A 72089-nucleotide genomic window follows, 5' to 3' on the forward strand; every position below is an offset into this window, starting at 1 on the left:
AAATTGCTGATGCTGCATAATGCGAGAACTGACGACACCAAGACACCCAACCTTTTTTTGAGTACGTATGGATGCACCGACGGCAAAATTGATGATGTGGTAGAACCGTGGTGCTTCAGCCACCTCTATTCTTGTGTGGGGAACTTTTTTGTTTTCCGCAAGCTTGTACAGCGCTGATGTTAGGGAGATAGGACGCCAGTTCTCAAAGTGCGTAGGTTGCTTCCCTGTTTTTCAATGGAGATGAAAGTGGCCGATTTTTAGGTTGCAGATACGACAGTATCTAACCGTACTCTGATGGTTAGACGCCAAATCTGTTGTGGTATAGATAAGTTCATGTATTAAAAGGCTACTAATATTCTTCTAAACCACATATGGGCTGGACTTCGGAGATATAGGTGATGCCATTTGATTATTTCCATCTGTTGCTTCACGAAACTCTGGTATAGATTATAGATCGAGAAAGGACTCGTAATGCTGTAGGAGTTGGCTGCTATGGCATTCATTTATATGTGCTGATTGCCTGCATTTAAGAAGCTGTCCCTGATGTATGCAAAACATCACGCCTTGGAAACCTTCCGCGCTGCTTCTTTAGGGAGATCATCCGGTGATAACAGCTCGAAGGAGGCGGTGGCCGTTGAATCTTGGCGACGGTGACATTACTCTAGTGCACTTCGCGCGAATCGGAGACCTCTCAGCGCCGAAGTGTTCCCAACATTCATTTCAACAATGATGAACCAGAGGCGCCTATTAACACGGGCCGCAGCAGAGGCAGTGACAAAGACAACCCCGTATATCTTTGTTTGCCGGTACAAGAGCCGCAGACCAACATCTTCGGCTGAAGGAAAGCAGGTGCTTGGCCGTCCGGAATAACTGTGTTCTTGGGTGAAACAGGCTTGTTTTTAGCCCCTTTGCCGCGCGCTGAGAATAAAAAGGAAGAATACATTCTCCCCAGAGCATCATAGTCTGTTTTCCGGAACACTGGTGTTTCCGGAGCAATGCTGGAAAAAGTGTTTCTCCGTAGCCGTGGTTGATAACGGCTTCTATCAGGGATGGACTACGGAGGAGGCAGAAAATCGCCATCGTCACGAGAAAGGTTGACCCTCGCCACCGAAATATCTGAGGGGAGGATCCATTGAGCCTCCAGCTCTGGGCGGCTCAAAATCTTCGTGTGCTGGTAGCTTGTTTATTTTGCCGCATCAAGGATATTTCACAGCTATGGAGCTCGAGACCGCGGAGCGTACAAATCGAGCTGGACTGCAGGTTGGATACGTAGGCTTTGAGTCAGGCACTTCCGCCATTCTTTTGCTTATAAATTTTAACTTTACTCGTTCATCATGTAATTGTGTAGAACCAACCTGTAGAGAACTCCCTCGCATCCCTTCGGCTCTCTTTGATTCCATCAAATTCTGTGGTGATCTGGAACATATACGAGCCTGAAACGTTCAGGCAACATCAGAGTCCCCATCTCTAGCAACGGAAATTCCGCAAGAAATAATTATTCAGGAACTTCGTAGAGAAATTCTCAATTCATAAACGATATTGTCCAGTAATAAATCGCGTTAGAGCTGTGCTCGGGCTCTGGCCTGCCCAAAAGCCCTCATTCTGTCCGGCCTGATGGCAGCTCTCGGTTAACCATGAAGTTCTCGGCCACGAGCTCGGGTACACACCAGGCCAGGATATTATTTTATCAGTGCAGCGCATACGACGAGGACACGAGGAGACACGGGCACAGCGCTGAACTTAACTTACAACTGACGTTTATTGAGGCTCTGCCTTCGTTTAAATACAATCGCGAGATGTCTTAAAAAGAAAAGAAGACACACACATTGAAAACATGAAAGGCATGACACGAACTCTGCACGTGGCAAGAATGGTACATGGAAGGCTCAGAGCATTTATTATCGATGGTTAAAGGGACAGAACACAAGAATATAGGTCTCAATTTTTTTTCGCCGCAGTGGAAAGATTGATGTCTAAAATGTTCGATTCCATAACTTTTTTATTAAAAACGCTGTAGAAAATTTTTACCTGAAATTTTTCGATCAATGCGTGCGCCCGTTTTTATGTAGTCCGATGCTGGAAACCATCAGCAGCGACTACGATGACGACTGGTGGTGAACAAAAAAGACGTACTATCGAAAACGAATACCACTTTCACTCGCCAGACAGTAATCAGACATTTTTTGCGTAAAGTAACGTCCTTTTCTGTTTCACACTCAAAACTGTTACGGCACAATAACTAACGCACGCCCTCGTCGAAGGAAGTTTGAGTGGTCACTGTCATTGCTTCATTCATGAAATAGCAAACACTGTGGCGCCATCTAGGGGCAAAACCTGGAAGCATACCTCTAGTGGTGCGAAAGCAGGGGTGGTTTTTATTTAAGGGCGCACTGGAGAGAGCGTAAAATATAATAAATTATGGCAAGCACTCCTAGAAGAAAAAAGAACAATGTGCAATAACGAAAATCGGCGATATTTTGCGGACATGTAGTCACGTGGGGGGCTACACTGAAAGTACTAGGGCTTCTCCGCTAGATAGTGCCTCGGTTGTATTTATGCGATTTTCAATGGCAAATTAAAATTGTAAAGCCTCTTTTTTTGATATTGTAGTGCTCGATCGGTACTATATGAGGCAAGATCTTTTCATCTGCCCCATAATCTCATGACATATTTTGGCCAGTGTTCTGTCCCATTAAGAAAGTGTATTTTTTTTTCGGACAGAACAACTGACGCGGTGCTTGTGCATTGGTTTCGGTGTTTGTGAATTTGGCAGGCTTCTATGAGTTCTCTAGGAATCTAAACGCAACTATCGATGAAAACTTTGCACTGGCTAAAAATGTGTGTACAAGATTCCTTCTTTTCCTTCATTTTTTTCTTGAAGGTGAAACAAAGAGGCGTCTGTGTGCTGTGCGATGTCAGCGCACGTTAAAGATTCTCAATGGTCAAAATTACTCCGTAGTCCTCAAATACGGCTCCTCTTTCTCTCTTTTCCCTTTCACTCCCACCTTGCTCCCTTCCCTTACAGCGCGAGTCAGGTGTCCACAGAAGCAAGTGTGACAGATACTGCGCCTTTCCCTTCCTGTGAACCAATTGCTATTATTTTTTTTTCTTTTGTGAAGTCCCTGTAGTGAATGTGATGATGACCGGCTACAGGGGTGTTCACTTTGTTTTTTTTTTTTGTTTTTTTTTGTTCTTTTTATTAGTCGTTGAGACATCTACCGGTTTGCCGTAGGAAAGAAGGCTGTATACTACACTGTTAGTACATTCTTGAAATCGTTCACTATGCTTCTTGGTGCAGCTGCCTTGCTTGTGTCAGAGTTTACCGACTGACAGTGGTAAGAGAGTTTAAGAAACTCAGAAAAAAAAAAACATTCACATTGGCACCTGAGCCCATCCTTCTTGAGATTGTGCGAGATCTTAAGCACGGGTTAACGTGAGCTGTCGTTTTTCTTATTTCCTTTCAACGGCTCCAATGTTGACTTAACTCAAGGTATCTTTTAACAGCTTCTCTGAAACAAAAGTGAACAGGACAGTTGGGTATCCTGCCGCTTCTAAGCGCTCTACATGATTTCGCAAGCTGCCTTCTGCCCGATTGAAGCGGCCGTAGGAAAGTTTGCTGGATGGGTGCTGCAAAATGGTGGAGGTTTGAACTAGTTGAGGTGGTATAGCGTTGGATAAACAGTGCGGGAGCCACAAGACGCAAGCTGGAGAGACACGAAAGAGCTGTGGATGGCTGCTCGGCGTTTACGTCAAAGCTGCAAACATGATAAGCTGGGAAGACGAGAAAAGGAGGGGAACGCTCAAGAAAACGGAAGGCAAAGCAGCCAAGACAGGGTAATAAAAAAAGATCCGATGAAAAAAAGAAGCAGGGAAGTACTCAACATTTCTGCGGAACACCCCTCTACATGTGGCACAATTCCACACAAAGTCAGCCCCGAACACGTCGGCCAAGCAGGAACGGCGTTCCGGCTGAGGTCGTATCCTACGCAAAGACTAAACGAGCGAAAAAAAAAACAAAAAACGCTGCATGGAAATTGGCGGTAGATGGAGAAGAACATATCTAAATAGAAGAGGAAGAATTAATGAGGTGGTAGCTTAAAAAGAGAGCCAAAAAGAAGCCCGAAAAAAAATATAGATTTCCCCGCTCCAATAAAAAAACGAGAACAAAAAAAAAACACGAAGCGGGAGAAAGCAACAGATAAAAATTCGAGAAGCTAACGAGGACTGAAAACGTGCGAATAAAAAGCGGCTATGAATTACGGGGGCAATTGTGGCAAAGTACTTAGGCAGGTGTCATTTTAAAATCTTCAGCCATCTTTCTGGTAAGTCATTTGCCGCTTTTCTCGACGATTAAGCTCTTAGCACGGCAGATTCACACTGATTGCTCTTTCCATATTGAGTAGAGGTACTCACGCAAGCGCGCACGAAATGGGCCGACGTTTAATATTATAGTAGCGACTATTTGGTGGCTGGGAGTTGGGGAGACGCGAAGTCCGGGGAAAATAAAACGAAGTTGGGGACCCCTCAAGCGAGAGCGGAATTGGCGGCAGAACGTGGACGGAAAGGGTGGAAAAACAAAATGAAATAAGCCGAGCAGAAGGACAAAGAAGTGAAGAAAAAGGCACAAAAAAAAGCAGCGAAAAGATTTTTCGAAACTTTAAAGCAGTATAGCGGTGAGCAAATGCGCAATTAAAAGCGCTAGATGCCCGCTGATAACTGCCTTTAGATCACACTGATGCTCATATTTGCAATCGTGGACAGTGACCCTTTTGGCAAATATAAACCACCAGTTAGGTTAAATAACGTTTTACAGTAATCAACTGCATCAACAAGCACACCTCTGTACACTCACCGTGGTCCTGCAGTGGACACGCTTTCTTCTGTTGGGGAGACTATAATTGGCGCGATATAATATAACGGCATCATTGATGAGTTGCCCGATTTGTTCTTTTTTTTTCGCATTCTGTTAAGAATTATGAATGCCGGAGATAGCAGTGTGGTCTCCTTTTGGAAAGAAGCCTTGTGACTAATCCGGGCATCATTGTCGGCTTTCTGCTCGATGGGACGACAGCGACCCAATGTTGCCATTGCTTTGCTTCGTAGAGCTTGTTTGGGCGCTTAACACATTTCATCTGGCTAGTACAAATGTGTGCTTCAGCAGACTGAAAAGCAGCAATCTATGTGTGGCCAAAAAGTGCCGCGGGCACAAATAAAGAAAATACGCCCCAGCAGCTTCACACAGTCTGTGTAGCGCGGCCGGGCGGCATCTCATATATCTGCTCTTGCCGCCGCAAGGTGCTCGCGCATCGAGGCCAGAGCTTATACCACGCTTCACAAGTTTCGAATGCATCAAACCAATAATGTCTAACATGTCCAAGCATCCAACGTATCAGGATACGTTTGTCTCGAGGCGGACCAGGCCGGGCCTGGCTCACCAATTCTAAGAGCACCCTACTTTTGTGAAAACTCGAATACGGCAATGATGCGCTAAGCGTCTGTAATGAAGAGCGACAAGAGATGTCTACAGTCCACCAAGCGCGATAAGAGTTCTGAGCCGACCTCGGTCTCTCTTCCTCTAAGCGCACTCGTTATGAACTGATCTTTGCTCGGCGTCAGTGACAGAACAGAGAGGCCGCTTGTGGGCTGTTTGGTTTATGACCTTCCCGTCTCTCGCTTCGATCACACCAGCGCTTGATATTTAGGTACCAGTGTCGAGATTCGCGCTTTGCTGTCGCCTCTCACGTGTCTCTGTGCTGAGTTGCTGCTGGCCTCGACATAGCCTCGGTAGTAGCGGGGCATATCACCTATAGTCATAGGAACCATGGTGCTTGAGTTGCCTCTTTGTTCTAGGCCTAGGCATGCATGGCCGTGAAGATGCCTTGCTGACGCCGTAAAAGTGCAGCCTTTATCAAAAGTTTACATCCCAGAGGGTTTCCTTTAAGCCGTATAATATCACTTCTGTAATAATCGTGGAAGTTTTAGCCATTGGAGAGGGTAGGACGAAAACTCTTCTTGCCTTAAGCAAGTATGGAAACCTGGGAATGCATTACGAGCCACATAGTATCGCTCAGAAGTAGACTCCCTGGGCTGTAAATTTTTGATAAAGGCTGTACATGTGAAAGGCACGTACTTACATCGTGAGTACCAAGCTCACAGAGGACTTGATCACAGAATCAGCCATTGCTTATGTTAGACTTCTAAACTTGCCAGCGGAGTTTTGGAGGAGCAAGAAAGCCGTATACCCAACACCTGCTCTTCTTGGGAAGAAATTTTTCTCCCTGACTTCTTGGAAAGAAGTCAGCCGTTAGAGTAGGAAAATAAACTTCAACGCTGTTTGATTCATAATGTACGATAGCGGCTCAGGGTTCAAGGTATCATCAATGCATAACATGTTTTTTCGTAATGATAACTTTCGTAATGAAAATAACAGCAAACACTCCTATATGAATTTATCACGCAGAAATATTATTCCAGTTTCTTCCCTTAACTGCAAATATAGCAGGTTGCGCTGGGCGTTCCGGGCCTTCAATTGGTGCGCAGGACCGGGCTGGGCTCAGGAACTTTCAGTGCCGAGCCGTGACTCCTATCACGGCATCGAGTCCGGGCTAGGTGTGTGCTGAAAATTTCATCCCATGCAAGCGTCTAGATCGTGTTCGTACTGTGTTTGCGAACAGCTTTCTGTAGCGCGACCGCTCACAGGCTAAGTAGTAAAGGGAAAGGGAACGGCTTTTGTGCACTGTGCCATGGGGTGAAGGTGAAGTTGGAGATACTTTGTGGGGTCGCCAGTGCGGCGGTAGCTCACTCCCCACGGAGGAGAACAAAGAAGCCGTCTCTTTCATTTTCCTGCCTAGCGTTCGCTGCAGTATCACCAGAGGTTATTCCGAAGATAGAGAGCATTCAAAAATCAAAGTCCTTCATTGTTTTTATAATAAACACTGTGTAATTATTACTTAGGCATTCACGAAGAATACAGCCGCTTACTTGCAACACGCTGTAGTGAAGAGCTCCGGAAAATTTCGACCACCTTAGGTTCTTTAACGTGCACTGACATCGCACAGCACACGGGCGTCTTGCTTTTCGCCCCCAGAGAAAAGCGGCCGCTGCGACCGAAATTCGATCCCGCATCCTTGGGTTCAGCAGTCGAGTGCCGTAACCAGACATGGGCATCCTCACGAGGGTGAACCCTCATGAGGGCGTCCTCACCCTCACCTCGTGAGGATCTGAGTCGGTGAGGTGAGGGCGAGGGAGGATCGGCGCTGAAAAATTTGTGAGGACGAGGGTGAGGGAGGGCAGAGGCGGTGAGGGGAGGGTGAGGGAGGGAAAGATACAGAGTTTGAGGGGCGAGGGCAAATGTTCAACGAAAGGCATAGTTTCTGCAGTACGAAAAAACGCGGCAACCCGAAAGGCAAGAGTGACAACACACGTTCCCCTCCACTATGCATGTGTTGTATAGAAAACAGATGTAATGGAACGGGACACGGGCGCTGCAGCTATAGAGGAAGCAGGAACGAAAGCCACAAAATTGCCCCGGCGCTCGTGGTGAAGAAAAGTCTAAAAACGACCCTAGGAAGCTGCAGGGAGTCACCGAGAGCGATGTCGCTGCTTCCAGTCTCACAGAACACGACGGGACCGGCAAAGTACACAGGACAACCGTTTCTAACTGCTAACGTTCTTGCCATTTAGGGAAAAACACGCTCAGAAAAAAAAAGCGCGTCCGAAATAGAGGGGACGCGCAGAGAAACGAACACAAAAGAGCGAGGTGGGGTGATCTTATCTGCTGGGACCCTGCCACATGTTTTTATTTTTTTTCTCCCGTCCTGATAGCTTGCATGAGTAGCCGACGCATGAGAAGCGTTTCTTGACAGTGTTACTTGACTGTGGTTTTACATAAAGCTTTCATAAGTTGTGTAAATTACAATTCGCAGCAAAACCAAAGGAAAATGAACAGCAGTGAATTTGTGCTGATAATAGCTGCGATAAAATAAACCGAAGTTCAATATCAGTTGCAATCTTTGTCATGTGTTTGAAGTATTTTCTCATTTCTTTTACCGTTTTTCGCTTTGTTGTAAATTGTCAAATCGTGCATTTATATGTGCGGCTCGTAATTACCATACTGGAGCGTGGCATTGGCAGTCTCTATATTGATACCTGATACTGATAGACACACCCTCGATAACAGCACAAATTTTTCGTTACCCATCTGTAACACGAAATTCGAAACCGACAACACGGTCTCCTGTAGCTCCAACGCTGGATAAGCGGAGGCAGTTCAGTCGCGTTCTACCGACACCAGCTCACTCACACTTACAGACGCACGATTCCCTCCACGCTCAGTTTAAATCAGCCTGACGCGAAGCGAGACAGTTGATTCAAACGCTATCGCGTGTTCGCAGGTCAATCTATCATTGGCAACGTGTCGCACAAGAGCACAAGCGAACAGCGCATAGTTTTTTCTGCAATTTCTATAGCATTAAGTTTTACTTTTTTTATTTTCTTAAGACAGTTTTCTTCAGATGGGTTTTAACATAACATCGATTTGAAAGGAATAACTACAGCGTGTGAGCATTGAACGTAATTTCACGAAAGAGTTGTTTCATTTCCAGTATCCAAAGTGTTCTCATTTCGTGTTAGCCTGTTGAAGTCCTGTACTGGAGTAAGGTTCTTTAATATTATTTGCTTTTATCATCTGTTCTGTATTCAGAATAAGTTTAATGCATGGAAATTCCCGACGATCGTAAGGCTGTATGTTGTCACAGACTCACGCATGAGGGGGGTATGACAATGCTGAACCGGGTTTAATTCTTTGCCGAATGCGCTTTCGGGTTGGGCGCGCAAGGGTGCTTGCAGTTTTTAGATACATGTGTTTCTGTTTGCAAAATCAAAGCGTGCTGGAGGTATCAGCCTCGCTATAAAAAAAGAAGGCATTTTAAGCCACCAGTTAGCTCATTCCAAGGTTCCTAAGAAGAGTATTGCTAAAAACTACCTGCATGCCGCTCTTTACAAAGCCTGCCTACATGAAATGACATGTATAGCGTGGATGTCTGGTTGCAAACACTGACCTGTGCAGGATTTCCCTTTGAGGTGGTCACCTCTGTTCTAAAGAACCTTGCCAGGGATGCTAGGGATGTAGAGCAACACCGCTGCGCTGAAGAAGCGCAAGGTACAAGATCCGTTGTCATTCCATATTACTATCAAATCTCCCACCGCTTAAAAAACGTGGCTCAGAAAGGTGACGTCCTGGTAGTCATCACTGCACCAGAAAAACTGGCTGGCTCGTGCAATATGGTGCAAGGAAAGCACAAACAGCTAAGGATGCAGTATCAAACACTTAGACAGGTTCATCCCGAGGGAGATTGCCGTCGTTTACCATATACCGATGTCCCGTGTCAGGAACTACACAGAACAAATTGGATGTTGCAGAAACGCCCCACTTCAGAGCTCCACGCATGAGTAGACGCACTGGCGGGGTGGTGGGGACCTGGCCGTCTATGTCGTCAGTGTCGTGGTTCTGTTCCAAAGGCGTGCGCCTCTTTCCGTGAAACGACAATCTTGAAGAAGTTTGCGTTCGAACTGAGCAGAAAAGTATACGAAGCATACTACATTAAGATAGAATTCACCACTTGTGTTAGCAAGAAGCCTCCGATAACTTAAGGAGTCGTACGTACGGCAACGTGCCAGTGTTTTTATTTTGCCATTACTTCATTTGCCAAGATCAGCTTCACTGTAGGGGTAGACCACGTTTATGTCGGCTTTCAACAGCTTCTTATCCAAAGCATGGCTTCCTGTGCTTGGTATGTCACGATATAAAGCGAAAAAGTGATGTAAGTTCAATGCTGCCGAATAAGGCAATCGTTGAACTGGAGTTTTTAACTGACGCAAAGCAGGGTTTTGATTCGAGGAAAGCTACAAAACATAGATTCACATTCGGTTAGAGAGGTCCGTACTGAGTGTTTTTGACCTATGAGATGAGAGGGTGACGTCGAAGTCCAGCCCTCCAGGATGCTTAAACCTCGAGTAAGACCCGCTGCCCCAAAGCCACGCAGGCACATTTGTTGGGTTTGATTAAATCGGGCTGTAATTGTAGCTTCGGACTTTATGAGAACGTTTTAATAAGTGTCCCTACATTTTCTTAACATAAAGATGACCAGCTGAGATGAAATACCTTTATGCATGCCGCTAAGGCTAGAGTCGCGCCAGAGAGCACCTGTCTCGCATACTGTTAAAACGTCTGCCAGGTCTGAAGAAGAGGAAGACTCTTCGAGGGTTTGCGTGATACCTGCTCTCGAACGCGCAGCATTACCTCAGCTTCAGCGCCCCACATTCACTCTAAGACTGGCTCAATATTAATAAAGAAGACAGCTGAGATAAAAGTAAACCCGATTCCGCGTAGTCATGGTATGTCCTAGGATCTCCAGCTGGCAGGTTGAAACTATGACCGCACTGATTTTTGTACACCTGATTGTGCTTAGCCATTTCTGTGGAAGGAAAGAGGCCTCCTCTCTTCCGCGGATTTCCCGTGTTGTTGTGCAAGCAGTTGATCGCTTCTCATGTGAAGCAGTGGAATGATCAGCGAGATGTCTGCTACTTTTTCTGTCTTGTGCTAAACACACGCATACACCATGTGTGTGTTGCTAAGCAAACTAAAAACGAAGCAACGAACGCCACTTCTCGTACTAGGCCGCAGGAAGACGTTACATTCGGCGGGCTACAGTGTTCTACAAGGCTGTAAGCCGGAACATTGTTAGCCGGGGCGCACCTCAGCCTGCACGCCCGAGAGCTTTGGTTGGCGGCTCTTCGTTTGAAGACCGCTTGGGAGGGCGACAGATAACACACAAAACAATCAGCGTGCGCCTGGCTTTGCACCCTGTGGCAATGCGCCGACGACAGGCGCTAGACTCCCCCCACAGCGAAGGCAGCTGTCATTAGGAAAGCTGTTCAAAAAAGAGAAAAATATCCGAGCGGTGGGCAGACCACGCACGCTAGCCCACGGCTGGGCTAAAGAGGCGGCTGTGGCTGGTCTTATCAGATCTCCCTGAGGCACCGGGTGGAGACGTGAATGGACGTGACAGCATTGCTCTCGGAAGGAAACACACGCGTCCACCACCGTGCGTTCCTTTCCCGCTCTCTCTGTCCAAAGAAAGGGTCTTTCTTCAGCCCAATCTCTCCCCCCCCCCTCCCCCCTCAAAGAAAGAAACAGCGAGCGGCAGGAACGGCTGGGGAAGCCCTTCAGTTTGTGTTGCTGTGTCCTTTCGGTTGGACCACTCAAGTTGCTGACGCTTGTTGAAACAACACTTTGGTGCGCTGTTGCAAATTCTATATGCTCAAGGACGTCCTTGTAATATGTGCGCGAATAAGTTTGAATTGTGGCAGTGTCCTCGGATATTATTGGGAAATGTGCGGTCCAAGTGAAAGATGTGTACAACGCCATGCAGGTTCCAGGTGAGTTTCATTATTTTGCCGCTCTTGCCTTCACAGTGCAGACAATCCGTTTTCCGGCTTTTGCATATGCGGGTTCTGTCCAGAATGAAGCAGATCAGCTAGAAGATGTGAACTTAGACGAACTGATGCAGAGTGCTGACTCCCGCTAGTTGGCGCATATGTGTTGCTCTTCCGTTCCCGTTTTATAAGCACTGCTTCTTTCATAAGTAATCCTAGATTTAAGAGCACTATTCAGGAAGCATAATCAAACCTTATGCATGAAATTCTGGCCTGTTCACTTTGCACATCGTACTGCTCTAGTTAGGCGCTGTCTCGCCTGTTCCCGTATAACTTTAATAAAAAGTGAAAAAAAAAAACGATTTTACGCAACACTGAGGCGGCGTTCGTGAACACCAGAAGTGCAACAGAGTTACGTGTTTCACTTTGCGTTTTCGGTTTATTCTTGGGGGAAGGCGGGATGCGATCGGGGCACATCATCGGTGGTACCTGCGACGCCGTGTCTTAACAATCGCATTTTTACGCGGCGTTTCCCAAATGACACTACATGTACATGACTGAAATTGTCGAGCATGGCCCCGGGCTCGCATGCTATGTCCCTCCATCACCCCCCCCCCCCCTTTCCCCTGCGAAGCGATCGAGGTTCATGAACCCCTGACTTCCTCGAAATTTACGCTTCTGTGTGATAGCGTTTTTCTGTTACTTGAATTAGATTACATTGTTCTGTTGTCTAATATGCCGTATACGCCTCATGCCTTCCGTCTGCGGCTGGTTAGAAGTTAGAACCTCCTCCTTCCTCATGCGCGGTGTAAACGCATTTTATCACTCTATCTCCTTCAAACATATGGAGTGTGAACCGGTGGGCATGTTTGCCCGGTAAATTACGGCCGTGGTTATTTTTCTTCCTCCTCGAAGTTTCGCCTTTGATTGGAATGCTTAGGGCACTGCCAGAATTGTTCTTTGCACTTTTCACAACCTGTGGTTTCCATGTGCAGTGCATATCTTAATCTCAGCAACTGTCGATCGGAACAATTAAGTACCAGAGGGCTCTTGCCAGTGATACGCTACAGCATGAACGCAGCCCCGTCATTTATTTAGGTCCATTGTTAGCTCGAGAAATTCGGATTGCTAAATGATCAACGCGGCTTGACACTGCCGAAAACAGACGCAGAGAAGAATAGTTTGCGCTTACTTTGACTCACTGTAACATTGCCACAGATCGAAAATAATGAAAAATAACAAATATAAAAACTGCTGGGCTTGAGGTTGAGCGTGAGGGAGGGCAAATGAGATGAGGGTGAGTGAGGACCAGCAATTTTTTTTAAGTGAGGATGAGGGCGAGGGAGGGCGAAGAAACTTTTTTAAGTGAGGGTGAGGGAGGGCTGCCGATTTGAAATTGAGGGCGAGGGAGGAAAAGCTAAAATGAGGGCATTTGCCCACCTCTGGCCGTAACTACTGAGCCACCCCGGCGGGGAATACGTCCACAGAGAAGAAAGTCGGGTAGGCGGATTGATATGCGCTCGGGTAAATCGATTAAAATAGGACTTCTCCTTATTATTCCCGCTGTTTGTAGTTTTAGCGAGCTACTTTTAACTGCTACGCGAAGCGGCCTCTTTTACATGTGAATGTTTCTTCCGCTCTATATTCACGATTCGTTCAGGGAAAGAGAGACGCATGCAGGCATGCTGACATGAGGAAAGAACATTTATTTTTTGCCAAGAAAATTAATTTTTCGACGCAGGGCAAGCCTGGCTGCATACCGCACAAAACCTGTCATCTTACAGCGTATTTCGACTGCCAATTCATTTAAATTGATATGCTTTTTTACACTGGTCGTGTGGCTGATGTATCCTTAAGACTGATATCATTCGCTTCATGAGATGATTAACACTTAAACACGCAGCGCTTTCCTTATGCGCTGCAGCCAATATCGACGCCGTTCCTCCAGTGTGACTGCGATAGAGTTCAGCTAGATGAGTAGGTGTTTTCAGCATTATTTAATAGATGGCAGCACAAATGCGTAGAATAATTGCATCTACTGTTACCTCTCCTCAAGCGTAGGCGCTGTCGTGACGCTGGGACTAAGTCGACCCGGCCTTCACTTGGTAGCGTGCAGAGACTCGGGGTTGATGAAGGATTGAATCTTCGAAGTTGGTAAAATATATACAAGCAGGTTTAATGGCACTTTGAGAAAACTTATTTACATGATTATTTACATGAAAAAGAAGGATACATCAGCAAAATGGCAAGCGTTAAGAGTTCATAGTGAGAAGCGTCTGGATGAGCCGTTTACCCAGGGCTCAGAGCCTCATTTCGTGCTCTGCAATGTCCTTAAAACCCCCTATGTCCAGCCCCTCTCTGAATATGCTGACCAACCAGTTCCAGGGCACGCCCCTCAGATATCGGCATCCAATCGAACACATCACTGCACTGATGGTCTGATGCACTGACTGGTCCGGCATTGTTTCGTTGGGCGTGGTCACTTGTTGGCGGGAAGAGCTTGGGAACGGCGAGGAGGTACATTTCTATTCTTCAGCAAAGATCCGGTAGGCTGGTTCCGGTAAGTGGATTTCCTTCTCAGAAACCCAAGTGCGCGTGCGCGCCACATACTGCTCCCAGCATTGTCCCTTTCCAGCAATTGCAAATCTTTCCTGCATTCCCGGGAAATCCTCTAATGGCCGTAATCACCTTGCTCCTTTCTTGTCCTGTACGTCAGCGGACGTGTCACTCTGTCGTCTCCTTTGGACAGTAGGCATTCCTCACTGGACAATAGCGCTTCTCGACGTGAAGGGTGAACAATTGAAGGAAAGCACATCCGGCTATTTCCCGCAGGGGGACATTTCTTTGTATTTTTCTAGACGTTCCCCTGACAGGGCCAATTTGGCATTTGCAGGGTCTCGACAAAGCAAATCCGGCTTACACAAAAGGATTCATGGAAACAGGCTCACTTAGCGCCCATGCACCAACACCACATATCCACAGCACTTATCCATGCCCACAGGCGAACAATAGAGCGCGCAAGTGCGGATGATGCACGGTCATAACAGCCTCCTCCCCGCCAGAAGAGTCTCGGAGGGCAGCAGTCGCAGCTGCTGCATGAAGAGACGACTTAATGGCCTGCACATGAATGCTTGAAGCTCGCTGTTGCTTGTCGCGTTGTCTTGATTGTCGTAGGCCAAATTGCTTGAGCTGTCTGAAACTCAACCACATGTCCAAGCAAGCACTCGGCTCCCGTCTGAAGAGACCAGGTTAAAAGAAAACTGTCATCGTTGTTCGAGAAAAGCCCACACTTAAGACGCTCAGGACCCACGTATTCCTAGAAAACCAAACGTGCTGCTTTACATAGTCACACATATACAAGTGCACGAAAAAAAAACCTGATTATCAATTTGGATACGTGGTGAGGAACACCTCGGACCGCTTAGAAACAGCGGCTAAGCGCGTCCGCATTCCCATTTAATTTACCCCTTTTTGTATCTTATTTCAAAATTGTACTGCTGTAAAATCAAGCTCCACCTAAGAAGGCGACTGTTCTTCGATGTCGCAGTTTGCAGCCAAGCCAGGGGACAATGGTCCGTCTCTACGGTGAATTTGGCCCCTCCAAGATAGCACTGCAATTTTTGAATGGCCCACATAATGCAAGTGCACTCTTTCTCTGACGCGCAATAAGCCCTTTCTCTAGAACTCAGTTTCCTGCTCAGGTAGAGCACGGGGTGCTCATTACCGTCGTCATCTCTCTGGCAGAGAACAGCACCTAGCCCTCGATCACTGGCATCACACTGGACCGTGAATTCTCGGTCATAGTCTGGAGCTCGCAATACCGGGCGGCTAATCAGCACAGCCTTCAGGTTTACGAAGGAGGCTTCCTTTTGTTCGTCCCAGACTACATTTGTCGGCTCTGTCCTGCGGAGCGCGTCGGTCAGGGGGCTAGCCAAAGATGAATAGTTAGGGATGTAGTGATTGTAGTATCCCGTCAGCCCCAAGAATGCCCGAATTTCCGTCTTCGTGCTCGGCCGCGGGTAGTCTGCTACCGCAGAAATCTTAATCTCACTGGGTTTCCTGAAACCTTGACCTACATTGTGACCCAAGTAGTTCATGGTCGCCCTTGCCAGGCAGGTATCTCATTCGCACTTGTTTTCATAGCACAGTCCCCTCAGGACGCGTTTGAGAACAGAATGCCATCTTTCTACGCTGTTGCTCTGCGGATGGTGGATAGAGCTGTGCACTACCTTAATGCCGCATCGCTCGAAAAATGAGGTGGTGAGGACACTTGTGAAAACGCTACCCTGATCATTTGGACCTCGGAAGGGAATCCAACTCGTGCAAACACTGGCAGCAGCGAATCCACTACACTCTCGGACGTCACCTCGCGCAGCGGAACAGCTTCTGGAAACTTTGTGGCTGGGCATAACACAGTGAGGATATAACGGTACCCTGACTCTGTCACAGGAAGGGGCCCAACTACATCTATTACTAACCGGTGAAACGGCTCGGTAATGATTGGTACTAACACCATCGGAGCTTTCCACTTATCTTGCGCCTTTCCAACCCGCTGGCACGTGTCGCATGACCGTACAAAATTTTCCGTGCCCTTAAAACATCCAGGCCAATAGTATTCTAACAACAGTCTCTGCTTTGCTTTCCTTATTCCAAGGTGACATGACCACGAGCTGCCATGGGAAAGTCGCAGTAAGTCTTCGCGGTACTCTTGGGGAGCGACTAATTGGTCCCGCTCTACTCCGCGCTTATTCTTGAATAAGCGATACAGCACTCCCTTTCTCATCTCAAAAGAAATATTCTTTGCTGTCTTAGTGGCGCGGTGGCGCTCGCTTATCTCCTGTATCTTGGGATCATTGGCTTGCTCCATAGCTAAGTCCTCTCGGGTTCCACTTAAAAGTCTCGTGAGATTACTAGACACTGGCGGCAAGAGGTTACTCTCAAGAACGTCCTGATTCCGCGTCTCATCAAGCTCACTTTCAAGTTGACTTATCTGAGATGCCTCGCTCTCAAAGTTTTCTGACCTGCTATCTTCCGCATTTACCACTGTTTTAACTGCCGTTTCCTCCGCTGTGGATTTTTCCGGAATGAGCAGTGTAGCTAGTTCTCGCGCCTTTGAACGTGTTAAGGCTTGCACAACTCTGTCTCCGAAAAGGATGCCCCTCTTTCGCAGTAGCATGTCCGATTTGTTGGAAAACAAATACGGATAGCACTTAGGAAGCTTTCCTGAAACGGCAGCCTCGGTTGTTAATTCGCCGAAAGGGCTCTCGATGACCACGTTCGCGATTGGCAAGCACACACTCTGTTCCTCCACTACCTGGCGGATCCATGCACACTGTCCTGTATAGTCGGAAGGCGACACATACGCCGGATGGACAACATCCATCGTTGCGGCCGAATCGCGCAGTACCTTGCAAGGCTTCCCGTTGACTACTAGGTCATGCATGTAAGGTTCCAAAAGCTGCATATTTTCATCGCAGTCACTGACATACGAGAAAGCAATCTTTTCTTTCCGGCAGTTGACGGCAATGTGACCCTGCTCATTACACCTAAAGCATGTGAGCGGCTTCCTAGCCTCAAGCTTATTCTTTGTGTTCTGCGCGTTGGTCACTTCCCCACTTTTCTCACTGCCGTCCTTTCTAGGAAGTTAGCCTGAAGAAACCTTCCTTTCTTCGTTTCCAACTCTAGCAAAGTGCCTTTCCTGACGGTTATTCACACTCAACTTGGGATTGCGGGGCCTATCCACTGCTGGGTTGCTTAATTGTCGTCGCGAAGCATACTCCTCAATGAGTTCGGCAGCTTCAGTTGCCGACTTAATTTCGCCTCGGTCCTGTAACCAATTTCTTTCTTTTTCTGGGAAGCAGTTATAAAACTGCTCCAAAAGAATTCGCTCGACTACAGCGTCCCTATCACTGTAGGAATCTGTGCTCTTTAGCCACTCGCCCAAATTGACTCTTAAATTCTACAGGAATTCAGGGTAACTCTCGTCCCTGGACTTAGTAGCGTTCCGAAAACGTTGTCTGAACGCCTCGGCGCTAAGATTACTTTCTCAGAAGGCAAGCTTTGACCTTCTCGTAGTTGTCCGCGTCCTCCTTGCTTAGCCGCGCGACAACCTCCGCTGCCTCGCAGGGCAGAACCGTCAATAATCTCTGAGACCAAGTGTCTCGCTGGAAGGACAGTTTTTCGCAGGTTCGCTCAAAGTTAGCCAGATACAGACAGATATCCCCTGATATCACATATGGCTGCATGTACTTTGACATCTTGAAATCTGTCTCCTTGTTGAGAAGAGGTACAGCTAGCTGGGGACAATTGCCCGACCTCTTGCTCAACTCTAGTTCTAATTTCCGGAGCTCAATTTCTAGCTGCAGCCTTCTTGCTTCTCTTTCAATTTCGATTTCACGCTCACGCCTCTTTTCCTCTTTTCCCGCTCTTTCTGCCGTCTGAGCTGCTCCTTTTTTTGTCCTATGAGGTTCCATGCTTCACTGAGCTCCTCATCATCGGTTCCCAGGTCAGTGATTGCCTTTATAATCAAGGGTTTTCGTGCCAAACCACTTGTATCAATTCCCAATTCCTCACACAATAGCAACAGTTCCGGTTTCTGCAGCTTTTGTAGGTACATGATCGCTCCGAGTGTCGGCTACTTCCAAAACAACTGTGCAAACTACCAAACCTAAAGGCGTTTCAACACTATTTACCAGTTCTAAAATCTAACCCTGTTCTAGAACCTGGTCCACATCAGAAGAAAAGCCAAGCACTCACCCACACATGCGATCGATGTTCCGAGCTGCTCTCTTGTTGGCCGATTGATGCTCCTGCTTGTTGCTTGGGATGCCACCTCCGATCACAAGATGTTGTGGCTTGTAGCTTCAGATCCACCTCCAATCACCAGATGTTGTGGCTTGTAGATTCAGATCCCAACGCTGGTCACCAGTTGTCGTGACGCTGGGACTAAGTCGACCCGGCCTTCACTTGGTAGCGTGCAGAGACTCGGGGTTGATGAAGGATTGAATCTTCGAAGTTGGTAAAATATATACAAGCAGGTTTAATGGCACTTTGAGAAAACTTATTTACATGATTATTTATATGAAAAAGAAGGGTACATCAGCAAAATGGCAAGCGTTAAGAGTTCATAGTGAGAAGCGTCTGGATGAGCCGTTTACCCAGGGCTCAGAGCCTCATTTCGTGCTCTGCAATGTCCTTAAAACCCCCTATGTCCAGCCCCTCTCTGAAGATGCTGACCAACCAGTTCCAGGGCACGCCCCTCAGATATCGGCATCCCATCGAACACATCACTGCACTGATGGTCTGATGCACTGACTGGTCCGGCATTGTTTCGTTGGGCGTGGTCACTTGTTGGCGGGAAGAGCTTGGGAACGGCGAGGAGGTACATTTCTATTCTTCAGCAAAGATCTGGTATGCTGGTTCCGGTAAGTGGATTTCCTTCTCAGAAACCCAAGTGCACGTGCGCGCCACATACTGCTCCCAGCATTGTCCCTTTCCAGCAATTGCAAATCTTTCCTGCATTCCCGGGAAATCCTCTAATGGCCGTAATCACCTTGCTCCTTTCTTGTCCTGTACGTCAGCGGACGTGTCACTCTGTCGTCTCCTTTGGACAGTAGGCATTCCTCACTGGACAATAGCGCTTCTCGACGGGAAGGGTGAACAATTGAACGAAAGCACTTCCGGCTATTTCCCGCAGGGGGACATTTCTTTGTATTTTTCTAGACGTTCCCCTGACAGGGCCAATTTGGCATTTGCAGGGTCTCGACAAAGCAAATCCGGCTTACACAAAAGGATTCATGGAAACAGGCTCACTTAGCGCCCTTGCACCAACACCACATATCCACAGCACTTATCCATGCCCACAGACGAACAATAGAGCGCGCAAGTGCGGATGATGCACGGTCATAACAGCGCCGAGATGAAAGGATGCCGACCGTCGAATTCAAGGTACGTCACCCGAACCTCCGCCAAGGCTGTTTCTTCGGCCCATTAAGGACTGTGTCTATCTCATCCGTCTAGAAGACACCGAAAAGATTCTGCTGCACCTGAACCCGCTAAAAGAACGCGCATAGCTCGCAACGGAAAAAGAAATCAACGGGTGCCTCCCATTCCTAGACGTCCTTGTCAAAATAACAGCAAAAGGTCTCACGATGAGTGTGCACAGGAAGCCCATCCACACGGTTGAGTACCTGAATTATCAGTCAACCCACCCAGCATCACAAAAACGATCAGTTGCCTTGGCGCTTTTCAATCGGTCCTTCAAGCATTGCTCAAGACGAAAAAAGACAGCTCGTGAGCACAGCAGCACAAGAAAGTACCTCAAAGCAAACGCATACCAATGTCAAGTGCTCAATTCACAAGAACGACGTGCTGCAGCCCCTCAAGTCGGAGCAAGAAGAGAAAAGAAGAAAAAGCGCACCTCTATTTACTATGCCCGGGGTTTCTGCAAAACTGCATGCTTGATACTCACTGCCTACGACGCCCAAGTGGCCCACGTACAATTCGGCAAACTATGAAATTACCTGGTGCTGGTGAAAGGCCCGCTCGAGACAAGCTACCCTAGAGACTCCAAAATTCCTTGCAAAGACAGACGATAGACTGGCAAGTTCAAAAGAGGCTTAATAGAACACCAGCGTGACGTCAAGAACAAAAAAAGTGACTTTTAACGCTCTAGCAGAGCCCCGTCAAAACACAGACCACCTGAATGGCTGGGATTCCGCACGGATACTTAAGGAGAAACTCCTATTTATACTCGCCTACTCAAGGAATCATTGCGCATCCAAATGACAAGCGAAACGATAAAACAGACGCGGAGAAATCTATCCGAGATATGCATGCACTCTGTACGCAATATTTTCACCTCATAAACAACGGCCCATCTTGTTTCGTTTTCACTGCGAACAAGACATCCGTATAGCGGTGCCGAAACTACAACGTTTTTTTATGTTTTTCTTTTTCTTGTTACCTCAGCGAGCGCCGTTTTCTATAAATATGCATTCAAGAAAACTGTGGAAGAACATGGGCCGTCGGCTCGCCCACGCTTGGATAATATAGCGAATACTAGTTTGCGCCGCATTTCGTAGCTCGGGATCAAGTGTTCTTGCTTTCCGCTTAGTCTGCTCTTCCTACTTTGCCGAGGCACTCGCGCTGAAGTTTTACGACCTCTGATAGCAGAAAATCCTGCAACATAGAAGATTGCCTTTTCTAGTAATTTAAGCGCTAGCTCAAAGCCGGTATAGCAGCTTTAATGCCGCTCTCTGTCGATAGCACTGAAGGTTCAAACGCATGGATATGTGTTGTCTGCTCGAACAGCTATGAAGACAACACCACAGGAGCCTTCAGTGCTAGGCTGCCTAGTCTGGCCTTGTAAAGCGCCGTTTGGTAACCTCGTGTACCTGACAATCCCTAGTAGTACGATCGACCACTCAGCTGACAGAGGTATATGGCGAAGTGGAGGGCAGACTCTGGCATTCTCTCGAACTGCAACTTCAGACTGGTGCCTTGAACTATTATTTCGAATATTTTATGTGTTTAGCTGCGACATCCATAGCACATTTATGTGCTCAGCAGGAATAAGTGCCATGTACGTTCCTGCGTTCGCCTCTACGCTGCCAGTGAGTAGATGATATCGCTCTCTACTTTTTCTGAAGGCGGAATTCGGAGCGCCGGACTATTGGCAGCGCAACCTAGAAACGGTCGTCTGAGGCCCACGAACATTATATATTGTGGAAGAAGGCTAGGTCAAGACGGCGAGGTCGTGGCGGCAAGGACAGCCAAGCCTTGTCTAGCGTTTTAATCCGGTCACCAACCCAGGCACGCGCCGGAGCCGGCGCCGCGGGACGATGATGATGGTATGTACAAATGAAAGAAGATGATGATGGCATGTACAAATGAAAGAAGGTCCACAGAAGGTTCACACAATCTGCCCGGGGGGTCGGAAGCGGCCAGCCTGGCCTCTCCTAACTAACCGATGTACCGCGGCACACAAACGGTTTCAAGCGAGAGACATGAACAATTTCAGTTCCACGGTGGCGTCGATCGGCTGGGGGATCAACAGGCGTGACTTTGTAGTTAACTGGAGAAGTTTGGCTGATGATCTTGTAGGGACCAAGGTAGCGGTGGTGGAATTTGTCACTAAGGCTAGGGGTGCGCAGTGGAGTATAAAGCAGTACTTCGTCACCGGGACGATAAGAGACTACGCGATGCGTAGAATCGTAGCGGCTCTTGCGGTCTTCCTGGCACGCTGCTGTGTTGAGGCGGGCAAGATGACGGCATCTGGCCACACGAGATAAGAACTGGGTAGGTACCGATGTGGAGTAGTCGGGCGTAGAGAAGAAGGAAGCGTCAAGAATTGTAGTGGGAGGACGGCCATAAACGAGGAAAAATGGAGAATAACCGGTAGTCCGCTGTACTGCTGTGTTATAGGCGAAAGTGACGAATGGTAGAATAGTGTCCCAATTTCGATGATCCGGTGTGATATACATGGAAATCACATCCGATAAGGTGCGGTGAAATCGCTCAGTCAGCCCGTTAGTCTGGGGATGGTAGCTCGAGGTTGTCTTATGAAGGGTGGATGACGCGTAAAGAACTTCGGCAACGACTGTCGATAAGAAGGCCGTCCCGCGGTCACTTAGGAGCACCCGAGGAGCGCCATGACGCAATACAATTGATTGCAAAAAGAAATTTGCTACTTCTTGAGCGGAACCGGTCGGTACAGGTGCTGTCTCAGCGTAGCGTGTAAGGTGGTCGACAGCTGTTATAATCCAATGGTTACCCCCATCGGAGAGAGGTAGGGGACCATATAAATCGATGCCGACTACGTCGAATGGCGTGGCGGGACAGGGAACAGGTTGTAGAAGGCCAGCGGGTGAAGAAGTCGGCCGTTTGCGACGTTGGCATAGAGGGCAGGATGCGACGTATTTGGCAACGCTGGAAGATAGGCCGGGCCAAAAGAATCGTTTTTTCACGCGGTCGTAGGTTTTGTCAACACCAAGGTGACCTGCAGTAGCGTCATCGTGGAGAGCCGCCAGTATACGTTGACGAAGCACACGCGGCACGACTGGTATCCAGCGAGTGCCATCAGGGCAATACACGAAGCGGAGTAGGATGCCATCTTCGAGCTTGAAATTGCCAAGTTGTCGGCGAAGCCGAGCATTGGGTGGGTCCGAAGCGCCAGTAAGGCGGTCGATGATGGGACGGCAGTAGGCATCGGCTAATTGCTGTGAGCGGAGAGCGTGTTTGTTCTCTGAGTCGTCAAATGAAACTGTTGTGATATACGTCGGGAAAAGAGATGGTCGGCTGTGGTCATAGGTGGAAATGCATTGGGAAGAAAAACAGCAAGCCGATTCCGAAAGTGGACAGCGAGAAAGAGCGTCGGCGTCTTGGTGTTGGCGACCCGATTTATAAATGACGTCAAAATTGTATTCTTGCAGACGTATAATCCAACGGCCAAGTCGGCCTGTCAAATTTTTGAGCGAAGACAACCAGCAAAGAGCATGGTGATCGGTCACAACTGTGAAGTGCCGACCGTATAGGTAAGGGCGAAACGTTTGGACAGCCCAGACGACGGCAAGGGACTCCTGTTCGGTAATAGTGTAGTTTTTCTCAGCTGGAGTCATAGTCCGACTGGCGAAGGCAATCACTTTCTCACGCGAAGTTGCATCGCGCTGCAGAAGTACAGCGCCAAGACCGATACCACTGGCATCAGTGTGCAGGATGGTTGGAGCGCTGTCACTGAAGTGACCAAGAACAGGGTCTGATGTGAGGGCGTGCTTCAGGTTATTAAAAGCAGCTTCGCACTGTTCAGTCCACACGAAAGGGCTGCGTGCTTTAAGTAGTTGATGAAGTGGAGCAGCAATACTTGCAAAATGCTTTATAAAACGCCGGAAATAGGACGCCAGGCCGAGAAAACTGCGCAATTCTGTAGTCCGTTGTGGACGAGCAAATTTCAAGACCGCGATGATTTTTTCAGGGTCTGGACGAATGCCGTCATGGCTGACTAGATTTCCCAATATTTTAATTTCCTTCTGTGCAAAGTGGCACTTCTTGGTGTTGAGCTGAAGGCCCGCTGAAGCGAGACACGTGAGGACCTCATTCAGGCGCGTGAGATGGTCGTTAAAAGTTGACGAAAAGATGACAATGTCATCCAAGTAACATAAACAGGTTCTCCATTTTAGGCCACGAAGCACAGTATCGATCATCCTTTCAAATGTCGCTGGTGCGTTACAAAGTCCGAAAGGCATAACATTAAATTCGTAAAGGTCATCGGGAGTTGCGAAAGCGGTTTTTTCTTTATCGTCCTCGTGCATAGGTATTTGCCAATAACCTGAGCGGAGGTCCAAAGTCGAGAAATATTCGGCACCTTGGAGAGAGTCAAGGGCGTCATCAATTCTTGGCATTGGGTATACATCTCTGCGGGTAATTTTGTTGAGTGCGCGGTAATCAACACAAAAGCGTACCGAGCCGTCCTTTTTTTTAACTAACACTACTGGGGAGGACCATGGACTTGTCGAGGGACGAATAATATTGCGATGGAGCATGTCATTTACATTTTCTTCAATTACTTTTCGTTCAGAGAGGGAAACCCGATAAGGCCGTCGGCGAACGATAGAGTTACCTTCAGTAATGATGCGATGGTGCGCAACACTAGTCCGTCCCAGTGATGGGGAAGTGGTATCAAAAATGGCTTGGTGTTGTCGAAGCAATGTCAGCAGTTCTTGGCGTTGGTTCGGCGTGAGGTTAGGATTAATAGTCTTTGTGAGAACAGAAAGAGAGACGTCTGTCGAAACACGGTGCTGAGGTTGAGGGGCGGTGAGCACCATCAAGGACAAAGGTTGAACATCCACCTTGCAGGGGAGAGAAGTTCCTTGTCGGAGCACGAGGGATTCACGTGAAGTGTTAGTGGCCGCTACTGTCGCTGAGCCGTTGCAGAACCTCACAAGACTAGACGGGAAGGCGATACCGCGTTCAAGATGACGATAAGATGGTGCGATGAGTACGTCCCCGTGAGCGATGTGGTCAGAAACAACGGTAAGCAGTTTTTCGCACTGAGGAGGCAGAACAGTATCAGCGGCGGCAACGAGGGGATGATGTCGTTCAGAAACTTCAGATGAAAAATCGCTGTCTGTCATATGAATAACACAGTCGCCACAAGAAATTAACGCCGAAGCGGTTGACAAAAAATCCCATCCAAAAATCATCAGATGCGCACATGGAGAGAGCACAGCAAACTGCACATGATGGCGGACGCCGTCAATAACAACTCGTACGGTGCACTTTGCTAAAGGGCGCAAAGGGACGTTATTGGCTCCACGGAGTTCAGGCCCATCATATGGTGTCGTAACTTTTCGCAAACGGTAGCACAAATCAGCGTGAATGATAGAAATTGCAGCCCCTGTATCAATCAATGCTTCGACCGGTAATCCTTCAGCGAAAACAGAAATCACATTATACGGGCGATCTGGAGGACTTTTGGTAAGTTCGCAGACTGCAGTTTGACCTCCGGAAACTGCAATGCTTAGTTTTCCGGATGGCGGACAGGGAGAGTTGTTGCGGGTCGGAGAGGGGAAACTGAGCGGCGGTATGGGGATAGGGACCGACGTCGGGATGCATGGGTTCCACGAGGCTCAGACGAGGATTCTGGAGGTGGGGATGATCTTCGAGGTGGGCTGGAAATAGGAGGTCGTCGCTGATAATATGAGGGTACGTCACTTTCGAAGGCGTCATAACCACGCCGCTCGTTCTGAATACGGCGACGGCAGAAGCGGGATATATGTCCTCGTATTCCACAGTAGTAGCACACTGGGCGAGAGGGGCGCCAGGGTGCGTAATAGGGTGGCGTAGGTTGAGCCGTCGTCACGGCGTTGATGTGGTTGTAGGGCGATGCCAGTTGGGGCGGCGGAACAAAAGGAGGGGGTGATGCTGCGACGTGCGCGTAAGTCGGTGCTTGGCGGGGTGCAGGAGGGTCGGACGGCATAGGTCGCGTGATTGTTGCCAGCTCATCTTTAATGATGTTGCGTAGACCGGCGTCATTAGATGGTACGGAAGAATGATCGCAACCGTGTCGACAGACAGGCTTGAGGGCTTGGAGCTCCTCCCGGATGATGGCTCGAATCAGTGCCCGTAGATCCAGGTCAGCATAGGTCGGGCCAGTAGCAATGCCGGGCTGCAATCGGGAGGACTGCAGCTGGTCGATGCGTTGGCAGGTCGCAATAATGGCGTCAACAGTAGAAGGATTCTGGGCAATCAGGGTATTATAAGCCACAGAATTAATTCCTTTTAAGATGTGGTGTACGCGTTCAGGTTCCGGCATGGTGGGACTAACACGCCGGCAGAGTGCAAGTATGGCCTCTATGTAAGACGCGTAGGACTCATCGGGACCTTGGAGGCGAGAGGCGAGCTTGTTCTTCGCGACCTCAGTGCGAACTGCTGGGTCGGCGAAATATTGGCGGAACTGCTGGTTGAATGTTGTCCAGTTAGTGGTGTGGGGTTCGCGGTTAATAAACCAGGTTCTGGCGACCTCAATGAGGTAGAAAGAAACGTTCAGAAATTTTAGAGCGTCGTCCCACCGGTTGTAGTTACTGCAGCGTTCATAGGTGTCCAGCCAATCATCGACGTCTTCGTCGCGACGACCAGCGAACAGCGGCGGGTCGCGTTGTCGTGCGGGCACAGTCGGAGGGGGTGGTGCAGCCGAGGTAGAGGGTCCTGCCGATTCTTGGGTGCTCTCGGTAGACATAACGATGGTGGCAGGCGGTAAACAGCGACCGGAACGTAGCTCCAGCGAGAGGCAGGGCACAAAACAGCAAGGGGATCAATTCTCACCTCCACCACTTGTGGAAGAAGGCTAGGTCAAGACGGCGAGGTCGTGGCGGCAAGGACAGCCAAGCCTTGTCTAGCGTTTTAATCCGGTCACCAACCCAGGCACGCGCCGGAGCCGGCGCCGCGGGACGATGATGATGTTATGTACAAATGAAAGAAGATGATGATGGCATGTACAAATGAAAGAAGGTCCACAGAAGGTTCACAATATGCATCAAAATTCATCGATTGTAACAAAAGCCCATATTGGAGAAAGTCCCTCAGAAACTGGTACTATTCCGTGCCGCCACGTGATGCATAGAATTAAAACTACCTGCATGCGCCTCGCGGCTCTGTCGCATGGCCTCTTCTATGCTGACTGTTAGGCAGCCGGCCTTGGCAGACGGGAGTACGCTTTACCAATGCGCTTGCTTTTACGACGCTTGGTAATGGGCTTTTGCTTAATCGTGAATTTACGTTCACATAGGCGTCCAATGGCGTAAAAATCATATTGCTGCGCTGTTGGTGGCTCTAAAATATTTAATTAAAGAGAAAGTACGAACAGAACCCAAACCGTAACTGGAGCCAGAAAAGCGGAAGCTACCTGCTGTATTAACACTCTGAGGAAAGCTCCGCCGCCGTAGATGTGGCACGGAAAAGTCTCGACGAGTATAGCTTTGTCTGTACACGCAAAGAGGCGCTCGCCGCCGAGTTCTCCCACCCACCTACTCAGGCAGCCTAACATCCTCGATCTTGCAGCGCCGCGAGCTGCATGAAGTCAGCCGTATCAAGACGCGGCCGCATGCGCAAGCTCTAAGCTCTGCTCACTTTCGGTGCATATACCACGTTCGCGTGTTTTGAAGGACTGGTTTCAGGCTACAAGCTCGTCCCGTTTTAGCTCTGTGCTCTGATTTTCTTATTTAGGTGCGCTGAAGGGCGGTGCCATCTCCTTGACTGGCGTATACCCGTTACTATAGCAACGAGCAAAACACTTCATGTGAGCACATAATTGTCCTCATACCATGCAAAATGCACAAAATATTCTATTCCGCGGCTCAAGGTTCCAACCGGCTGATGTATTCGAAAGGAACACGCAGGTAGACCCCGTTCATCGCCATATCTCGATATCTGAGCTGCCGCTCATGTGTTGTTATTGACACGAAGTCGCTAACGGGCTCTTTGATTTGGCAGACGAGTCAATCTACCACTGAAGGCTTCTCTGGTGCCTTTTGCATAGATGCTCAAGCAGAATACGCGTATCTCTGCGGTCGAAAATTGATTTGGACAGTAAGGTGCATGAAACTTTCTAGCAGCTTAAAGTGTTTTTTTCTTAAATAACTAGAACACAATATTTCACACATTTCAATATTTCAGCGTGTAGTTGCTGGAAGAAGCCGTAAAATTACAGCGCGCGCGCCTTCTTGCGTAGATATAGTACATTCGGCGGAAAGTGTAGCCATCAAAAGAGTTCTGAACAGAGTTTATGGCCTTCTTTTGCCGTGTAAATCGCTATTTTTTTTTCTTTGGAGACATAATCCTGTGTTCCTAAACGGGGAAAAGTGGCTAATTTACACGACAGGCTTAAATACGATTGCACTTAAGCAAGGTCACCAGACTAAACAGTGCTTAACGGAATCGTGATTTGTCTGTTACATAGCTCACATTTTTTTTCCGTTGTGTCAGTTATTGCCCCTTGTGTGTAACAAAAGGAATGACGCGGTTATCTGCAGAACGAAGCTGCATTTATAAATGTATTACTTATTAAGCACGCAGAGTCCGGAGTGCGATCCGTCTTCCGCGCCCATAGCGCACTCACGTAAAGTCCGAGAGTAGAGCGCTGTCTCCACTGCCGTGCAGGCCGCGCCTCCCGCAAGCCGTCCGCGCCAAAGATGCGGTGGATGTCTTGCGCCAGAGTCAGAAAATGCTTAAAATTCATTTGATTGCTTTAATATTAATCACTGGGGTATAGAACTGCTTAACTGTACCGAGTTACTGGGACTGGTGATAACAGTGACAAAAGCAAGTTTTGGCTCAGTACAGGTGAACCGCTATCGCTGCTTTGGTGCGCGCTCATTCCGGGCAGACTAGCTCTGCGGCTCAAGCGAAGACGAAAGTAATCGCATTAACCTTCTATTGTGTTCTTAGGCACAACCTTAGGTTCTCTACCGTCAGGTACGGTAGGGGTGACGAGACCGACAACTGAACTTGATAGCAAATAAACTGAAGCTGATACAGAAGTGTACATGTTTAAAACAGGTTGAAAAACGGCACGTAAACATTGAATTGGGCATCCTTTTCGACACAGTCGATGAGGCAGCAAATGTACGAGATCTGCCCGCGAGATCCCGCATGCGCCAGATCTGCGCACGAGAACTGCCCGCGAGATTCCGCGAGATGAGTTTTCCTTGTCGAGAGTCCTTGCCGTCTCCAAGGCAACATATGGGGAACGACGACGGGCGACGCCGTACCGCCAATCCTACACTTGCAGAAGCACAGCAAATGACGCGTGCCAAAGAAAGGCAATTACCACCGTGCGGCTCTCGCCCGGTCTTTGCTAGCAAAAGCTGTGAAAGGGGCGCCGATGTACCGTGTCCAGCAGGAACGCTCTGGTTTTCGCAGTTTTTTCAGTGTGCTTTCGGAATTGTTTTCCGTTGTGTCTCCATCGTTGAGAAAGAAAACGGAAAGCGTATAAAAACATATGAAAACACATTCCCACGTGTGCACCAGTTTTCCGAAGGAAATCATCAGCCTCAAGTGAGTCGTCGTCGCCGCGAGCAATAAACAAAAGCGCTGATTCGCGTTCTCATGCTACGCATCTTTCCACTCACTGTTCACCAGTGTACCTCGACATCCGGCCATCGCCGCTGTCTTTTAGAGGGGCGGCTGCATTCACTGTGTCCCACGACGTTTCCCGCTGTCAGCACATTTCCCAGAACTGTTGACATGCAGGGCTGGAGCCATCACGGAGCCACTCTTAACCGCGTGTTTGCCGGCTATTCGTCACTTCCACGCTTCCCCGGGAAGAACGAGGGCCTGACCTCATTCCTCCTGGCAGCATTTGGTCTTCGAACGCTCTGCTTATCTTAATTTGAAGCCTGTGCGGCCTCCGGGCGAAGATGATTACGGTCGGCTTGCTATGGCGTTGTCGGTGTAACGGCTCTTTATGCTCTTTTAGAGCCTGGTGTGAATCAGCCTAGAAGAGCGCAAACAAGGCGCGCGTCCCTGCTGCCAGCCTCCACAAGCGTGGCCGTGGCTGACGTTGCCAGAACAGGGGACTTCCTCGGCTTCTCTGGCGAGCCCACTTTCCTCCTTTCGCTACGTTTCGGCTAGGCTGGTCCCTGCCATGTCTACGTCATTGGGCAACCGGGGTGTATCGTAGCGGGGAGCCGAGAATACAAAACAAAGGACGGACTGTCCTATTAGCGCGCGAGCATTCATCGGTCCCTTTCAGTATCTTTCTTTTAAAATGACACCAGAGAGTGTACACAAGACAGTTCTAGGAGTAGGAGATGCTCTATAGTGCTGATCAGTTCCAATGCACCGGCCTCCATGCCTGTGATTTGAAACAGTCGATAGGTCTGTAGACGAGGAGACAGTAGCGAAGAGCCTGAGCGACATCGTCCATCAAACTTTCGGGTGGCCTCTTAGTGGCAAGTTTGAGGCATCCAGTGCTGTAAGCAGTGCTACGGTAACCTATCCTGTGCTTTCATTATACGTCTGAGAGCGACCTTGTTTAAACGACTGCTTAACAGCACTCTGAGCAAACGATACTGCAAAGACGGAACAGGAGTGCACTACGTTGTTCTTGTGCGCCAGGCAGTGCTGCAAGGCTGCACCCAAGTGTCATCGGATGGCACTCTATATACGGCCTGCCTATCTATTGCTACGTGACTTCATGTGGACGTTGTTGAAACAGACTAGCTTGCAGACGTCGCACTTGGACACTTTTGCGACCTTCTGTCACAGGCACTGTAGTTACCTCGTTTAACCACACAAACCGAGGTCGCCAAAATCGGTTCGCATGCAATAAAGCCCAGATTATATATGCAGAGTTCTTTCCCCGCGATATTTGCTCGTCGAAAACTGCCGCGCCGACGCGACGCCCAGCGCATCCCTCGCGAATCCCTCGATGCGAAAGCAAATATACCAGCGAGTGGAAATAACCGCAGAGCGAAGTACGCTAGACAAGCGACGGTGTCCATTGTGTTAAAATCGCGAAATTGCTCATTCCAACGCTACGGTGCTAAATGTAGACAGCGTACATAAGTTGCACAAGGATTTTGCGCGCTCGCATGAAGAAAGATACCTCAGAATGCCCACTCAGATACCAGCGACGCGGTTCTTTATTTACTTTTTTTTTGTTTTTACAAATTTCGTTTCAGGGAGAAACCAAATACATTATGATCCAAGGGTAGGTCGTATACTCGCACAAAAAGTGATATTCTGTGCTTGATTAGGCGTTTATTTTCACGATAACCACATTTCTGCGACCAAATTGCCGCAAACCTCGTCGGCCGTGGCGGCCATGTTGACAGCGGCCGTTCAAACCGGAAATGCTAGTTACTATATATGCTACCAAAGGTAGCAGAGTTGCGCGTCTGTTCTCAAAATGCCGCTCGCGCCTTCATTGGTAGAACGCCAGCACGTGGTGACCAGCAACCGTGCACTGCAGACAAGGTGAAACAAGGGACACTTTTTAGCAATTCCCTCCGCCGCCGCTGCAGCGAACTGGATTGACGGCCAGCCAAGTTCGAAGCGTAACTACTATCCAACCGCTGTTTACGTTCGCCGGTACTCACGCTAACGCTACCTTGGCTCATGTGCGTATCAGTCGCGTTGAAGCAAGTGTATATATAACATGGGCTGTTCAGCTCCAAACTACAGCAATCGTTCTGAAAGCGGAAAACAGAAGAACTGTTATCCGCCGGTGACTGCAGTGGTTGTTACGTATGTGCCGCGACAATCCTACATCAAGAGGAGCAAGGATATGTGATGTAAGCTTATACTTCGATCAACTTTTGGAAGTACTGTTGATATGAAGTAATCGACAGATGGAGCTGTCGATGTTGTTTAACTGCTTAGATTGTAACTAAATGCACTGTTTTTACGCTCGACGTCGTGCATCGGCGCGGCTTCTAAATCAAGTCATATAGGAGAGCAAGCCGATGGAACTAATAAAGGACCGCAAACTGCTATGATAGCCTAAGTACTGTGTGGGCACGGTACAAAAAGCGGTCATGTATGCTTCGTGATATCGCGCCTTGTGGAGAGCAAGTACTCTACGAGCGACAGTGTGAACAAGTCGTCGCTTTCTTTTTGCTGCACTCCACGTGGTTTCAGGTAGCATACATGTGCAACTCGAGACAGTGTAGTTCCATGGAAATGGTAGCCATGGAGGGCGCCTGCTAAAGATCATGCATTATCACTGTCATATATAGCATGGCTTGCTTGGAAGTCTTGGCCCTTTAACATGGCAACTTACAGGGAGCCACATAAAACTGGAGAAGGAAAAACTGAGGTCCATTTAGCGTATTAATTTGTTGTATCCGTTACATAAGCCAAAAGTGATTGAGTTGGTGAACAAACACTGAATGAAATCTGGGTTGCTGTGCTTTTCAAGTGTTTTTAAATAATCGCTTTTCTTAGAGCTCTATAATATTAGTACTCATTATCACCATTTGCAATTTCCATCCACGTGGTATGTCCTTCAATTGTCCTTCACTTGTCATTCATTGTTCACTTACATGCAGGATCACTTTACACGTGATCAGTTTCTGCAAGAAAAGGTGAATCAAGAAAAAAGGACTGAAACCAGATGCAGTCCCAAGCATATTTTCCTGTAAGTCACAGCAGATTGGGCTAATGCTTATGCTGTTAAAAATGGGACTGCTATACGTTGAGTGGATATTTCCCAATAACTTACTTTCAGTTGTTTTGCCTGTAGATTCACCTTTGCAAGTAACACCAGGTGCAGCATCTCATGGTGTCACCTCGACAAGATCAGGTCTGACCGGAATGAAACTAGGCATTCTCACTGCCAATGACCTAGATGTTTCTGGTTAAAGCAACATGTCTTTTTTTCTCTGTTCTCCTAATGTGTGCTTCTTTATCATGCAGGTTGCTCAGTGCTGGAAGTGTCAAAAGAGACATCTGACACCTTGCAAGCTGCTTCGGTACCTTTAGGTGCGGTAGTACTCTTTCCGAGTACCTGAAGTCTTCCACCTGAGAAGCCATGCATAAGTGAAATCAGTAACTTTTCTTTATTCATGCAAAACTTCTTTTCATTTTACCAATGTATGATTCTTTAGCATGCAAACTTTTCAGTGGCTGAATTGTCGAAAGCAAATGCACCTGCCATGATTCAGGCTGCTTCAGCACGTTCAGGTGACATAGTGCTCTGTGCTGTCTTAGTACCTAGTCCAAAAACAGGTTTTATCACTTCTCCAAGCCTGAACTGCAGTTTTCATGTATGGAGACAAATGTTTGCTAGCATTCCGATGGACAGATGCAGCACATATCCTCAACGGAAGTGACTTAGCAGTTTCTAGTTCAAGTGATGCTTGTTCTCTCTGTTTTTCTGATTAGTGTTTCCTTTATCGTGCAGAGATGCACAGTACTGAAAGTCCCAGAAGAGGAGACCCCTGGCACCATACAAGTGGTAATGCTTCTGGTCAACACCTTGCAGATCGTGGGTAGGTCTTGTCACTTTCCAAAGCCTGCGTTGCAGTTGCCGTGAGTGAAGACGAATGCTTGCTAATGTCAACATGCATAGCAAACGATGAAAGCAGCAGGCATTGCAATTACCATTGATGTAGGTTTTTTGTGTTCTACTGACCCTTGCTGTCCTTTTTTTTTTCTGGAGTATACTTCCTTGTTATGCAAATTACTCAGCGTACCAAGGGCCACAACATAAATCTGATACCTTCAAGACTGCCTCAACACTATCAAGTGAGTGTGAATCTATTTCCTTAATTGCTTCCATGTCACACTTTCTGATGTCATTTATCTTGCATTTGTTTATCAGCTTTGCTATTTTAAAGAGTTGTGCTTCATATCGTGATTGAAAACCTTCATATTCTGATGGATCTAGGTACGGTCCCTCATATATTGATAGTTTACTGGAATCCCTTCCAAGGTGCTTCGTCCCCTGTATATAATGCAGATTGTCTGATTTCTCTGATGGAGTTCTCAATCATTGTCTTTGTTAATATCATTGCCTGCATCTAGCTCATTATTGTTTGTATAACAAATGATGGCATTTCGCAAAACCATTGCTTCTCTCTGAATGTACGTATACTCGTGACTATGCAAATTTTTGTCTTTTACTGCCTGAAATTGTTTTCAATTTATCCCCACTGTTTGGCTTCGTTTATGAGGTTTAGCATCCCAAAGTGACTCGGGCAATGAGACGCCGTAGTGGACGGCGCCAGAAATTCAGAAATTTTGACCACCTGTGGTTCTTTAACGTGCACTGACATCATGCATTACACTGGCACCTTGCTTCTCTCCTCATTTGAAAAGCAGCCGCCACAGCCAGGATTCGATCCCGCATCTATGGGCACAGACGTCGAGCACCCTAACCAATGCACCACTGTGGCGGGTCATTTATTCCCACTGTATTCCTAAAGCATTGCCTTCCTGTTCATTTGTGTTCATTTCAATGCACTTGTAATTTCTTTGTCTCTTTGTTGTTGATGTATAGTATTTTTGTGTATCCACACTGCCCTTATGCAATGCCCCTCCCCATATGTTCAAAAAAATAAATAACCTGATCTCCTTCTCTCTCACAGCACTTGGGCTGTTAGTAACATGTTGGTGTACTGCACTCTGTCCTTTCATGTACAAAGCTGCGTGCATAAGGCTTACAAACTGATCGGGCTTTTTAACAGTTTATAGCGGCTATTTTGGCCTTCATCATAGCTCAACTCAAACACCTTTCTGAAACACTTGTCTTAGCTGTGGGGCACAACAAACGATGTTCGTCACCAGAGTGGTGTACCTGCAGCCACCTAAATTGCTCCAAACCCATTACACGCAGTAGGAGAAGCGCCATGTCTGGCTGGCCTTGATTTGGCTGGCATTAGCAGTAGTGTATAGGGGTGCTAGACAAGGGGCTCCTATTTGATAATGAAAAAAGAAAAATTTTCTTTTCTCTTTCTGTTTGCCTTTTTCAGGGCCTTTTTCTAGATGCATCAGTGCAATATCTACTGTCTAAAAATTCAGTTTAGGGCTTGTGACAATTTGATTAATGGTTTGCCAAGAAATGACTGTTTCGGGTGCCTTACCAAAATTTGGAGCATGGTAAATACAACAGGTTTTCATAAGACTGTAGCAGTTTGGAAACAGCTGGTGTATATTCCTTGCTGTGGCCTGTACCAGTGTACCCTACTTCTACATCTTTTCTAAACTCTTTGTTTGCCGTCCGGCATAATGTCATGAATAAATACAATCACACTTCAGTCCTATTTGTTAATTGTCTGTTTCTGCCATAAAAATAGAATGAAGTGATGTTCTTATACACCTACAAGGGCTGTTATTTTAGTGTTAAGCTATACAATTTTCAAAACAGGACCGCCTTACAGCATGAACTGTTGTTCTGACATTACTGAAGGCTCTCTATGTAAGGATACCTGAACAGACATCAGTTTTCATTCACCTGCCCATTACATCAAGTATCGTTCAGGTGAGATTGCTTGACTCACAGCAAGGTGCCTTTGTCAGCTAATTGTGCGCATGAAATGCACCACGATGCTTATTCTTAATGCAGAACTCGAGATGTCAACACTCTGTAGATCACTACTAGGTAAGAATATTTCTTCCACTACTGCTTTCGTGAAGAAGACACTAAAATAAACATGGCGTGATACCAAATATATGTTTATAACTAATCTACTTTATTGCATAATGCCGTACAACTGCCTTTTGAGAAATGAACTGTGGTCTGCTACACTCCAACAAGTTATGTTTCGAATCACCAGAGCTGTAAAGCAATTAACAAAATGACTTTCGTGGAAATGTGGCTGTGACACACGCTTAGTGAGAGGAAGCCGCAAGGTACATGTCTGCTGAAAATCTGAAGATATGCCCTAGTTTAAATACCATTGGCAACTGGTCGCTGTTTCATAAGTGATATGATCTCAGAGAACCTAGATGTTGAGAGCTGCTGCACATAAATAGGTACAGACCTGATTTGTTACAATTTTCCATGCAAATTTTGCATCAATTTTATACAGCTAGCTAGATCAAAATATCTGGTTATTTTGCACTCTGTTCGTGTTTTGTTGAAGTACAGGCACATTTTTTTTTTGCTAAAACTTGCATTTGGGTTTCTTTATCGAAAACAAGCCGGATTTTCAGCTCAGTGCTTTTTCATTTACACTGTTTAGGCGCTAAAATACAGCTCCGCGCTACTTTGCATTGTGAATTTATCCCTGTTGGCATAACACTTGTATGCAAACAATTTTTAGGCGAAGCCAACCATGCTTAGGCATCTGATTGTTTACTTCAGATGCCAAAGTTCATACAGTTTCGAATAAACAGTCTTTTAGATGTTATATGATCTCCTTGTTATAGTTTTCGATCGTAACATTTTAAATGTCTTGCGCATCCAATAAAAAGATATATAAACAGGTTTCCTAATGCAGATCAGGCGGCCAAATATTGGCCCAAAGAAGAATGCTGCATATGTATGGCGCCTGTGTACAATATTAAGACTGTCCTCCTTCACAAAATCCGGATACGTCTGTGCAAAGCACCGGTGCACTGGAGGCGAGCTGTGCCAAGCGGAGAGAAGCGACGTGTTTGAACATGAGCTGAGCATCCAGACAGCCCGGCGCCGTGGCCCTGGCGGTGGACCCCTTCTCGCCCCGCGACATATTTGAAGCAAGAGCACAGCAAGCTCTCCCATTGGCCCTGCGAAAGTGCTGCCGTCGGATTGGACAATTTGAGCGTCAACGGTTTCTCGGTTTACGGAGCCTCAAGTGCTTCCGTTCGAGACTCCGAGCGTGAGTTCGTCACTAGCGTCCATCGGGAGCAGTTCGCCCCCTGAGAGAGCGGGCGCGACGGAGTCTCCCCGGCCGTCGCTGCGCGAGAACAGTCGCGTATGGCTATATTAGCTTTCGGCCCTAGAGCCGATCTCGTTGTGTAAATGCCTGTAAATAGTGAATAAAGCCTTTTCTTCATCTCACCAGCGCCGACTCGGATTCATCGCTACCGCCCGGGGAGCTTACAGCCCTCGTTCACGAAACTGGTGACGAGCGCTAAGCAACCAACTCCTTGGCACAACCCTGTTGACGGTGGGCTACTGTGTGATAACCCAACCGGCACAACATTGGTGGCAGCGGTGGGATTGACCTGCGTCAGGCACCTCGGCGCGGTGAGTACCTGAAGTTTCCCTCAAACGCCAGACTTTATCTGACACACAGGGTAGCTTAGAGAAAGGCTGATCGTAGCATTGTGTTGACCTTGCGTGTTTCAAGCCGACAGGAAGTGTTTTGAAAACCAAGGGTTGCTGAGAGGGCAATCAGTGTGAGAAAAGCTTGCGCGTCTCTTGCTAGGAGCGAGACAGCGAACGTCTAGTACACTATTCTAAAAGGCAAACAACAAGAGGCCGGTGTAAAAGATGGAGAGTACAAGGTCAAAGAACTCCAAATTTGTGAGGAGTTGGGCATCGATTTGGGCTCAAGGAAAAGAAAGAAGGCGATCCTTGAGATCATGCAGACTAAGGACGTGACGGTTGAGGAAGTCGCAGAGGCCTGGGCTTATATCGGGTAGCACCATAAACGGGAGGAAGAGAAGGAACGTAGTGAGCGGGAGGAGGAGAATGAACTCCGCACGAAAGAGAAAGAGAGGGAACGTCGCAAGGAAGAAATGCAGGAGTGTGAGGCGCTTAGACAGATGGAGCTTAAAATGAAAGAATTGGAGCTCCGCAGAAGCTCGCCAGCACCTAGCTTAGCTTCTGGACAGTCCCCTCCAACAGTTCCGAAACCCGTAATCAACTACCGCCTTTTGCCATTGGCGAGGATATGGCTAAATGCCTCGTGAAATTTGAGCATGTGTGCGAACGGAATGACATCAAGCCATCCCTCTGGGTACAGAATTTGTAGGCTTTGCTTCCTGGGGAGGCATCTGACGTAATCACGTGTCTGTCGAAAGAGGCTTTCGAAATCTACAGTGATGTCAAGGAAGCACTACTGCGGAAGTACACATTGTCGCCCGAAGCCTTCCGGCAGCGGTTCCGGTATGCTCATAAGGGTAAGGAGTCGCATGCTGACTTCGCGTTCCGTCTGAAAGCCGACCTAGTTCAGCGGCTCAAGGGCGAAGAGGTTTACGACGATCGCGATAAGGTCGTGGAATGCATCGCATTAGAGCAATTCTACCGTGGCATCGATGATGATGTCAGCCTCTGGTTGCTAGATAAGCTAACGGAGGTTAAGCTAAACAAGGCAGGTTAGCGGAAGAATATTACGCCCGCCGAAGCTTGCACAACAAGGCAGTGCGCGCAGAGAAACCTGACAGGAAAGATGGCTTTCCGAGGAGGCCCGACGAACGGAAGCCATTCACGCGTCGCGAGTCTCCTAAAGACTCGTCTTTTACAAAAGAAACTCTAAGGGAGGGGCAGAATGAGTCTCAGAGGGCTAATGTTCGCAAACAGGGCAACGATGCGACACATTATTTTGAAAAACGCAAGCCGTTGAAAAGCTATAACTGCAAAAGGGAAGGGCACCTCGCAACGTAAAGCAAATTGAGAGTTGTGTTGGCGATCATTCGGGAAACAGACAAAAACCTGTGACTGGTGGAGCCATATATGCAGGAGATTAAGGTAAACGGAAAAAAATGTAAAGCACTTCGGGACTCGGCAGCAACTATGGACGTTAACCACCAGTCTTTGGTATCCCCGAATGAGTTTACAGGAGAATGTGCTTGGATACAGCAAGTGGCCAAAGAGCAGAGCATCTGTCTACAGATAGCGATGGTCACCATTGAAGAAGAATTTGGTAAACTAAACACAGAAGCCGCTGTGTCTGCTGTCGTTCCGGAGCAATTTCCCTACCTCTTCTCAAACAGTTCGGAGCAGTTTCTGAAGAATCAGGGCAAATCATTTTTTTGCCGATGTGGCATACATAGCCCTCACGCGATTAAAAGCGCGCAATCTGTCGAAGCAACTTGATCTTGCGTCGGTGAGCGAACCGCGCTGCGGCACACTGGACGAGCAGGGTAACTTGAGTGGTGAGACCTCACGGCAGGGAACGCGGGGCGCGGGAGCAGGTGTGAGCGAGCCGTGTTTGGACGTGGCTGAGAATGATGCCTGCGCTGTAGATGCGGCGCCGCCAGGCGGCGCGGGCTCTATACTTTCGCTCCTATTTCCACCGGCTGGCAAGTGCTGGCTGAAGTTGAGAAGGAAACTCTCATTCTCGAGCAGCAGGAAGACTGTTCGATCGCCGGTTTAATGAAAAGCGTCAAACTGGGTGTGAAGAAAAAGGGAGTTGAATTTTATGACAGATCAGGCTTATTGTACCGCAGCTACACGGATAAGCAGGGGCTCAAATATGAGCAGCTTTTGATTCCTCAGAAGTATGGCGGTCAGCTACTGAAACTCTCGCATGAAAATGCGTGGGCAGGGCATCTTGGCTTGAAAAAGATCAAAGCTAGAATTGCTCAGGAGCTTTATTGGCCGCACTGTTGGAAAGATGTTGAACAATTCGTGCGCTCTTGCGACACCTGCCAGAGAGTGGGCCAGCCAGAGAGTTGGTGCCTGTCATAACAGAACCTTTTCGGCGACTGGTAATCGATATAGTAGGTCCTCTGCCAAGATCAGCGAACGGTTGCCGGTATGTTGTGTGTCGCGACCAGGCTCCCAGAGGCGGTACCACTTAAGGAGTTAAATTCTCCCCAGGCCGTGGACGCTCTGCTCTCAATTTTTGCACGCGTAGGGTTCCCTTCCGAGATTCAGTGCGACAATGGCAGCGTATTCACCAGCTAACTTCCACCTTTTTAGATAAATGCGGAATCAAAGAGGTATACAGTTCGATCCATCACCCGCAATCTAACCCAGTGGAACGACTGCACTCGGTACTCAAGCGAATAGTGAGAGCCGTGTGTTTTGAGCGCAAGTATGATTGGGAGGCCTCCATTCTCGCCGCTATGTTCGCCTTGAGATCTGCTCCCCACGAGACGACAGGTTTTAGCCCAGCAGAGCTTGTGTATGGCCGAAGCTTGTGAACTCCACAGCGCATGCTGCGAGTCTTGGGAAGGCAGCGATGAAGACTCAAATGTAGTCTCATACGTCCTCAGCCTACTTCAGAGGCTTGGAAAAACAAAGTATATTGTAGAAAGCCATATGAAGGCGGCGAAAATCTTGCCGAAGGAGTACTAGGACAAGTCAGCAAAAAAACGCACCATTGAAGTAGGCAGCCAAGTGATGCTTCTTCGGCCATCAAAGAAAAACAAGCTCGAAGTTCCATGGGAAGGGCCCGCAAAGATCGTGTCGAAGCTTTCTGATACTAACTATCAAGTGAAATTGGGAAGACGGCTCAACAAAATTTATCACAGCAACCTGATGAAACCATACATTCAGCGTCAGGCAATTGTAAAGTTGACTTTGAACGCGGCCGATGAGGAAGGGGAGGAAATCCTGACGACGACCGACATGAAAGGGTGTGGTTGAGAGGTAATGTTGGATCAGTTGATGTTGGATGCACGTCTAGGCGCAGCCCAAAAGAAAGATATAAAGGGAATCGTTTAAGAATTTCAAGAGGTTTTTTCGAACCGTCCTGGAAAACCAACGGTCGTAGAGCAGGACATCGAGCTGACATCGCAGAAACCGATTCGTAGTAAACCGTATCGATGTTCACCTGTGCAAAAGAAATTCATGGCTGAAGAGATCCAGCGCATGCGTGACTTGGGGGTTACAGTACCACGTGAGAGCGACTACACATCGCCCCTAATACTAGTCCAGGATCCAGGAAAGGATCCGAGGCCATGCGTTGATTATCGGCATCTGAACGCGATAACCCGAGATCAGACATATCCAATACCGAACCTGGAAGAAAGGGTGGAGGCAGTGTCGAAGGCAAATTACACCTCTGTGCTAGGCCTAGTGAGAGGGTATTGGCCAGTTCCCCTTACAGAACAAGCTAGCCGTTACGCCGCATTTGCTTCTTCATTCGGAACATTCCGCCCAGTTATGTTGAGTTTTGGGCTCAAAAACGCGCCGTATTGTTTCTCCAGTCTGATGGATCGAGTGCTTCATGGCTTGGGCGATTTCGCGTTATCATACCTCGACGATGTGGCCATCTTTTTAGATACTTGGGAGGAACATGTGGAGCACTTGCGAATCGTGTTGAGCAGGTTGAAAGAGGTAGGTCTTACTGCGAAACCGGCTAAATATCACCTAGGTTATGCAGAAGGGACGTATCTGGGCCATGTGGTAGGGCGCGGCCTGCGTAGACCTTCAGACATCAAGGTAGCAGCTATTGTGAACTATCCCCAGCCAACCACTAAGACTGAGATAAGGGCCTTTTTGGGTTTAGCTGGTTATTACCAACACTATGTGAGAGACTACTCTCACCTTGCCAGCCCGCTAACAGACGCACTCCGGAAATCTGAGCCCGTCAAAGTGACGTGGGACTCAAAGGCGGAGAACGCGTTTCAAAGGCTGAAGCAAGTCTTGAGCAACAAGGCAGTTATAACGGCGCCAGACGTTTCCAAGGGTTTCAATATTCAGTGTGACGCGAGTGATCGCGGCATGGGAGCGGTGCTAAGCCAAGAAGATGCTAATGGTCATGAACGACCAGTTTTATTCTTGAGCCGCAAACTCAGTTGTAGAGAGGAGGCGTACAGCACCTCTGAAAAAGAGTGCGTCTGCCTTGTGTGGGCCGTTCAGAGGCTCGCCTGCTATGTCTCCGGTTCTAAGTTTATTGTGGAAACGGATCATTGCCCGCTAACATGGTTAATTAACATGTCGTCTAAAAGCGGCCGTTTGCTCAGGTGGAGCATGACATTCCAGCAGCACAATCTCGTTGTCCGCTATAAAAAGGGGAGGTTGAACACGAGCGCAGACGCTCTACATCGGGGCTTCTAGGCCGCGCTTCCTGCAGTGACTCGGCGTTGCTTACCTTCTCTTACTTCGCGACAGACTGTCATGTTCGCAGGTAGACCGGGAAAAATTAAAGGACCTCCTTGCTTCCTCAGTTGTGGTTTACGGTCAAAGTGATTTCAAGGGGACTTTTACATTGTTGATTATTACTTTTCCCTGCTATTTAATGTATCATTATTGTGCAAAACTGTTTTTTGAACCTTGTGTACTGCATCCTATACACTTGTCTCTTGTAGAGGGAGCAAAAAGGGGATAATAATTTAGCTAACTGAATTTGACATTTTGCCTCTGTCTGGTGGTTGACGGGTGACCGAGGGTACTTGCTTGTGTTGGGTGTTGCCTGTTGTCGGTCGGTTTTGCAAGCCGCAGAACAGTCTACCACTACCAGTGGCGAGAGGCAAGGGCATCGGAGCGACTCGAGCGAAGTTGGTCGACGTGCCCGGCAACAAGGCAGAGATCCTGACCTGGCGAGTGGAACCCGAGGCACGTGAGGCTACCTGGCGCCCGGACACTGAACGTGAGCTTGGCGGAACCTGGCGAACGAGCGCGCCCGGCATCCGAGACCCATGCGAGCAGCTCGTCTTCCCGCTGAATTGTCTCATGACGGGAGTGCTGTTGTGCCCGGCCAAAGCCGCCCAGAAATTCAGCCGGACGCCAAACTTCTTCGGCGAACGCCTCCTTCACAAAATCCGGATACTTCTGTGCATAGCACCGGTGCACTTTATTTTCTTTATTCAATGATTACCGCGCTTATCCCGAGGGCGCTACAGCAGGAGGGTTACAGAGTGAAAAACAAAACACATCTTCGTTTATGGAGCTTCTGTGCATAGCACCGGTGCACTGGAGGCGAGCCGTGCCAAGGGGAGAGAAGCGACGTGTTTGAACATGAGCTGAGCATCCAGACAGCTCGGCGCCGTGTCCTTGGCGGTTGACCCCTTCTCGCCCCGCGGCATATTTGAAGCAAGAGCGCAGCAAGCGCTCCCATTGGCCCTGCTAAAGTGCTGCCGTCGGATTGGACCATTTGAGCGTCAACGGTTTCTCGGTTTACGGAGCCTCAAGTGCTTCCGTTCGAGACTCCGAGTGTGAGTTCGTCACTAGCGTCCATCGGGAGCAGTTCACCCCCTGAGAGAGCGGACGCGGCGGAATCTCCCCGGCTCTTTGTGTATATGCCTGTAAATATTGTATAAAGTCTTTTCTTCATCTCACCAGCGCCGACACGGATTCATCGCTACCGCCCAGGGAGCTGACAGCCCTCGTTCACGAAACGGGTGACGAGCGCTACGCAACCAACTCCTTGGCACAACCCTGTTGATGGTGGGCTACCGTGTGATAACCCCACCGGCACAACACCACCCACGCGTCAAATATCTGGCACGGCCAGATCGGCGGCGGCGCGCGTCTTTTCCGACACCGGATGTCGAGTGCGCGCCGTCTTGAGGCGGCAAAAACGCTCCATGTATTCTAGCCTGTGCAACATGGGCTATCACGAAGACGCGTAAGGTGGAGGTGTAAACTTTATTGACCATTAAAATGCAGATGAGGGTCCTAGTCCTCCCTCCCCCCCGTTTTCTTTGGGAGGGGCCCGCGCAACGGCTCCTCCCATGCAAATGGTGTGGTATCAGTATAGTATACAATTTTGGGACCCTCTTCATGCAGTCTGCGCAACGGAAATGCCCGGACCTTACTGCGTTTTTCATCGCATTCTGGATGCATGTGTTTTAGGAGGGGGGGAGTTGGGGTATTGGAGCGCAGCTCGTGTGGTAGTGGGGATTGGGTCGGATTTTCCACCGGCGAGTGATAGGTGAAGTGACTGCAGAAGAGCTCGTCCCGCGGGGGTTGTTGTGAGTCTGGCTAGTTGTGTCGTTTTGGTTGCTTCATAGAGTTCCTCGAAAGCGGTGTGCATTCCTAGTCGTAGGAGGCGCTCTGCGGAAGCGCTCGGGGGAAGGCATTAATCGGCACACATGCTGCTCCTAATCAGGCCATCTAAACGTTCCCTATCGTTTGCTACGAGGGTAGTGCGTACGTGATTCTGTTGGTAATGTAAGCCTGTGTAAGTCGAAGCGTGTTCGATTCCCGTAAGCCAGTTTTCCTATGTGCCAGCCGTTTGATCAGCCTGATTGTCTGTTGGGTGGGCTTTTGGACGGCTTGAATTGTATCAGTGTGAGATCCGTGGGTCATGAGAAACATGCCTAGTATACGAATGTTTTGGACGGTAGGAACTGATCCTGTGTTCAAACTGATCTGAATATTGGGTAGTGTACCAGACGTTCGGTAAGGTTTGTGTGTGAAAAGTGCTGATTTCGTAGGAGAGCATGACAGCCCTTTCTCATTTACATAGGTGAAAATTATATTTAATGCTGTTTGTAAACGGTGCTCTATCACCGTGTTGCTACCTCTGCATGTAAAGCTGTAGTGCGGGTTAGGTATCGAATAAAGTAATTTGGGTAACCCCAGCAGGTCTATATTGACCAGAGTCGGAGAGAGGACCGCTCCCTGTGGAGAACCTCGTGCACCGAGGGAAATGTCGCTGAGGGAGTACGGGCCGTATGAAAGATGAGTGGAACGGTTACTGAGGAAATCACGAATGAAGTTGTAGATTTGTCTTCCAACACCAAGAGATTGAAGGTTCGCTAAGATAGCCACATAGGTAACTTGATGAAAGGCCTTATTGATGTCTACCGCCAATATGGCTTTGGTGCCCTTCGTTTTGGATTCTAGTGTATGATGTAATCGTAGGAATATGTCTTGTGCAGGCCAAGCTGGTCTGAAACCGAACATACTGGAAGGCAGGAGCTCATTACCTTCCAAGTAGCTGCTCAGTCGTGTCTGAACAACATGCTCGAAGAGTTTGGCTACGCATGAAGTAAGATGAGTCGGAGATTAGTCTGGTGGATCGGCTTTCGTGAAATTAGAATAAAAACAACTTTCAATGTTTTCCCCTGAGGAGGTAGGGAGCCATTTTTCCAGCAGTCATTAAAATAGGCTGTTAACGCTAGTCCAGCACTTAACACACAAATGGTCCTCATGCGGCTTTGGTAACATAAAGAGATAATATTGTCATAGAAACACAAGTAAAATACTATTATAAAATGGAAAATTTCAAATTAATTCTATTCAGTCAAGAATCTTCGAGATTTTCAGTCGCTATCGATATCGGAGTTGTATCGCTGTTATACGCGACAATATCGCCACCGTCGAGAAATTCTATCATGGCACACCAACGTGGGGCGACACTGTCGCCGACAATACTATTACGGGGACACAAGCAACCAGACAATATTGATTCATTGTACTATATTCATAGCCCTTGAAATTAAATTCCTTCTTTTGAAGCAGCTTAGAACAAACTGCATGTTTCAGGTTGCCGGTCCAATAGTACACGCTGCCACCGCTCCAAGTTCTTCGAAGTTTATATTCTCCGCTTTGCTCCGTGTCCCGCGTTGCTCCGTGACCATTGGAACTACTCGAATAACAGGAGCCAGTGGTTTTCGAGTCGATTGAATATTAGGCCAGTCACCTCCATAAGGCCGAGGCTACTGGGGTATAACACCGATTCCCTACTAGCTTTTCTGGTGGGCTTGTGAAGTGTCCGTAACATTTGCGGTTAAAATCGAATTTGAAAAAAAAAAATGACCGCAACGATTGGTTATAACGTTTCTCTTTTTACAACCTTCAGTCGCCGCCTCCTAGTGTACGTAAATATAGATATGCGGAAGTGAGCTGGCTAGGGTTGCTTAATGTGTTTTTTCTTGCAGGCATGCGTTACCGTCCTTGTGTTGTGGTTTTAGCAATTTTCGTCGGTTTTTTCAAGTTACTTTTTCTTTGCGTGCATACATGCTACAACATTGAAGCTGGTATGACTTGATTATTTGTGTTTAACTTTCTAGAGTGGCATCGGCTTTGAAGAACCTGATAGTCGAGTTCTTAGCAAATTTCGCCGCAGTAGTTTTTTCTTGCACAGCTGTAGCACACTACATGGTCGCGTTGCAATTTGCCTCCATCGAAACGCTGCCGTCGCTGCCAGGATCGAACCCACGTCCCCGGGATCAGCAGTATAGCGCCGACTAAGCCACAACTGTTACATTGGATGTAAAGAACCCCTCGATGTACGCTGGCCAGGAATGGTGGTGCTAAAATCTTTACGAATTCCTCGCACATAGCTAGAAAGTGTCTCGATGTTCGAGTCTTTTCTTAGCGCTTTTAAGTTGAAGTGACCCTCGACCTAACTCAGTATTCCGCTGTTAATGCTGAGTTTTAATGCGAATCTTAAAATATCGGGCCGACAAGTTGTGCTTCGTGCCGGCCTTGTCAAATGGGAGCCCTGCACGGAAAAGATCGTATGCGAGGCTTCTACGTAGGACGATGTCGCAACGGACACAACCGCTCAAAGCATATTCCGCAGGCGCCAGTTTTCCTTCGTTTTATAGCGAAGCTAAAGCTTCAAAAGCGTAACGTATTGATCCTTAACAATTGATGATACAAAATAATTTAATTACCTCGAATAGTGCCGCTTTCGGCAAGTAATGGAGTCTTGCTAAATTCAAAGGATTTGTAATTCTTTATAATCAACACTTTTTCACGCATTACGTACATCCTTGATTGTCAAGCAATCTTTTCATCCCTACAGATGGTACACTCACTCCTCCTTGACAGCTTGCATCGGGACTCGTTTTGCTGCTTGAGGCGCCGTTATAACAAACGAAGCCCAGGTAGAAGTTTGTAAACAATCATTTCCTGATTCAATGCCAACATCATGCAGTAGGCACGTTATGAAACTCTCTCTCTCTCCCAAGGAGGCTTGCGTGCCTTGAATTCTTCGTGAAATCAAGTTTTTCCTCCACCTCGTTCTTCTCCTCCTCCTCCTCTCACGCTTGTGTTATGTCATGAAGACAGATGGGGCTGAAACATGGAGGCTAACGAAAAGGGTTCTTAATTTGAGGACAACGCAGAGGGCTATTGAACAAAAAATGGTAGGGGTGACGTTACAATATAGGAACCGTGCAGAGTGGGTCAGAGAAATAACTTTAATGACACCCTTATGGATATCAAGAAGGAATGTCAATTGGCAGGGCACGTATTGCGAAGAAATGATAACCAATAGTCGAATAGGTTTGCAAATTGGATGCCAAGGAAAGGAAAGCGTAGCAGTGGCCGCGGAAAGTCATGTGAACGGATGGTGGTAAGACGTTGACAGGGGTCAGCTGGGCGCAGCTAGCACAGGATCAGGTTAATTGCGAGAATTGAGAGAAAGGCCTTTGCCCTGCAATGGTATATCCCGGTTAATGATGATAACAGATGATGTCACTGTCAATTTCTATCGAGTTTTCAAGTTGTTGTCAGACGTCTTGAGAATGGCGCTGAAAATCGCTGGACTGACTGGTGCCGATCGGAGGCTCACAGATACCCCCAGAAAGGAAAGAAAATCTGCGCGGCAATTTAAAGGACAGCCGTTCGGCTTCAATGACTGTGGAATGCAGAAAAGATATTTTCCAAGTGTGTGCCTACTTAAAATTTTGTCCCATATATATATATATATATATATATATATATATATATATATATATATATATATATATATATATATATATATATATATATATATATATATATATATATATATATATATATATATATATATAATCACTGTGGAATGCAGAAAAGATATTTTCCAAGTGTGTGCCTACTTAACATTTTGGCCCATATATATATATATATATATATATATACTCGTGACCTACTCTAGGCTTACGTGAACAGACGTGTACGACGGCCGTCATCCGTGCTCCCAGCAACTGGCTAAGCGACCCTTACTTCAGTGGCAGACAAGCAGCTCTTGCACTAACAAGCAACTCGGTGCACGGCTCACGAACCTAATGGCGCATTCGGTTGGGGGGACGAGAGCAGAAGCACCGAGCAGGTCAGACCAGTGCAAGAGCACGCTGAGTGAGGGTGTAACTGTACTCGCACGGGAAAGCCCTCTGCGTGTCGAGAGCAGAGCGCCACGGCCATGTGACCGCACGTCTCTCCGCAGCGTTCTCCGCCTGCCCGTAGTGGCGACCGCTGCAACCATGGAGTTTTTTCATCCTCCATGGTTGCGACCCGAGGAGAGGCAAACTCTCCTTTCTTTGTATGCCTTTGTTCTCACAGCGCGGCGATCTGCCTCCTCTGGCCCTTTCGACGCCAGCAGCGACTCTCAAACATGCATACAGCACCTGAGCAATGCTCTCCGCTCGCCGAGCGCCGAAGCTTTGCAGCTGCCATTTTGAACGTCGCTGAGAAAAAGAGAAAAAAAAAAAAGACGGCGCGAATATGATGCTTTCTACCATGTGACTTCCTCTACTCTGGCTTTAGACGAGGGAGCAGCCGGGAGTGTACTCGGGGGCTCTCAGCGGAGGAAAAGCCCTCCTCCTCAACCATTGGAAGCCAGTGATACCATTCCTGCTCTCCCACTGGAGGGCGCTGGCTTGTCTGAGAGCACAAGGGCTCTAGAGTGCGCTTGTTCTTCCATTCGAATTCGCCATAAGACAAGCCCGTGGGAACGGAGAGAAGTCTGATGCTTTTATGACCGATGAGCCAATGTGCGCTTCGCTCGAAGTCTAGCCAGCAAATACACCGTTGTTATGATCATACTAGTTCTGAATCTTTCTACAGATGTCAGCACGATAGCCTGATGTAGCACTTTAGTTTATTTATTTATTTATTTATTTATTTATTTATTTATTTATTTATTTATTTATTTATTTATTTATTTATTTATTTATTTATTTATTTACAAGATACTGCAGGCCTCAGTCTTGGGCATTTTGCCGGAGTGGGCAGACCAAACACCGGAACAAAACGGACAGCATGAAAACCATTACATGAGCGCAAAAAAAAGTTGTGTGACCAAAATGAATAAGTTTGCTTAGGACGGGTGCGACAACAAGCTACCAGCCTAACACAACGAAGCCCCTCTTTATCTGCGCAAGTTCAGCTGACAGTTCCAGTAGCACGCTGTCAAAAAAAACTTAATGAAAAAAAGCAATCAAACACTAAATGTATCGACGAAAATCAAACGTGACATACAGAACATGGCGCATAAACGGCATCAAAGCCGTAGTGATGTGAAAACAAAATACGCCAAGCATGCTCTATCTCTTGAGAAGGAAACGAAATCTATGGAATATAGCGAGCAAGAGAACGGAGCACGCGAAGGCTTGTGTACAATGCCACGAAGACAGGAGCACATGCAGTCTAATGCTGTTGAGCATGCCGCAGAATGAATGGGCGGTCGGGGATTCCACTGTACTGGCGGTGCGCGCATTCCACTCGCTCACTGTCTTTGAAGCAAAAAAAAATAAATAAAAAACGAGTATTTAAATATGTACCGTCTTTGCTAAAAGTAACCAGGCTTCATGTTTTGCTTTTCGCTTGTATTGTAAAGCCAACATGGATTCACAGGGGTTACAATTGTTTGAAAGTGAGGGCAAGAGCTCATCTTTACTTTGTACATATTTACAGCTTCAGATGTATGAATTCTCTGCTATCCTACTAAGAAGCGGAACACGCAGCCTGGTTACTTTTGGCAAAGATGGTACGTTCTATCAGAAAGCTCTTTCAATTTGTTCGGATGGTTAGATAGCGTTTGGCACCTAGAAACTGAACTAATATAAATCTGCTTATCTATCCCCAGCACTTCGTGATAAAGTAAATGCATGTATTTCAGTCTGTATTTTTACCGTCTCAGTTTAATCGCCCACAAGTTTGCTTTGTTCATAAAACCTTTCGCAGATACTTTCCAGCTATAAGTGAAATATAAACCTAACCGTTTTTCTCAGGATGTTTTCTATTTATGTGATATTTGTTCTGGGTGTACGAGTCCCATACTATTGAGGCGTGCTCAAATGTCTAATATATGTTTTGTACGCCAAAAGACGGATTTCCTTTGTCGATTGTCCCCCCCCCCCCCCCCCCCCCCCATAGCGACTTCCTCAAATAACCAAGCTTGCGCATTGCCTTATTTTGAAATAAGAATATGTTCGTTCCACCTGAGGTGGGATGTAATTGACCCAAGTATCTATAGCTGCTGACCGTAGATAATTACCACTGACGCTGTAAGAAAACTTTAAAGGGTGGCGTTTTCGTCTGATTTATATAGAGACCGTTTTGTTCGTATTAATAGTAATTTGTTATGTGCACCACGCTTCTACCTTGGCCAATGAGGAATTCAAACAAACCTGGTTATTTAAGCTTTCAATTCTTGATATAAAAGACTGCCATCTGCAAATAATCTTATTTTCCTGCCCACTTCTTTTATTAAATCATTGATGAATATCAACAGCGAAAGGGGCCTAAAGACAGACCCCAGAGGAATTCCCGATCTAACAGCGCTGAGCCAGACCGCACACCATCAACAAGCATGCCCTCTTGCCATAGAAAGAAATATGCTGGTATCCATGGAAGCAGTGAATCATTTTTAAGCACTTTCTGGAGCTTTAGTAGCAGTTTAGGGTGAAGCACACGGTCGAATGTCTTTTCAAAATCGACGAATATCATGTCAATTTGACCCCGTCTGTCTTGTCTTCTTGCGAATTCGCGAATAGTTTCAAGAAGATGTGCTGTTGTAGATTATCCCTTCCGAAACCCATGCTGCGTGTAATCTATTAAGTCTTGCAGAAAGACATAAATATGCTGAATATAATGCGCTCAAGAGATTTTGCACAAGCAAGCAATCATGAAACCGGTCTGTACGAAATGATAAGCTATGGTTTTCGGCTTTAGGTATCTGGAGGCCCTATTCTATACAATTCGCCATTTCCTTCAAGTTGTGACGTACGCGTGACGTGTGCAGTAGGACGGTGCCAGGTTACATAAGCACACAATCGGGTTACGCATTCTGAAGAAGAAGAGAAATAAAGTGACAGAAAAAAGCGCGCTGTCGTCTGCTACCATATATAGGCGCCAAGTATGAAGAACGACGATTCTCCTGCAGGAACCGATACTCTGCGGTGCATTCCGTGATTCGGAAGCCTCTGGTTGCAGTGAGGTGAGTGAAATATGGTGTGACGTTGCGGAATTAGTGTGTCATGACATACTTGCGGTCGAGCATTCGGCATCAGCTACGCACGGAAAGGCTGCGCGAGTTTCAGCTTAAGAGCAAGAATAGCAATGAAATATTCGCAGTGGTGCGAAATGGGAGCGGAAAGTAGCATTTCTGTTTATAAGCGCCGATGATCTCTCATGTTCACTTATCAGCGGCTTTTAAATGCACGAAATAAACGCTTAAGGACTTGGTCGTAAACAGAAGGAATCGACAGATTTCCAAAGTATCTCCAGCACTGACGAAGAGGCACCAGCGCAGCCGGTAATGTCCATCTCTGAGGACAACGCTCGCAGTTTCAAAGTATCAATTAGGTACTATTAGGTACTGGCTGTGCTACCCATCTTTTTCGAAAAGCCGCGTTATGAGCAGCTACCGTCAGGTCACCAAGTCTGCTTAAGTTTCTAACATATTGTGTCGGCTTCAGTTGCGTAGAGTGCGGAAAGCAGCGCAGAGAGAGATATGGAGGGAGAGAGAGAGAGAGAGAGAGAGTCTTCCACACACGCACAGAAGAAGTGGAAGGCATACGCTGGGCCTTACACCTAGTCGGTTAAATTTTTATGTGCTAGCGTGTGAAAAGCTCTTACGAAACACAAAAGATGTCCAAGAAAGAAAACAAAACAGAAGAACAGAATAGAGGGAAGGTTAATTAGGCGATTCTCAGGCTACCGTACACGCGCAGAGGGAGATAAACGGACAATAAGGAAAGAAAGCGAAAGATGACTGAGGAAATCAAGGTGTGAAGCTAGGGCGGAGCCCCGCGCGCGTGTATTCCTTACTGTCGAAACGGTAAAATGCAAATCAATAAAGGGAGATTATTTTCAGGCTGTATTAAAAAAAGCAGTCAACACAAAATGTCACTCAACTACATCATATGATTAGAGCATACCGTCATAACGTCCTCCGGAGTACCATATTTCTTTCTAAAAAATAACCAAATGGTGAGCCCGCATGAATATTAAAAGAAAACTTTTTATATGAAACACATCACATGTGGCAAGCAAACATGTGCAGTGTATGTACATGGAGCATACATTCCTTTAATAAAATAGAAGCTGTGAGTATTTTGCTTGCTTTGCCCATCGTGGAAAGGCTGTTCAATTCATTAACATTGAAGTTAGTACATAGTGTAAGACAAAAAGGCAGTGTTTAGGGCTGACGTATAAGAAAGTCTTTGTTGATCCTTCGCTGCTTGTCGCGCGACGTTCCTGCACAGCCATCGCACCATATGACCCCTCAGGTTGTACTCACGAACCGATCAGAAAAAGCATCGCGGTGCTCTCTGAAATTCATGATGGTTTGGTGGGCGCTGTTTAACACAGAGAGAAGAAGACACGGGACTGGCGCCTTTATTTCTCTTCTTTTCTATGTCTCTGTGTTAAAGAGCGTCAACGAAACCATCATGAAGAACTCAACCAACTTCTGTTGCTCTCTGAAATGCCTCGTCTCGCGCAGATCAACCGCTTGAGTTAGCGGGCCGCATTGCTGCGATTGGCAACGACGGCGTGGATCGATGGTTTCTCTATGAGAGCAAATCATTTGTAACGCCCTACGATCCTCGTGCGGCTGTAAATCTGCGTCTTCATTATTAATACTCTAAAAAATGACGCAGCTGAAAAGTTCCCTTATAATGTCGTTTCACTGCTTTCTGCAATTACAACAAGATGTGACAGTTTACTACACCACCCACCAAACTCTCTACCAAACTGCAGGGAGCTACCAGCCACCTACACTGCACGTCGAATGCGCCTTATTTATTTCGCGGCCGCCTCAAGTGCTTCAAAATGCGGCGCCCAACTTTGGTAATTTACAGCAATGGCTGAACATCCTTTGCGTAATGAAACGTCATTTTGCGTCATCATTAAATGTTTATGCATGACGTATTTCCTGCCACACAACGTCAGCCTATTAGATTTCAGGAGTCGGCTCTTGACAGTGGGTGGTTCATTTCAGCCCATTCGTAATACAAGCGTAAGTGCTTTCCTTTCCATCATATTTACCTCTGTTTTCTCATCCACAGTTACTTATATATGCCCTCTATGCATCATGAATACCACCGCAAAAAATAAGTTTTCACCCTCACGTAATTTTTACGTCACCGCAAAAAGCCATTTCGAAACACCGAAATTTCGCGCCACAAATTTGAAACACGTGACTGTTCTGAGAACCAATCAGAGAAAAAAAATGGCGCTGAACGGCGGCCATGTGTGTCAAGAATAGGGCCGCGGGTAATTTTTGCGCACTTCCAGTCATTCAGGACTGCTGCACACGGCAGACTTATTAAATAGAATGTACAAATATTTCGAACCCCAGTCGGCATATCTCACGAGAAAAGCTGTAGGTATGCCGTTCATTCCAAGCGATCTTTTATGTTTAGATTTAACCAAAGAGGCAAGATGCTTTCTTTTGTCACTGTGATATTTTCAGTGGGTGGGCGCTCAACTGAAAGATTAATGCTGGGCTTTCAACCGTCGTCATTCTTAAAAACTGAAAGCTATTGAAGGGCTGTTTCCCCGAAAGTCTCGCCAAAACATACCTGGGGAGGTCAACAAAAAAGTCTTCACAAATACACTTTGTTTAAAATATTTTGCTTTTTTATTAGTAATTTTTAGTTAGACGTATGTTAGAAAGTTTACCAGCGTTATGTTTGTAGAGCACCGACGCTGTTGATTCCTTATTCATTTAGGTTTCCGTTCCAGCCGCACTACTTCCTTCATTATCCACGGACGTATACGCTGTCGCCTACACAGCTTCATCAGAACAAAGTTCTTGACGCATTTGAAGACAAGGTTCTAACGAAAGCCCATAGCTCGTTCACATCACGCGCATGCCCGATTTAGAAAAAAAAAGGAATGAAATCACACAGCGACCTATCCATTCATGGTATCTAATATATCAACGTCTTCAAAGCGTTAAAAGTTCCGAAGGAAATTTTTTCCTTACTTTCAGTAGGGCGGCTAAGTAGAAGGGTTTAATACATCATTTTGTAATCAAATATTCCATCAAAAATATGTATTTTGGGCTCCCATTCGAGCGCTGCGTTGGTTACAAGAAATAGTTCTACGGCTGAATCTGTATAATTTTCAATGGGGGTGGGCGATCTCACTAACTGAACTAAGTCATGAAATACTATGAGGTCCACAAAAGGTTCGGCTGTTCTAGAAAGCTCGAGGCTCATCAAAGCACAGCGCCTGTATACTGCTTGGAAGCAAAGTCCAGCATAAGCTTCGGGTGATCGAAGGCCAACTCACTACAGACATAACTGCCACGCAGACCCTTATCAGCTGAAAGCACCTGAGAGCTTGAAATCTTCAAAATTCAAGGCTAAGACCTCAAAGCAAATTTTAGTTCATATGTTTAGAATGATTGTTTAAGTTATAATCACTCCTTCCCGCAATGTCCCCGGGCCTTAGAAATATTGGATATAAGCCTACTGGACGATCACTTCAAAATCATGATGCACACTACATAATGAAGATTTTGGATGGAAATCTGGACACCCGTTTATATTGTTACGAAGCGGCAAGCCGATGAAGACAGGAGACAGAACATGACCGATGACGATGGTAGATGACGTTTAATGAATGTTCGCGGGCCTAGCGCGAGCGCTCCTGCCCGTGCCACTGCCCGCTTCTTCTTCCTTGTCGTCCGTAACAATATTTACTGTCAAGTCGAAACTACGTATTCGGGCGTCTCGCTCCGCAAACATCTTTCTACGAGCGTGATTCATAACTGTTAACTAATATACGGCAGTGCACAGCATGAGATATTCTGCTGGCGAAACCCTAAACAAACTGTCCTTAGTATCATTTCTGAAGCCCACATTATTTCAGTCGCCAGCGATGTCATCCTTATCATATAGATCCATCTCATATTAATAGACCGGCCTTCATGCACTGCCGATGACACTCACCCATGGGCAAATTAAGTAACATGTGCCAGCGCATAGTGAAAAGATGTCACACAGTAGGAACGAAAACTTTACAGCAAATCATAAATGTGAGGGTGTTTGAAAGCGAAGTCTGCTTGAATGAAAGCACTTAGAAAGGAAAGAAGTCGTACATGGGAAGAGAGGCCTGGCTGAAACTAATGCGGACGATACTCTTGCTCGCATTTGAAGGCCGCCGTAAACTCGGATAACTTCATGAGCGCCTCATTGCAGCGTCTGCTCGCTTCTCCGTATACTTCATCCTCGTAGTCACCGCTAGAGCAGAGCGCGTAGCACGAAGACACGAAGAAAAGTCGGTCATGAGCGAGACTCGTCTCCATAGAGGGCGCATCACTCGGCTGTTGCAGGATGCGTAGCCTGTAGCCATTCAAGGCGGCCAAGAGAGCACTCGCGTCCACCTGGTGCGGAGAGCGCTCTGAAGCTGACTCGGTAGTAGTAGTTTGGCTGCTACGGTGTTCTGGTGGTATTTGAGGACCACGGCTGCTCTCGTCGTACACCGGATTTAGGAGGACACCTCTGAGGATTTCGTCCGCAATGAGGCGCCCAGCGCCGCCGTAGTTTACAGCTGCCGGCAGGTCAGGGTGGTAAAGTGGGAATGCAAAGAATTCGCGAGAGACCGTCAGTGTTCCATGCACGTTCCATCTATTAGTCAGTGCGGTGCCTGGCTTAAGGATATTTGTCAGATTGTGCTGCTGTAATCGCCATCGATCTTTCATCAGCCTTATCCAGTAGGTAAAAAAGCCAGCTTTGTTGGCAGGTTGAGGGAGCACGCTGGCTAACAAGCTCCACGTGGCGTCATCACCTTGGGCCCGGACATCGAGCACGGACCTGCTGCGACGCTTCACAATATCGGCGACGGTGTCTCTCACATCTTTCACGAGAGTTTGGAATTCATTACTAGTGGGAAACAAGCTTAGCCATGCGACGCCTACGCTGTTCTCTATGGTCACTAGGCAGCGCCGTGGATGCACTGATGACGGGAGGCCCATCACTTCCAAGGTTACGTCCGCTATTTCCTGGTCGGCCATCCAGCCTACCTCGTGAACTAAGCGGAGGCCCAGGCTGAGCGTCAGCGCCTCTCGCGTATCAGAATGAAGACTGAATAGGTAAAAAACTGCTCGTAGGAGGTCAGGATTTTCCACCTGCACGATGTCATTGGACGAAAATGGTTGCGCCCACATGAAGTGCTCGTTGAGCAGCAGCAGCAGGCGTCCTGTGGTCATTCCGGGAGTCGTCCTTTCGGTCAAATTACTGATAGACATGCTCAGAAATCTCTGTTCAGTATCGGCCACTGCTGGCCCCAGCACTGCTAGCGTCAACCGGTTCATAGCTTTTATAATAGCGACGAGATCGCTGGCTTGGGTTTCAGGTGCGTCAAAAATTCGCAGCATGCTCAAGACGTACTGCTGGTACCGGATTGATTGTGTCAGGTCCCTTGTTTGGCCGACGAACGGCCGCATAAAAGCAATCCACTCGCGGAGAGCGGCACCCTGACCAATTCTGAGCACGGGCCCCCCTGTAAAGTAGCGGGAGTGCGTCAGGTTCAAAGAAACTTGGAACCATAAGTGAATGTTCCAGTTTCCGGAGAGATCAAGAAGAGTCTCGAAGAGGTCCCTGCGTGATGTCTTGGGCCATGGTAGGTGGCGCTCAGCCAAGAACATTTTCAGTCGGTCCAAGCTACTCTCCGAGAGTTCGATGCAGGACCTGGCCAACTCGACTAACCTTTTTGGGACGACCGCCGCCGCCCACTGAGCGTAATCGGTTTTGCCAATTTCAGGGCAAGGCCCCTCGGTTGCACTGAGCGCATGGTCGTACATATAGTTTACAGCGACGTCAAGTACGGTGAGCAAGCGATGCTCACGCTGCCAGCCATCGCAGACAAATCGGTAGAAATTCTCGCACGGATCTTGGGATCGATTTAGAGAAGACTCTAAGGAGCTCATGTACATCTGACAGGCAGTAGTGTCGCAGCCTGAGAAGCGTGTTAGGTGAGCATGGTCAAAGTATGCAGATCGGGAGGCGGTGCGGAACACGTCAGGGTACGAAATGTGATTCCACATCACCGAAATAGCGTAGAAGAACAAAGCGATGGCAGAGCTGATGGCAGTCGCAAGGAGGAATTTCTTGAAACGCCTCTTGACTTGCCAATTCACCTGACGAACAGCAACATGTCCTCCCTGCATGCGCAGGCCAAGAGAAAAAAGAAGGTATCATCCTACTTCGTCTATGTGAGGTTTAGTTTGGCGCAAGAGCACTTATCTGCCACTCTCGATGGGGATGAGGGCAGAATTTCGTATTACACGCAAGCAATACCTGAAGGCGTTTACGTGGCGCGAATAGCAGGCAAAAATGTTGCACCACGTTCAGTTAAGCAACGAAAGGTTCTTAGTTGGGCGTTGTCTCTGAGACATATTAGCGCATCATATTTTATACAGAGTAAAGAATACCTGCAAGCGAGACAAGAATAACTTCCTGTTGTTACGTAATGTAGATCCATTTAAAAACGGCGTACATAAAACACGAAAACATAGAGGACTGGACGGACGAAAGCGTCCTAGAAACTGATTAGTTGCATCAAATGCTAGTGCGCTCTTGTCCATCCTGTTCTATCTGTATTGCCGTGTTTTGCGTGCGCCGTTATTAGAGGAGTCATTATCAACTTGCCGAACTTTCGACTTTACTGTACTTAATATCGGTGTATCTAGTGCTCTTCGGTGTTTCTGATTGCTGACATGTCCGTTAGCGCACAGTCCTGGCTGCTTCCCAGGATGTGCTCGCCTTCGCGCAGTTGGGTCACTGTATATGCATGCAATTCAGCTTTCCTTCTAGACGCAAATAACCGTCATATTTATGTGTTTTCTGTTCATTTCCCATCCAAAACACCTTGTAAATGTTTAATTCTCCTCGAAAGCCAGGCTACAAAAGTTGTCTTTACATGTTTGGCTTTAGGTTTTTCGGCTCCACGTTTGAATTTTTGGCTGCTTAATAGAGCTACAGCAATCTTGATGTTTTATTTGTCGCTACACATATTAACCAATTCAAAATATGTACACTTCTTTAGTCGGCCTAATCATATTAGTATTTTTGGGGCAATTTCAGTGTGACGAACGCGCAGAAACGGCTGAATCGCGAGGCTCCGTTCAGCGGGGGAAAAGGCAAATGCGTATGCGAAGGCTCTCTGAAGAGCGCGTTACTTCATTCAGAGTAGCGAATAGTCTGGTTATGTAAATACTGGCGTAACAAAAGTGAACATTTTCAGCTGATTTCTTGGAATGATTTGTAAGTTTGTAGTTGAGCTCCTCACATTTAGTCAGACCTCTGAAAGCAAGCACAGTTCGAACTGGTTTAGAGTGCGTCAACAGCACGTCGTGGTCGCGAACGACCAGAGACAGAGACGAGCTCTGTCTGTGGTTCCGTTCTGTCTCCTACTTGATGGATTATGACGCAAAATAATTACGTATTGAATCGGTCAGAGTTTTCCAGTCCTATATTGTGCTATTCAAAAGCATAGTACCCGTCGTTTGATATCCCTGATAGGTAAGGAGAAGGCACAGCCTCACTCATTGGGTTCATGGAAATGTCATAGACGCTACAGGGACCTGTATAGACCTTTTAGCGAGCCTCGGCGAAACCGGTTTGACTGGGCTGTGGGGCGGGTTTGAAAGAGATAATTCTCAACTTTTCCTGTGCTAGCAGCACAGCCCAGTATTCAATATGGCAGCGCCCACGACCACGTTTCGATAAGGTCTATATACTGTTCGAAAGCAGAAGAAGCAGGCCTGAGAACGTTTGCCAAGATTTCAGCTTTACCAATTGAGCTGGTTTACTCGGGGAAAATTCACAAAATGCGAATCGCGTTCAAGAAAATGTTTCATTTTATCTGCTTGAAGGCATTCGCAATTGGGATAAGTACATGCCTTTGTTGCGCCGTAAGAACGACAACATAAGGTTTGGCGCCGATTGCTCGCTGCTGGTGCGTGCGCTTGGTCTGCCTAATTTTGTGCAGCGCGCAGGAAGTGAGAAAAACGCGCAGATATGGCGGAATATACCATTTACGAATAGTTAAATTTTCCGTACTGATTTAATAGTCAGGTGGCAGTTTTAGCCCTTGTAGTTTTCTCTAGTCAACAGGCATTGTATTAAGAAGTGCAAGTTAAGCAGAATACTGATGCACTGCCTAAGCTTCGATGCGCTGTAGAAGGTAGCACTACTTTACATGCATCTTAATTTGCGTACGCTGCATAATAAATTTGGCGTAAAAAACAGGAACAGAGAGCGAGAGATACAGACACAGTCGCAAGGAATATTTTTGTTTTTACAGCTGCAACAGACCCCCAGCAGACTCTGTAAGAGGGCATGCTCTTCCTCCGTGTAAACCAGAAGAAGAGAGACTATGAAAGAGTGTAACTCTCGTAAAACTGCTTCTTTCAAGATTAGGCGTTTCCTATAATGACTTTAAATTAAATACTGTGCAGAATGCTTATGACGCGTCTGCAAATGTCATATGCTTGACATACAGGCCTCTGATTCATGTGCAGGAATAATATACCGGTTACTCAGGAAGTGCGCTGGCCTCCAGCTTTGGAGTTGCCGCCCTTACCTGTTGTAAAGTTCCCAGCTCTAGTAGCCCTGTTGTTTGACATGAGGCTTCTGCAGTGGTCACTGGCCTTGCCACAAATGTCCGTTGAGTGGGACGCCTTATCTCAGGAACCTGGGACATCTCGATGCCCCCAAGGTGCTGGAAGCCAGGGCTCCTTGGCGGGTAGGTGAAGCGCTTGGCGTCGCTGGCACAGCCGGGACCCGAGTGGGAGGAACGGCGTGTGGAGCTCCTGCTCGAAGAACTCGCCTCAGCGCTGGCCGCTGTGGCGTTCACGCCCCTGACCGCGCCGCAGGCAGGGACAGGCATCATTCCGACCTCTGTACGCAATTGGGGATGCGCTCTAGCTTCTGCTGAAACCTCGGTTGCCGATGCTCGGTCCGTTCGTCCAGGGTGCGACCGCTGTTGCTGCGGCTGCATTCGAAGGCGTCATGTTCGAAACGCTCGTGCAGCGCTAGCTCTCCCTCGACCGGCTTCTTTTTCCTTTCTCGATGCGAATGGCCGATGGGCGCGGAAGTGAAATTTCGGCGTGCGGCAATGCTGAAGAAGCGAAGGCAATTGTTTTCGCTTTATTTGTGGTCGAAATCGAAACAATGGCAGCAATACTGCTTTAATTAAGGGCGAGAAGATAATGATAAAAATAATGAGGGGAAATAGCAATCACAAGAAGAAAGAAAATTAGCTGATGAATATTTCGCAGAATTGTTCATATATAGAAAACAACTAAGAGTATGTATTTGGGTTGTATTGTCGCCAGAATAGTAGAAACACTGCCCCTTGACAGGTGGTTCTTTCGTAAACGCATCATGAGTGCGAGAACCAAGGATGGTCTCTTTTTGCCTGGTCCCTAAAGATATCTGGTATTCACCTTCCTGGCACCGGTTCATAAAAAAGTCAATGCATCGGTCTTTGGGAGTGTAGCCTGTTATCTATATTCTGTGAAGTACCACTCCAAGGCGACATGCACGTCTCAGCTGTTAGCCCGTCTGGAAAAAAACGGTCCCCTTATTAGGGCTGAGAAATACAGAAACTTTAAAAAAAACCTAGAAATCGTCTTAAAATTACGGCCGTACTATACACTTCCATGAGCAGGCCAAGGAATGATGCATGCATCCAAACGTTTTCCTCGGTGAGTTTCTTATGCAAAAAAAATCGTAATGCAAAAGATGACCACTGGATTAATTGTTTTTCTTTTTTGAGAGGCACTCATGGGGGGGGGGGGGGGGTGGGGCAGATTGTTCACTCTGTCTTGATTGCCAAAAGACTGATGGGCCCATCACGCTGGTGTAGGGCAAGAAAGTGATACTGTATGACCGCCTCTCGCCTGTTTTTTTTTTTTGAGCACCTCTCCGTCGACCTTTAATACGCCTTCCACACTAGCCGGTTTAATGCTGATCGAATTGAATAGCATTGACAAAATATAATTATTCACGACTACGCGAGATTTCATTTCATAAATTCCATGAAATGGGTCTTCGAGTGAGTTAATGTTCTGAAACCAGATAAGCCGCAGAAACAAGCAACGCGAAAAAGTATTGTGCAAATGACCAAACAAATTTCAAATTTCTATTTCTCGTGTTTTGCTGAGAAATGATAAGTTTGCATGATGCCAACTAGTCGCATTCGCGGGCTGTCGTGGAGAGCCAAGACTTTCATTCGCAGAAGCACCCTGCCTTTCCAACGAGCGCCGTCTTTCAGGTTATGCTTTTCTGGCTAGCTGCTTCTCATGTGGGTTTAGCTTAAAGTATTTACACCATTAACTATGCACTTAGGTTTTTGGATGTTAAATAAAGGCTCAGTGTATGTTCGTTTGTCTCGGCGTTACATATACGTGCTCTACTCTTTCAACCGTAATATTTCTTTATATTTCTCGAATACCAATGTTCTGCCCACGGCAAACCGGAAACCGTTTTGCGCAACCAGCGACAGTCGCTGCATTGGCGCCGCTATGTGGCCGTCATAATAAACGCTTCACCGCTAACCGCCTTACAGCCCCATAGACAGAAACTCTGGTAACGAATTCAAGACCCCTTTTAACCGACACCAAAAGGCCTGGCAGAGTTCACCGGCAACGCCAGGTTCACTATAGACATCTTGATATACAAGACCAGCACAGCGGTTTTCGCATTTATACCGACGCCGCCATATGGGCGTCGTGCGCTGCAGTTTTCAGGGCAACATGGGGCGCCACCTCGCAAAAGCGGTTGTACTTCCCGGTCGTCTCGAAGCGGCTCACGATGCTTGCCTTAGCCGGCATGATGGCTCACTCTGGCGACTTGGAATCGCGGATGAGAAAAGATGGCATTGTTCACTGTTGCGTAAATGGTTGCCACGATAGCTACAGAAACGTTCTTGGCAAGAGTCCGGAAATCAAGCGGTCGTTTGCTTATCAGAGCGATGTGATGGTAATGCGGGAAATGTACGTTTCTCCACAGCTATAGAGCTTTTGAGCCAAAACATTTTTTCGGCTTCTTTGTGTCTCGTGCCGCAGACGCACATATCAGACAAATCCACCATGTGTGTGCAAAAAAAAAAATAAAAAAATAAAAGCGAAGGTAATCGCTACCCGTTCTTGCTGTCTGATAAAATTTCAGCCGCAGTCCCTTTAGGCACAGCACATCTTCTACGGCCAAGAAAGCGAAAAGCCGCTAGCAGAAGTTGACGGCTTTTCGTTTCTTTTTTTATATATAGAAAGTACTTTAAATGCGAGAAGATGAAAAGATCAAAGTATACAAGTCGGCAATGCACTGGGTTTTTTCTTAGTATCAATGTGAGGACGGAATGTAGCTAGCGCCGATAACAGCTTGGCACCGTCGCTCAATTGACGATTGCAAAAAAAAAAAAAAAAAAGAAAAGGGACGCGGGAGGTTGTATCTGTAGACGTTATGCTTCTTAGGCACACTCCAGCTCTGGTGTCGTTTCTTTCACATCTCCTGCAAGCGGCACGCAATGCGCGCGTCGCGCTTGTCGACATTGCTCCTCGTTCGGGTGGATGCTGCGTGTAAGTACATTTGCCACAACAGCTACATAAATGTTCCTGGGAAGACTCTGGAATTATCATTTTATGGATTTCCTCTGCGAGAAAGAGGAACGAGAGCGATGAATCAGAGCAGTATCACGAGGAAGGTAAAACAGCCCATGTCGTAATAAAGTGTATTTGGCGTTCTCCAAGGTTACAGCAAGAAATAACACCATGTTTCGTTCTCTGTTATATATATATATATATATATATATATATATATATATATATATAATATCTGATTATGATCTTACTGACTACATTTTCAAAATTGAATTGGAATTATCCAATAATAGTAGACGTTACCTGCGATCAGTCCAATACAATTATACTCGACGAGAGCTATCCCATAAAATATGACTTCATGATATACCGTAATCAAATTTTTATGCATAAGTGATTTCAATCACAATCAGGTTACCGCTAGGCTGGAAAATGAAACTGCCACTCATTTGTCTGTACTGTCTTCACTGCACTCCAGCACATCTGTGAACGCACACCTAGCTTCCGAAAATTGGACGTAAATGCATTCATCGGGCGATATTGAGGGAGCGATTTCAATATGTTATTAGATGAACCTTATCATCAAGGCACGTATCGTGCTACCTGACAAAGGCCCTTAATCTGATTTTTTTTTTTGGTATGCAGGGTTGGACTCAAGGAATGCTTGAGCCAAACGCAAAGTATACATCTACGCGAAACATATGACATTATTCTCCCTACACTTCATGTGCGCAATGTATTTGCAAACGATGCCGGAAGCTCCTGCGGCACAGGAAAAATTGTTCCCGCGCGAGGGGCTGCAGCTTTCAAATATTTTCAAATTTTTCAATTCGTTGACATCTACAAAATAACGGACAGTTCGACCCACGCCGCTAAACTGCAAGGCAGCCACAACCGCCGGCAACCGGCGCGGGAAGATACTAGCGATCGGAAAGTTTGCTGCCCGGCCTGTTGATGTCTTTAGTTGTTCAAACTCAATGGCGGCACCATAGAGTTAATACAAAGACTCTAGAGGGAAAGCTGGGCAGGGAAACGAGCTTCCCACTGGTTCGTCGCCATCATCAAATTCGTCATTGTGGCCAGCACAGTTTCTGCTCACTGCGTCAAAAATGAATAAAGGTTCGATCAAAAGTTTTAAAAACCGCTGCAGATAACACAACTGTAGGAAATTTCTATACTTTGTTTTCAAGTTTCAAGCACATTACATGATCTTTCAGGCACCTTCTTGTTCGTAAAGGAATATTGCAGAACGATTGGAAACCATGTTTGCGAGCAGACGTAGCAGACGCCCCTTGAGTTTCGGTTTCAAATTTCAGTTTTCGAGCGCCTCGAGGTCAGACACTTGAAAGTTCAAACAACGAGAAGCTTATCAAACAGGTGCTTGCTCTTTCATGCATCGCGATGGCGCCTTCCTGCACTGTATGCAAGGCAACAGCTATAAAAGGATCCGGCATATCGCTTCACGTGTGAGTAGACGTGTCACATTTCATATTTGCAAATTTCATAATAGGTGTTCATAATACCTGTGCCAACTACTGTTTTCTTTCAAGCAAGTCAGGTTATGCTAGATTAAATTTGTATGCTTGATTTTTTTCCCCTCTTGTTCTCCTCTTTCTTTTTTCCTGCTTAATCTTTAGTTTTACATAATGTTTTTTGTCAGCTGACAATCATGTATGCTGAGACTTGTCTTACGCTGCTAAATACTGTCCTACAAGCCTTCTGTTGGCTTTGGCAGGCACATATATGCATCATGGCATTCCACGAATGAATCATTATTATGATATACTTATATGATCTCGTTTAATGCTACATGGCTGTGAAAGTGCACACTCTGAGATGACTAAAATGCTTAGTCCCTAACTTCGGGCTGCAACTCGAATAAAAGGTCTTCAGTGATATGCCTTACCAATGTGTGCATGTCTTGCCATGAGATGCACAAAAACCATTATGATCCTGTTTATTTTTAAGTATATTCAGCTTCCTTATCGCCATTTCCCCAGCCTGCTAGGGGACACATTATGCTAAGTTTAAAAGGTGAATGATCGAGTGTTTTCAGTGGCATCTAAATTTGTTACAGAGTAATGTTTTGAATCGCTAATACATGCGGTAATAAAGACAATATTATTTAGCGCATTTCTGGTTTCTCATAACTGCTACTCCGTATACTGAAGAACAAACAGCTGTTAAAATGGCTGGAGATGATGCTGTGGTGAGATAATCCCGTTGCGACATCGTCCCGCGCCAGAAAAGATACGTCAACTTCATCCTATGCGAAACGCAAGGTAAAAAAATGCACAAGATCCACAGGAGTTAAGAAGCTTTTGAAATTTATAAAAGGAAACAAAATAAAAAATACGCACACAACAGTAAACACACACGAGCACCCTTTGACATTTACTGTATGCAGCACTAGCCATCCCGGATAGACCAAGAAGGGCCGTTGCTGTGCAATTCGTCACTGTTTTTTTTTTTTTTCAATATACTGTGGTCGCCGTCTTGCGCCAAAGCAAATTTCTGACGTGTTTTCAGGTGATCGGGAAAAGAGGAGATGCATGTGTCCTCGACAGACAAAATGCATGCGAAGCGCGTAACAATCGCAGGGATAGCCCGTCTTACGATAACAACTCGGAAGAGGCAGGACACCTATGTGATGTAGAAATTTGGGCTTGTTGGTTCATACTTCCAAGCTTTAGCGCACACAAGACGAGTGACTGAGAACGAGCGGACACACACAGCTTAAACTTTTGGAGTACCCCCTCTGTTAATCTTTCAAAATAAGGAATAGATTACCTTCGTTCCTGCTGATTCCGTGCGTGACTTGTGAGATCACGACGATGTACTGTGTATATATAGAGATGCCGTTTTTTTCCAAATAAAGTTGTTGGAAGTTAGCGCTGTGTGTGTCCTCTCGTTCTCAGTCCCTCGTCTTGTGTGCGCTACAGCTTGGAAGGATGAACCTATGTGATGTTACAGTAGGTATGCGACGCAACATACCACCAGAAATGCTCCAGACGCGACGATTCTGCCGTTGTTTACAGCACCTACTCTACAGTAGCACAGTAGCCGCCAATTAACTGCACGCCGCCATCTTCCCACGATCTACGTGGAGCTTCAAACCATCTTCATGTGCCCGATTTAGCAAGTAAAACTCATCTGGCAACCATTAAACAGTGTGATGATGGCGGCAATCACGCGGTCACCACTCGAATGCATTGGCTGAACGGGCAGCTTTCCCTCTAGAGTCTTTGTATTAACTCTATGGGCGGCACGATACAAGCACACAAGGCCGATAACATGACATCTACACAGCCATCACGGTTGCAACCACCTCCTTCTACCAGGAGGGTTCTCAACTGCATGTGGCATGCCCTGGTCCTCAAATGGACTTTAGTTAACACCAATACACGAGGCTCTTCAACGAGTTGTGCCATCCGCATCTACACCGACAGTCATGAGGCTTTAAATTCTGAACGCCCGTTCTTGAAGACAGTGCAACACCGCATCAAACAGCACTGCCATTCCCTGCATGCGACCTCGCAAACCTCCGTACTGTTGTGCCGATGAGGTTATCACACAGTAGCCCACCATCAACAGGGTTGTGCCAAGCAGTTGGTTGCGTAGCTCTCGTCACCCGTTTCGTGAACGAAGGCTGTCAGCTCCCTGGGCGGTAGCGATGGACCCGAGTCGGCGCTGGTGAGATGAAGAAAAAGCTTTGTACACTATTTACAGGAATTTACACAACGAGGTCCGCTCTGGGACCGAGAGCTAACATAGCCATACGCGACTGTTCTCGCACTGCGACGGCCGGGAAAATTCCGCCGCGTCCGCTCTCTCAGGGGGCGAACTGCTCCCGATGGACTCTATAGTGACGAACTTACTCTCGAGCAGAAGCACTTGAGTCTCCGTAACCTAGAATCCGTTGACGCTCAAATGGTCCAATCCAACGGCAGCATTTTCGCAGGGCCAATGGGAGAGCTTGCTGCGTTCTTGCTTCAAATATGCCGCGGGGCGAGAAGGGGTCCATCGCCAGGGCCACGGCGCCGAGCTCTCTGGATGCTCAGCTCATGGTGAAACATGTCGCTTCTCTCCCCTTGGCACGGCTCGCCTCCAGTACATTAGTGTCTTGCAGAGCAGCATCCGAATTTTGTGAAGGAGGCGTTCGCCGGAGAAGTTTGGCGTCCGGCTGAATTTCTGGGCGGCATTGGCTGGGCACAACAGCACATCAGACAATGCGCCGGGAAGACGAGCTGCTCGCATGCGGTTCGGATGCCGGCCGCGCTCATTTGCCAGATTCCCTCAAGCTCAGCTCCAGTGTCCGGACGCCAGGTAGCCTCACGTGCCTCGGGTTCCACTCGCCAGGTCGGGATCATTGCCGACAGCCTTGTTGCCGGAGCACGTCGAGCAACTTCGCTCGGGTCGCTTCGATGCCCTTGCCTCTCGCCACTGGTAGTGGTAGACTGTTCTGCGGCTTGCAAAAGCGACCGACAGCAGGCAACACCCAACACAAGAAGTACCCGCGGTCACCCGTCACCCACCAGACAGAGGCAAAATTTGAAATTCAGTTAGCTAAATTGTTGTCCCCTTTTTGCTCCCACTACAAGAGACAAGTGTATAGAATGCAATAAACAAGTTTCAAACAACAATTTTGCACATTAACGACACATCAAATAGCAGGGAAAATTAATAATTAGTAATAGAAAAGAGTCCCCTTGAAATCACTTGGACCGTAAACCACAACTAAGGAAGCAAGGAGGTCACTCATTTTTGCCCCGATCTGCCTAGAGCATTACTGTTAGCGACGAAACACTCGTCGGAGGTAGCTATCTGTCGAATGCATGACTCAAAGCATCCGAGTTCGCACTGTGCTGCTCTCTTCCACAAGTGGCAGAACGCCTAGCTATATTCGGGCGGTTTGGCTCTCCTCCCTACGCTACAGCCTCGGCTGTCCATTTCTCTACGAGACCTTTCTTTCTACTTTGTGCTTGAGAGAACAGACGAGCACAAGTTGCTCGCTTTGTTGAACAATCGGTCGCGCTCCGTACGCTTTGTGCACCAATCGCGCATTTTCTCAACACGGGTGCATTTATTCCGCTGGGATCGCCGTTTCTTTTCCTTTTTCGATTGTTTGCGTTTTCTCACCTTTCTCTGGCAGCATTCTTTCATGCACCTGTCTTTCTACTCTTTTCGGCAGCAGCACTTGAATTCTTGCTTTCTTTTTTTGGTGCCAGCTCTTTCAAGCTGCCGGTAACCGGAGCTTATGGTGCCGGCATCGTCGGAGTGTGGCGCCACGCCTGCATCGCGGCCAGCAGCGCATGACTCGCTGAACGTCGCGCCCAAACAAGGCTCGCTCACGCCAGCCCCCGGGCTAGACATATCCTCTGCAGGCTCGCCACCCAAGTTACCCGGATCCGCCGGTGTACCGTGTCGCTCAGCGCTAACCGGCGCACGATCAAATTCATCCGACAGCTGGGGCGCTTCGGATTGCGTGAGGTCCATGTTCGCACTAGGGTTGTTGTTTTCGCCAATACAATCCGCCTTTTGCGCGAGTTTTCTGCGCATGCGCGAAGTCGCAGCGGCGACCGATGGAAACACATTGGACGGCGTCGACAGCGTTTCTCGGCGCCGCCAGTGCAGGGGGGCTGGCGGCACCGGGCGGCACGGTGGCCGTCACAGGCTTGGCAAAGCGATGCCAACCACATCAGCCGCGTACGGTTGCCATTCTCTAAGCATGCCAAGATGCAAGACGCGGTTTTTCAGGTTTCCTTCGGCGAGCCGCGGCCAATAACGACGTGAAGCTTGAATTAGGGCCACCAAGCGTCAAGATGTAATGGCCGACCTTAGCAATCGACTGCGTACTCTCGACTGCGCGAAAAACACTTCGTTACAGGTATGTATGCATCTAAAAGAAATGTGCATGATGAAAAGTATCCACCGGAGTTTGCACCAAGCCTGTAACATATACCAGTGATAGCAGCAATGAGCATTTCTTCGGCGCGTCTGATGGCGATGTATTTTGTCGTTTGTTTTCTTTATGTGCGAAGGGGCCGAATAGCGCAGATATCACAGGTGGCTGTGTGCGCTAGACCGTAATATTTAGCATGTTTTATCACGACTGCCGCCTGACTAAAAAGAAAAATTGGGCGTTTGTTGTGATGCACCGCCGTTAGTGAGCCGAGTGGTTGAGCTGGTCATGAGGCTCGCGAATGGCAGTGCATTAAAACGCCGTATTTTTTTTTTCTTGTTAGTGAGGTCGCAGTCACGATAACACATGCTAAATAGTACGGCCTAGCGCACGCAGCCGCCTGTGATATCTAAGCTACCTAGCCCTTTCGCACATAAAGAAAAGAAACGACAAAATACATCGCCTTCAGGCCCCGGGGCAACTAAAGCAATCACGCACCGAATAAATCCTCATTGCAGCCATTACTGGTGCGCTACAGCCTGGGTGAAAACTCCAGTAGGTGCTTTTCATCATGCACATTTCGTTTAGATGTATACATACCTGTAGTATCTGTGTATTTGCCGCTCGGAGCATATGACGCACTTGACACACTTGCACGACGCACAGTATTTTTTTTAATTAAAGGCTCGCCTTCGTGCACCCCAAAGCATCCGGATTTTGTTGCTTTGGTGTACGCAATCAGATGCACTTCGTTAGGGAGCTTGATAATTGTCGTCTTCGTCCAACCGTTTGCAACGGCAAGGAAACCGCCCGGCACAATAAATGAGTCTCATGGAGGGTTCATGCTCGTTCACGTGCAGAGTGGATCGCTCTGGACGTAGAACAGGGTTGGTTCCAGACCGAGACGCACATCCGATATGTAGGAGATGTACATGTGTCACAAAGTTGTTGATTCCGCAGAAATCGCGGCGGCGGCAGAAAGGAACGTTGTGGATCCTGTCACAACAGAATGACCATTCTCTGTGCACCGAGAACCTTTTCACCACTGCGACCACATCCGTTCTGACTCCTGAGGGCAGAAACCGGATACAGCGCTGAATCATTCGTTTTAAGAAAAAATGCCGCGCTTTTCTGCAGGTGTGCATTCCAGCCGGGACAATGCCCTTTTCAGGGGGTGTGTATATGTGCCTCTCTGCCGAGCTTCGTAGATGAAATCCTATAGCTGCACGCTTGTAGATGACGCGAGGAGGAAGCGACGCCCATTGCACCATGCCGGCGCCGCGGTGCTCGATAACTCAAGACACCCCGCGCATATGCGCCGCTCGAAGTCACAGGAGACTATAGCTCTGCAGCATCAACAAACCCTTGGCTGCTTTGCCCTTTGAGATCCCTCTCTCTCTCTCTCTCTCTCTCTCTCTCTCTCTCTTTCTGCCACCGCGCTCTCCTGTCTGCCGAAAACCTGCACGCTGAGATCGTCTCATTCTGTCACGTCGAACACGGCCCGCGCTACACGCTCTTTATTACAATACGAAGATAGTATATGCGTACGTGCGTTATGAGTGGATTGTGAAAACGCTCTACATTCCCCCATACTGCGTGAACATGATATGCTGCAATCACTGTCACTACTTTCCGCCCCGAGGCCAAAAAAGGAGGGAAGCTTTCGCTTTCTACCTGCGTTGGCGTGGCCATTTCGTATGGTGTGCTTTCGCGTCATCTGCTAAATTGCTGTCCATTGTGTTTCTCGCCCGCTCCCGCATGATGGCGCCACATCCTCCCGCAAAAGGCGGATTGAGCGCGTCAGGGCACGAATATCCATGGCTTCTGTCTAGTCGCTCGCTGTCGACTTCACAGGTGTGGTTCTAGGCAGCATCCGCGTCATGGGTCTGCCTTCGCTGTTCAACACTCGTTGGCTGCGCAATTTTTACGAACGGCACTTCGTTTTTCTGCGTGTCATGACCTATAGCAACGTTGACTTCGATAATTGCCCTTTTGCCATCTCCTAGCGCGAGTCCTTGCCCGCCACGCTGTACAGCTGCCCCGTAGTCGACAAGTGGTTCATTTAGTGTCAGATGCCCACTTTCATTTGGTACAGTCGGATTGCTTACAGCCACGTGGGCCGGCGTGCAGGACGGTGTCACTGCAGATTTCTCGCTGATGGAGCCGGCTCCAACCGCCTCAGCTGCCAGTGGCTCGACAAGGTAACCCGAAACACTTCTGTTCGAGGCTCGATCGGCTCGCTGCTGCAGTCGCGTTGCTCGGCCGCTTCCCCAAGATGTGTCTCATAATCTGATGCAAGTACAATTTGCTCCAGGACTTCCTGACTGTCTAGCCATTCGGTTATCAGTTCAGTTCAGTTCAGGCGTTCAGTCGTGTCCGACTCTTCGTGACCCTATGGACCATGTCACGCCACGCTTTCCGGTCTCTCACTATCTTCTTAACATCACATAGCTTCATCTGCAATGCCTCGAGAATGCCATCTAACCATCGCGTTCGCTGCCTACCCCTTCTCCGGCGACCCTCAACCTTTCCCAACATCAAATCTTTCTCCAGCGACTCCTCTCTTCTCATCAGATGACCAAAGTAGCTGAGCTTTAACTTTAGAATTTGACCCTCCAATGAGCAGTCAGGGTTTATGGTCGACAATATCGACTGATTTGATCTATAGCCATTCGGTTATAGCGGCTTTCAATTGAACGCCAAATCCAAAGACGTTTTGGCACAGTTTTGTATCCCATTTATACCTGTCCCTAAACTCCATCGGTGACAGCCAATATCTTTTCAGCAATGAATCTTTCAGATAATCGTAGTTTTTCAAGTCAACGTCTAACACGCGGTTGATTTCTTCCGACGCCTCAGCGGAGAGAAGAGCTACCAATTTTTGTGCCCAAGTATTTTGCTCGAAGCACTTACTTTTGCAGACACACTCGAAATCTTCCAAATACTCTGTCATATACTCGGCGATGAGAAAACGGCTGCAGTCCCTCTCGCGGCTTCGAGCTGTTACCTTGAATGACAATTAAAGTTTCATGCCGTTCAACACTTTTTTCATGTGCTGAAAGCTCGAGCTGCATAAGCTTCTTTAAGCGGGAAAACCGCTTTTCGTGTTCTAACCGTTTACGCTCATCGCGCTCTTGACGTTCAAGACTTTCACGCTCGTCGCGCTCTTGGCGTTCTAGTTTTTCACGCTCCTCGTGCTTTGGGCGCTCAAGCTTTTCATGCTCCTCCCGCTTTTGGAGTTCTAGCCTTTTGGCTTCCTCCTTCCATGCCTCTGCGGCTTCCTCAACAGTCACTTCCTCTGCCTGCATGATCTCAGGAATTTCCTGTTTTCTTTTTTTTTGAGCCCAAATTGATGCTAATCTCCTCACAAATTTGGAGTTCTGTGACCTTGTAACTCTCCATCATTTACACCGGCCTCTTGTTTGCCTTTTTAGCGCTGTTTTGCCGAGGCGACATCGAGGCACCCTAGAGGCGACGGTGGCGCCATAAAATGGGCGCCCGGTTCCTATATAGCATAAAACCTACCAGCGCGGAGGCCAGTGGTGGCTGGTACTGAACCGAGGTTTGCGAGCGTTCATCCGAAACTTGCTCAAAACGACGATTCCCGGAACGAGGACGGGGCGTCGTCATTCATGTTGCATCTCCTTAAGGGGCTTATATTTTATTCTCAATATGTCTGCCCGTGTGGCCTTGTTTTCTGTACAAATCGTCCTATTTATTCTTTCCCTAAATAAAGCTAAGCGCGAATTTTGTAGCTCAGGGCAATGTAACAATTCTTTACTACTTGTAATCTCCGTCGCCCACGCGTTACTTGACGTTGTCAGCATGCTCCTGACATCACGCATGATATGTAAATACAGATAATTGTCAGCATATTACTATGCCAGTTGTCCGTATAGTGACGCCTTCATCGCCCTCTTCGTGAATACATCACAACAACCAAATGATGACATGACACCGCTGTTTTTAAGATTAAACTTGCACTTATGTTTTTACTTCCCGATTATATTATTTAACTCTCAGTTAATTTTTTTTCAATGATTGTTACTTTTTATAAGGTCGGCTGCATGAGCGACCATAGATAGACAGATTTATTGAAAGGAAAGGCAGAGAGGTTGGCCAGAATTATTCAAATCTGGCCTACTCTGCACTGGGGAAGGGGAAGGGGAGGAGAAAGAAGCTCATGATGGGTTAAGTATACTCGACTAGTG

The 72089-nt window shown here is 47.4% G+C and overlaps 1 pseudogene; it reads left to right on the forward strand.

Annotated features, from left to right (window-relative positions):
- Positions 1-11426: 11426 nt before the first annotated feature.
- On the forward strand, positions 11427-39214 carry LOC146184859 (uncharacterized; annotated as a pseudogene).
- Positions 39215-72089: the final 32875 nt, after the last annotated feature.

Source organism: Amblyomma maculatum, chromosome 7 (genome assembly GCF_055883805.1).
Source record: "Amblyomma maculatum isolate TAMU_Amacu chromosome 7, ASM5588380v1, whole genome shotgun sequence".
NCBI lineage: Eukaryota > Metazoa > Arthropoda > Arachnida > Ixodida > Ixodidae > Amblyomma > Amblyomma maculatum.